The following is a 72,089-nucleotide window of genomic DNA, read 5'->3' on the forward strand; positions in this document are numbered from 1 at the left end:
TACTGAAGTTTCCAACAAATCCAAATCCCCCTTTCTGGATTTCTCCAATCCAATCAATCCTTACCGACTTGACTATGGAGATAATCCATCTCTTAACTTAGTCCCTGACCTCCTCACTTCTGATAACTACACTACTTGGTCGAGAGCCATGTGCAGGGCCCTCCATGCCAAAAATAAACTTGGTTTTATTAATGGCACTTTCTCTAAACCAAAATCAACCTTAGACCCCCTTTTTGATGCATGGGAGAGATGTAATGCCCTGGTGGTCTCCTGGTTGCATAACTCCATAAATCCCTCTCTAAAATCCAACATTGTTTTGGTGGATGATGCTGCTCAAGTTTGGAAAGAACTCCAAGAACGATTCACTCAATTGAATGGTCACCGCATCTTTCAACTTAAGAAGGCCTTAACAGGTTTGACTCAGGATAATGATTTTATTTTTGTTTATTTTGGTAAACTTAAGACTCTATAGGATGAGCTTCTTATGTATCATCCATGGCCTTACTGTACTTGTGGCAAATTAGCTGTTCTTCTTGATTGATATCAAAAAGATTGTGTAATCCAATTGCTTATAGGCCTTAATGATTCTTTCAATGCCACCCATGACTAGATTATGATCTTAGACCCCTTACCTCCCATAAATAAAATTTTTTCTATGGTTCAACAGTAGGAAATGCAACACCTCATGGTGCCTGATCTTCCTTCTACTAAATCTATGGCACTTGTTGTTAACTGGCCTTACTTACCATACAAACTCATACCCAAATCTTCCCAATTAGTCAAATGAGATAGACCATTTTGCACCCATTGTAAACTTCAAGGCCACACTCTTGATGTTTGTTTCAAAGCTAGAAATGCTCAACCCCTAACCTGCACTCATTGTCATATGACAGGACATATAGTCGCAAAGTGCTATAAACTTCAAGGGTATCCACCAGGCCACAAGTTTCATGGCAAAACTAAGCAGTATAATTCATCTGCTAACATGTCCTCTCTCGAACAAGAAGCAGAAATTTTAGATGACAAGATGACCCTCACTAAGGATCAATACTAGAAATTATTGGCTCTCTTGCAGCCAACAGAGGCCTCTATTGCTACGCATGCTGTCAATAATGTTCAAGCAGATTGTTCACACCCACCCACCATGAATGGTATCTTATTGTCTTCACACACAAACACTCATTGGTTAATTGACACTGGAGCTACATATCATATGATTTGTAGTGCCTCCTTATTTTCTTCCATAACATCTTCTGTTTCATTTGTTGTTAAGTTACCCAATAGCCAAATAGCCCTTTTCTTCCACATTGGTACTGTTCATATCAACCTGAAATTAACCTTTCATAATGTTTTATGTGTTCCTTCATTCCACTTCAATTTGATTTCTGTCAAACAACTAATCAACTCTTTTTCTTGTTGTGTTCTTCTCCTTCACAATTTTGTTTTATTCAGGACCTTTTGTCATGGACCACGATTGGCATGAGTGAGATGAAAGCTGGACTTTACAATCTGATTCCTACTCAAGTTCCTTCTATAGCTCTTTTCGACCACTTTTCCATTTCATTACACAAAAATATTTTTGTTTCAACAATTTTCTAGGATGTGAATCTGATCTCTGATCTCTGGCATTGTAGATTGGGTCACACTCTCACTTCCAAAATACATGATATCAAAGATCCTTGCATTAGTACTCATATTTCTATTGTTTCTGATAAAAATCCTTGTCTTGTTTGCCCACTTGCAAAGCTTCATTGACTTCCATTTCCTGATAGTACTCATCAAAGCAAAGCTCTTTTTGAACGCATACACTGTGATATATGGGGACCCCATTCTATTACAGCGTATGATGGCACCAAATACTTTTTAACAATCGTTGATGACTATTCTCAGAGTACTTGGATATATTTGCTTAAAAACAAATCTGATACCAAAAAATGTATCGAGGCTTTTTGCAATCTGGTTAACATTAAATTTCACACCAAAGTTCAAATTCTTCGCAGTGATAATGGTCTTGAATTTCGATTGACTGAATTCTTTAATAAGCGTGGCATTATTCATCAACGAACTTCTTTGGAAACTCCACAAAAAAATAGCAAGGCTGAACGTAAACACCAGCATTTATTAAACATTGCCCGAGACTTAAAAATTCAATACAACCTTCCTCTCTTGTATTGGACAGACTGCATTCTTACAGTTGCTTACATTATTAATCGCATTCCTAGTCCTTTACTTTCAAATAAAACACCATTTCAGCTCTTGTTTAACAAGCTTCCTACATACTCTCACTTGAGAATATTGAGTTATCTATGTTTTGCCTCCACTCTCTCCCACAATCGCCAAAAATCTGATCCAAGAGGTCGGCATTGCGTTTTCCTTGGTTACCCCTTTGGTATAAAAAGGCTACAAATTGCTTGATCTCAATACCAAGTCTATCTTCTTCTGTCGGGATGTTACATTCCATGAACATATTTTTCCCTTTCATCAACCAACCACCCCTACATCCCCTTCTCTTCCCTTAACTCTACCCTCTCCTTATCCCATACAACCTGTCCCATTACAATCTTCTTCCTCTCCTTATACAATTTTTCCTAACATCACATCTGACATGTCCTCTCCACCTTCATCACCTATACCATCACATGCACCTTCACCTCCTACAGCTTCTTCTCTCTTACCCTACCCAGCTATTTCATCTAGTCCCCCCTTCATAGATCAACACGTGCAAGGACAGCTCCTAAATATTTACAGGATTTTCATTGTCAACAAGTCAGTTCCATCTCATCCAACCAACCCCTGGACATGGCATAAGCTCATCTAGGTATTCATTTTCCTTTATCTTCTTCTATTTCTTACGCACGTTTATCACCTTCAGTTGCTTTATTTTCTTCTAACATTTCTTCACAACAAGACCCACAAACTTTTAAACAATTTGCCAAGGATTCTGATTGGTGCAAAGCAATGGAAGCCGAAATTGATGCTTTAGAGCTCAACAAGACCTGGGTCTTTACAGATTTACCTCCTGGGAAGTCTCCAATTGATTGCAAGTATGTGCATAAACTAAATACCACTCTAATGGTCCAGTTGAAAGGAAGAAAGCACGCTTAGTTGCTCGTGGTTTTACTCAGCAAGAGGGAATGGATTATCATGAAACTTTTTTCCCAGTTGCTAAGATTGTTACAATCCAAACGTTGCTTGCCTTGGCTGCCATTAAAGGATTGCGTTTACAACAGTTTGATGTTAATAATTCGTTTCATAATGGGGATTTACATGAAGAAACCACCGGGATACACTAAAGGTCAACCTAGACAAGTTTGTAGACTGCTCAAAAGTTTATATGGCCTTAAACAGGCCTCACGACAGTGGTATGATAAGTTCTCTCAATCTTTGATCAATTTTGGTTTCAAATGGTCTAAGCTTGATTATAGCCTCTTTGCTTGTATCATTGCCACTAATTTCACAGCACTACTTGTCTATGTCGATGACATAGTAGTTGCTAGCAACTCCCTTACATCCATTTCCCTTCTCAGAAATTTTTTGAACACCCATATTTGCATTAAAGATCTCAGTTCGTTGAGGTATTTTCTAGGTATTGAAGTGGCTTGTTCTCCCACAGGAATTCATCTTTGTCAACAGAAATACACATTTGATCTTTTGGCCAATACTGGTAATCTTGCTTCCAAACCACTTAAACTCCCTATGGATCAGAACCACAAATTAACCAAAACCTCTGGAACCTTTTTGTCTGATCCCACCCCTCATCGCAACTCATTGGTAAATTGCTTTACCTTACCCTCACTATACCTGACATCAGCTATCCTATTCAAGTTCTAAGTTAATACATGGATTGCCCTTCAACTACTCACCTTGTTGCAGCTCACAAAGTGCTCCGCTATATAAAAAATGCTCCTGGCCAAGGCATCCTCTTATCTACTGCTTCTTCTATTCAACTCATTGTATACTCTGATTCGGACTGGGCTTCTTGCCTAGACACTCGCAGGTCTGTAACTGGTTTTTGCATTTTCTTAGGACAATCTCTCATTTCTTGGAGGTCCAAGAAACAGAATGTTGTATCCCAATCCTCTGCCAAGGCTGAATATCGGGCCATGGCTTCCATATCTACTAAACTCACTTGGCTAAGACAATTGTTGACTGATCTTGCCATTCCTCATCCTCAAGCAACTGAGTTATTTCGTGACAATCAAGCTGCTTTGCATATTGCATCTAACCCGGTGTTTCACAAAAGGGCAAAACACATTAAAGTGGATTGTCATCTTATAAGGGACAAGATACAAGAAGGCACACTCCGGATTGCTCATGTTCCTACATAGTTGCAACTTGCCAATATGTTTACCAAGTCACTGCCCTCCCATTTACTCTACTCACGTATCTCCAAGATGGGAGTAGCTAACATCTACTCTCCATCTTGTGGGGGGGAATCAGAGCAGTCCAACATCAGCTTATCTCATACAAATGCAACAACTCATGGTGCTGATATGCAGTCAGATTCTACACCAATGGACACACCTCATATAATAATTGTTCTGGAAATTTACTAAATAGTCCAATTCATAGCTAAGATTTCTTTGTACCATTATGTAACTTTACAGGTTGTTAAGCTAGTTGTATAGCGTCAAAATATTCTTTGGTTAGTTAGGATTTGTTTTGCTTCCACTCCTGTATAAAGCAACAACATCATGTGAAAAGTTAAATCAATGAAATATGATTCATGCAACAGCATTTTCAGCAATTCTGCTATGTTCCTTTTTTGTGCTTCTTCTCCTATAATTCTTACAGTACTATCCAATTTTCCTGGATATTCCAAGTTGTCATCCTAGTGCATGCTGCAGAATAGATGAAGGCTAGCTAGCTAAAGATGTTCATTTGGCCTAGGTTGGTAATGTATATAAAGCTTCTTAGGTTGTGCATGGTAGTTGGTTGCATTGGTGATTTTTGTTGTTGTAGTGATCGATGTTTAGAGCTAGCCTACTGTTTGCCATGCATGCTGCTGTCAGCTCGCTCCTAAATGGTACTGGTGCTGCTATGCTATAAGGGTTAGGTGATTATTAGTGATCGATGTTTTGGATGTAGGGATGTATACATTTACTTCTGCAGCTCTGCTTGATTGGTTGATGTGCTTTGTTCCGAGCATGGGCTCCTTCTTAGCCTTTATATATACGTCATTTGTTCTGTCGTGGGTTCCCTGGTTAGCTAGCCAAGGGAAATGATGCATAATGCATTAGCTTCCATTTGTACTATTATTTATCATTATTAATATATATTTTTGGAATTAGGGTGGTTGTGGTCATGTGATGAAGTGTTAGAAATGTATAATTAAGTTGTTTTAATGAGTGATTTATTACATCAAAGAAAGGTTGAACACTTAATTATGTATCAAATTTTAACACTTGATTGAAAAAAAAAATATTATTGATGTTAATATTTTACACATCAGAGTCTCATTTTGCCTTTAAAATAATTAAACTATAATATTAATTTTTTTTTTTATATTACAGAGCATTTATGAAAGAAAAAAAAGAATGAACTTATGAGAAAATAGACGAATTGATTATGGGTTTGATAGAAAACAATCTAACGGGGAGAAAAGAAGAAAAGGCAGCACTTCAAGTCCACGAATTTTATTCGTTTTTCTTGTCTTATTGGTTGGGCAAGAGCAACTCACGCACAATAGCAGAGGAAATAAAGGAGAGCTACAGGAGCACGCCGAAGAGCACGATCACGCTGGACGCAGGAGCATGCAGAACAGACCAGACCTGCAGAGGAAATCAATGTGCAGCAGATCAAAGTGCTGGAATGACCTAGCAGAGTAAATTCATGCAGATGGAGGGGCAAATTCGTATTTCAGTGTGGGCGTTAGACAGAGACCTGGGCGGCATCATGCATTCATTATTCTTTTTCCATCTTTCGTCGTTTAGTTCAGAGTTGTTCTTTCGTTTAGACCAGGGGGCGGCGTAAAAAAAAGGCGTCATATTTTTCTTACTCTTTCGTTGTCGTTAGGTAGATGGGTGGAACTTGTTTTTTTCTCTTTTTTCTTGATGTTGAAGTCCACACCTGATCGGCTGGTCATTTTGATTACATTAGGTTTTGGTTTTGTTTCGTTTACGTTTTCATGGAGGTGGATGGCGGAAGCACTCTCACTCTCTCAGTTTCATTTTATTTTTTTTTTGGTTTTTTTCAGTTTTTCTTCTTAGTTATTTTTTTCTCAGTTCTTAGGTTTTGTTTGGTTCCAAAAAATTTTCATCTTAAACATAAAATTCTCATCTCATCATTACAACTTTCTCAAATTTTCATACAAAATATAATAAACAATTTATTTTTTTTAAACTTTTTCAAATTCTAATACAATAATAATATTAAAATATAATATTTTAATATTTAATCTTAAAATTTAAAATTTTTATCTGAAAATTATCAATAACAAAATAGAACTAGTTTATTTCTTGGCTGGTTATAATTTTATTTTACTGACATTTTCGTTCTGAGTGGATCAGACCTGGAGGTTTTGTCTTTTTCTTTTTTTCCTTTACATTCTTTTGTTGGTTCGGTTGCAGAGCAGAGGAGCGGATGCTCTCCAGCACTCTCGTTTTCATTTATTTATTTATTTTTGGTTGCTTTTCATTCCTATCACTTTTTGTTTCATTTCAGATTCTTTAGTCGGCAACTTGTCTTCTCTATTTTTTTTCTCTTACGTTTTCATTTGTGAGGGAGTCGACGTGAGGCTCGGACGCTGGGGTTCCAGATTTATCCTATTCGGCATCTAGTTTATTTACCGCAGCTTTGTCTTTAACAGCAGCTTCTTCGATTCATTTCTTTTGTTCACTATCTTTTATTTATTTTACTTCAGTTTTCAATAAACTCATAAATACTTAGAGAGATTATTTATTTACAAATAATAGGTTAGATTTTTTACTTGAGATTCAATGAGTAACCTATGACTATTTTGATGTAGATTTTCTTTAATATTATGTGATTTTAATGATTAACTTGTTGAATGATATTTCGGTTTATATTTAGAAAGGATTGAAGTTCTTTGTTGTGATGACCTGTTTTTACATGTATTTTCATTGAAAGAATTGTTTTTAATTTAATTATATATTAGCTCTTTTATTTTAAATTATTATATTTTAATTGGTTTTATTTTATTTGACGTGATGTTTAATTTATTTTAGTCGTTTTATGTTTTTAAAATCGTTTTCGTCGAGTTAGTTTTTGGACTCCGAAGATGAAAATTATATTTCATTTCTTTTTTCCATCTTTTCTTTTCTCTTTTTTTTTTCTTTTTCCTTTTTTCTTTCTCTTTTCTTTCTTTTCTCCCTCCTTTCTTTTCTTTTTCTTCTTCTTTTTCCTCTTCTTCCCCCCGTGCGCTTGACCCAACCCCCCTCCATTTCCTTCCGTTCCTTCCACCGCCCAGTTCGCCGTCGTCCCGTCACCGTGCAGTGCACCGTCGCCACCGGTCATTTCCCCTCCTACCGGTGATCACCTACCCCAATTTTCAGGCCAACTCGGGCAGCCGTTAGCCGTCACGCACTGCTGGAAGTCACGACATCGGCTCTCCCTTCTCTCTCTGTCACCGGTTGCTTCCTCAGGCAAGAACCGCAGCTCGTCGGCGACGTGGCCGACACCACCCACCCAGTTTTCTTCCCCTCCGACCAGTGAATATCCCCACCAAGTTTCACCTCCATCCGAACCACCGTTAGCCGCCACGAGCTCCTCCAAGCCTCACGGTTTTTGTGCTTTTCGGCCGCCGTCGTTCCACTTCCGGCCACCACCTCTTCACAACTTCTTCTCCTCCCTCTTGTCGTCCTAACCCACCCAATTTTGGCCCCGATCCGTTGTCAGAGCAGCTCCCACGAGGTCAACTCCGTTAAGCCCCTTTTTGCACTTCCACCGCCATCCACAGCCAAAGCTCACTTCCTTTAGCTTCATAAACATCCCTAGGCCATTTCCTATCAATTTTGTATCTTGGTTTGTCCCCGTTCAAAAGTTGGTAATTTATTACCCACGGCCACATTGTAAAATATACTGTTACGTTACTTTTTCTCCGTCGCTTGCAACGTTGCGAGCTTTCAAAAAATACCGTATAGCGCTGTAAGTATTTTCCAAACTCTACTTTTAGATTTAAATATATTTTACTCTTACAATAAATTATCTGGTTGGTTGGTTCATTCCGGACTGAGTCCAAGAAGTTTGGGGGTCGAATGGATTAAGGGTGGAGTTGATTGGTTTTGTTGATTTGTGATTGGTTGGTTATTTGTGCTTTAAGGCGTGCATTACATGGAGCATACATGTGCATTTTATTTAAATTGAGAAAATCATGTTTTATTTGAGTAAATGGATTTTCAGGTGCATGTGTATCACAACCCCAAGCTGAGATGGGGTATTATCTTGGTGGAACTCCTCTGTTCACTCGGGAGCGTAATATACTGAGTGATATCTCCTGAGTTGTCGCGGGGCGACAACGGGAACGGGCGGGATGGTAACACTCGTACCGACTCCGTGGTCCTTTGCTGGCGAGGGCTAGAGAATGCTTGGTTACGAACGCGCGGGGTGCGGAACTAAACATCGCTCGTTTAGTTGTCACACATGTGGTCGTTACCTACGGTGTGACACAGGAGCCAGGGTGTGCGGATGACCCCTAGGGGAGGTCATGGTACATACGGATTAATTGGTTATTGGTATGAGTTGAATTTGGGCTAAATGAGACTTTTGGCGCGAGTTGGAAAATAATATGTTTTTGGGGCCAAATGGGACTTTTGGCGTGCGTGGAAAAATATCGTTTTGTGGGACATGTGCGTTGGCATTCTTTCATGCATATTGTTTGAGTTTTTATATGTTTTTATCTAGTGGCGTTTGGATCTTTACTTACCTACGGCACCATTTTTGGTACCGTAGATTTTGGTGTAGAGATCGAGGAGGAGGTTGAGCCCAAGGAGGCGGCTCCGCCGGAGTATTGAGTGGAAGTTTATCCCTTGTTGTTGGATTTGAACTATATTTGTATCTTGTAATATTTTATTATGTATGTTTTAAACAGTTTTGTATTAAACTAAGAAAAAATTCTGGTACTTAGTTATGACTTTCGTTATCTACTGCGCATTTCTTTTTGCACATTTGTTGTTTATACACACACTTGGCACTCGTCGTTAGGGTGATGACCCGTGTTGTTATCATCCGGACGTCTCGATTTCCCCGTATCCGTCTGTGGGGATTTGGGGGAGTCACAGGTGGTATCAGAGCTGTTTGGCTTTGAGTAAAATCACATGTCCCGTAGGTAGTACCAGAATATTTTTAAAGTTGTGTTTTAAAATTTATTTTAAGTAAAGTTGCTATTTGACATGTTTTATTTGTTTTGAATTTATTTGAGCTTATTTGCTTGTATTTATTTATTTAGTTATGTTATTGCATGCTGGTTTTTTTTTTTTTTTTTGTTTCTTGTTATGTGGTTTGGTTTTGGTTTTTGGTTTTATTTGTTTTTCTTAAATGGGGTCAATGGCTATATTATGGCAGGAAGATGGTACGATCAACAATACTGTTAGGTATGAATATTTAGCGTAATAGGCTAGAATATTTATCGATGTGGCTTGTTGTTATAATATCGAGACTTGAAGGGAATGATATGGTTTAGGCAATCTTTGTGGAGTAGGAACTCAAGTTATAATAGGAGGGGGGAATTAGCTTTAAGTTGCCTAAAATAATTGAGATCTTAGGTTTTGTAGAATTTATGTAATGAGTCTTCAGAGTAGGAGATTGTAAGTTCAACTAACATCAAGAATAAATTGATGAGAGTTTCATTTAAGGTTTAAGGTTTTGTGGACTCTAGGAAATGATTTTTTATCAATTAATGTTTTAGATTTTGAAAGTTTTGGGAGGCGATTGTTTTATTATTGGATCTAAGGTCTTCAATCTTGTTGATTTTAGAGAATGATCTTTAGATGATCAAAGGTTTAGAATGACTTGATGAACTGCTTTATAGTAAGACTTGAGTTTTGGATATGCGGATTTGGTATGCTAACTCGAACTATCTTATAGTTTGATTACTCTGTAACCGTTACCATAGGGATGATCAGAGTTAAGTTTTTGATATGGAAATTTTCGAGGAGCGTATTTTCTAAGGTTCAGGGGTATTGCTCTAGTTCAAAAATGGTTATTATTATGCTGAAGTTATAGAATTCCTTTGCATAGATGGAGGTTTCAAACCTTTTAGAGTACAATGATGGTCCTAGATAGAGTGCGCGTACTTGGGTTAGATGGCTATTTACTGATTTAAGCTTGGGCAGGGAAATGTCTTGGTTTAGTTGAATCCATAAAGACGAAGGCATAAGCCGTGAATGAATGGAGGTAACAACTAATAACAGCGCAAAGAATCTAAAGTTAAAATTCTATAGGATTTACGGAATGAGTTTATGGAACCTGAGATGGTAGGTTCAACGAGCATTTGAGGAGTCGATTAAATTGGAACTTTCAGATTTTGCCTAAAGCAAATTGATGACATTTTGTGAGTTAATTTGTCTACAGCCATTAAGACATCAATTCGTCTAATTTAAGTAATCAATGTGTAGATTTTCAAGAATAGATTTTCTCTATGAGACTCGAAGGTAATGTTTTTGCTGACTCATGAAGAGGGTTGTTTTTTTTTTTTTTTTTTTTTTTTTTTAAAAAAAGTTTTGGAAAATTATGGTTTAGAAGATGCTTATTCTCGAGTTGGGGGTTATAGGGTTGGTAAATTTTAGGAAATGATCATTTTCAGGTTTCAGGACTAAGGTGGTGTAGGTTAGGAAATAATTTTGTCGATCCTAAAAATATAGGTCCATCCAGGGTGTTGGAGGTGGTAGTTTGAGTGTTGGTATTTTAGTATTTTTTTTGGGTTGAGGCTGTATGTTTGGCCAACTTTTAGGAATCGATTTTGGTATATTTAAGGATATAAGTTGAGCAGATTCAGGAATGATTTTTGTTGATTTGAGGATATAAGTCTAGATGATGGAAATGGTAGCAGTGGATCACTTGTATGTTGGATGATTATTGGTTTTGGCTGTGAGTTTTTGGTAAGATGATCGAAGTGTACAGTCGAAGTGGGTTACTCAATAAAATGATGGTAGGCAATGATTGTTGTGATTATTCGTAGGAATTAATCTTGACTTGAGTTCACTTAGGAATTTAAATTTGGAAGCTATATTGTGTCTTGGAGACTAGGTGTCCAGTCGGAAGAATTATAGACATTATTATTTAGTTTGAAGAGTGTTTGTTGGGTCACTATGTGTGGTGTATGATCAAATCTTGGAGGTTGGAACTTAGGCATCAACGGTGGATAACATAAATAGATTTAGAAGGTAATATGGCTTTAGGACCCAAGAGTGATGTGGAATAATTTTGGAGGATTGAAGATTTGAGTAGTATGGCCTACCTTGAGATTTAATGGGGATGTGCAATTGAAGAAACTAGTCGTATAAATACTGGCTTATGGAAGTAGATATAAGTGGGCAAGTTACCAAGAAGGTTTCAATAATATTTTGGTGAGTTTTATGGTGGTTCGTATTAAGATTAGTCATTGTCAGGTTATATGATATTCAGAATTTAGGTGATGAGCTTTTAAATATAGATTGTCAGGTAAAAGTTCATAGTCACTCTTGTGGGTTGGTCGATATAGATTCAAGCCTTTTAGGTTATGTTCCTTACCTGAGATGTGGCAATTTTATTTTGAAAGGATGATGCTTGTTTTCATTTTGGGATGTTGAGTTTGATGGGTATTGATTCCTGTCAACAATCGTGGACGTATTTTTGCAAAATGTTGATTTTTTATTAGGGCAGTGATGGCCAACTGAGGAATGAGTGGAGATTTGTGGTTTTGGAGGTATATTATTTTCTATAGAAATGTGGTAAAGGTTTTCTTATGATTGGGTGTGGATTGAGCTTGTACTTCATGATGTTAATTTTTTTTTTTTTTGGAGGATATAGCCTTTATGTATTTTGGTGAGTTATCAGAGTGCGCGCGAAAGCATAATTTTTGGAGATACTTAGATATTCAAATTTTGTATTGATTTTGAGGAATTAGTAGTGATTCGGAGTTTTAATGGGAGATTAATCTTTTGGTCGTACAAATTTTGTTTATTGATAGTTAATTTTGGAAGTGGCTAGTAGGTTACCAATGTTAGAATATGATGAAAATTCGGAAGGTAAAGCAGAGGCGTCGTCGATATTAGCAATTTATGGTGTGAAGATAATAACCATTGGATTTGTTGGGAGTTGTCGATGATATGTATCTCAATTATGTTGAAAGTTGTATCTTGTATCTTTTTGGAGCTGATGGTTGATCTTGTAAATTTTAAGGACGAAATTTGTTTTAAGGGAGGAGGATGTGATGACCTGTTTTTACGTGTATTTTCGCCGAAAGAGTTGTTTTTAATTTAATTATATATTAGCTCTTTTATTTTAAATTATTATATTTTAATTGGTTTTATTTTATTTGACGTGATTTTTAATTTATTTTAGTCGTTTTATGTTTTTAAAATCGTTCTCGTCGGGTTAGTTTTTGGACTCCGGAGATGAGGATTGTACCTCATTTCTTTTCTCCATCTTTTTTTTTTCTCTTTTTCTTTTTCCTTTTTTCTTTCTCTTTTCTTTCTTCTTTCTTTTCTCTTTCTTCTTCTTTTTCCTCTTCTTCCCCCCGCGAGCAAGACCCAGCCCCCCCTCCATTTCTGTCCGTTCCTTCCACCGCCCAGTTCACCGTCGTCCCGCCGCCGTGCAGTACACCGCCCCCACTGGTCGTTTTCCCTCTGGCTGAAGATAACCTCTCTCAATTTTCAGGCCAACCCGTGCAGCCATTAGCAGCCACACAAGGCTGGAAGTCACAGCACCAGCTCTCCCTTCTCTCTCTATCACTGGTTGCTTCATCAGCCCAGAACCGCCGCTCGCCGGAGACGTGGCCGACACCACCCATCCAGTTTTCTTCCCCTCCGACCAGTTAACATCCCCACCAAGTTTCATCTCCATCCGAGCCACCGTTAGCCGCCACGAGCTCCTCCAAGCCACACAGTTTTTGTGCTTTTCCGTAGCCGTCGTTCCACCTCCGGCCACCACCTCTTCACAACTTCTTCCGTTACCTCTTACTATCTTAACCCACCCAATTCCAACCCCGATCCGTTGCTGGAGCAGCTCCCACGAGCTCAACTCCATTCAGCCCCTTTTTGCACTTCCACCGCCACCCACGGCTAAAGCTCACTTCCTTTAATTTCATAAACATCCGTAGGCCATTCCCTATCAATTTTGTGTCTTGGTTTGTCCCCATTCAAAAGTGGGTAATTTATTACCCACGGCCACAGTTTAAAATACACTATTATATTACTTTTTTTCCGCCGCTTACAACGTCGTGAGCTTTCGAAAAATACCGTATAGTACTGTAAGTATTTTCCAAACTCTACTTTTAGATTTAAATATATTTTACTCTTACAATAAATTATCTGGTTGGTTGGTTGATTCTGGCTGAGTTTGAGGAATTCCGGAATCGGATGGATTGAGGGCGAAGTTGATTGGTTTTGTTGATTTGTGATTGGTTGGTTATTTGTGCCTTGAGGCGTGCATTACATGGAGCATACATGTTCATTTTATTTAAATTGAGAAAATGCTATTTTATTTGCATAAATGGATTTTCGGGTGCCTGTGTATCACGACCCCAAGCTGAGATGAGGTATTATCTCGGTGGAGCTCCTCTGTTCACTCGGGAGCGTAATATACTGAGTGATGTCCCCTGAGTTGTCGCTGGGCGACAACGGGAGCGGGCGGGATGGTAACGCTCTCGTACCGACTCCGTGGTCCTTTGTTGGCGAGGGTTAGAAGATGCTTGGCTACGAACGCGCGGGGCGCGGAATTGGGCATCGCTCGTTTAGGTGTCACACGCGTGGTCGTTACCTGCGGTGTGGCACAGGAGCCAGGGTGGGCGGATGACCCCTAGGAGAGGTCATGGTCCATACAGATTAATTGGTTATTGGTATGAGTTGGGTTTGGGCCAAATGAGACTTTTGGCGTGAGTTGGAAAATAATATGTTTTTGGGGCCAAATGGGACTTTTGGCGTGCGTGGAAAAATATCGTTTCGCGGGACATGTGCGTTGGCATTCTTTCATGCATATTGTTTGAGTTTTAATATGTTTTTATCTAGTGGCGTTTGAATCTTTACTTACCTGCGGCACAATTTTTGGTACCGTAGATTTTGATGTAGAGATCGAGGAGGAGGTTGAGCCCAAGGAGGCGGCTCCGCTGGAGTATTGAGTGGAAGTTTATCCCTTGTTGTTGGATTTGAACTATATTTGTATCTTGTAATATTTTATTATGTATGTTTTAAACAGTTTTGTATTAAACTAAGAAAAAATTCTGGTACTTAGTTATGACTTTCGTTATCCACTGCGCGTTTCTTTTTGCATATTTGTTGTTTATACACACACTTGGCACTCGTCGTTAGGGTGGTGACCCGTGTTGTCATCATCCGGACGTCTCGATTTTCCCGTGTCCGTATGTGGGGATTTGGGGGCATCACATTTGTTCTTGGTTTAGATTAGTTGTAGACGTAAAGGCACAATTGATACTTGAACAAGTAACAAGATTTTGATGACTTTCTTTCACTATTTATAATTGTTATATAATCTATCAAGTAATTTTATTAGGTTAAGAATTTTGGTTCATTGCTATATTATCCGACCATGACTTCTAGGAATGGGATCGTGGTTGAGAGAAGATGAAAAAAGAAGTAAATCCATCACCAAATCAGCGAGTGAAAATTGTATCCCAAGTGTCTGTTTTATTGTTTCTTTTAAGTTTAATTCATTTGCTACACACTTTCTCTAAGTATCTTAGTTTTGGTAATTTTAGAATCATAGATTTACCTTTATTTTCAGTTAACTCGAGCTTGAATTTCCAAAACAATCACTAATCATATTCTTAATTCAGTCTACAATTCCTTGGTAAATAGTCCCCATTTTAGTTCAAGATTTTGTTCTTTTAGAAATTTTTTGTCACCATAAACGTCAATATTTTATCTTGTTATTATAAAAGGTTTGCTTAATTCTCATTATCTCTGTGAATTCAATCTTGGGATTTACTCTTGTATTATTTTGACAGTTTCTACGCTTGGAAGACGAAATTAGAAGCTGATCATCATGCGTACATCATTAAGCTTTGAAAGTTATAAAAATATTTTTTTTTTGTGCTTTTGATTTACTTGAAATTACACGTCTTTGCGCATGTATATGCGTTTTTATCTGTAGGATAAATACTAATAATCATAATCCATATGCTTTAGCATAGAGGCTGGTTAGAATTGAAACCATCTATAATGACATCATATTAAATAACAAATTTAGGTCAGTAAAAAATAAGAAATAGAATTATTTATTCACTATATTTAAGACACAGACCAATAAGATCTCACTAGCCTGAATGATCCATAAAACAATAAAGCATATGGATTCTAAGCATTCAGGGGCTGAAAATTCTATATATGCTTGGAAAACAAATAGAAAAAATCTATTTGCAAGTAATACATCATGAAAAAGCCTTACAAACCAACTATTAATTTGCTTGTAAGGCACCCATTTGTAGCAAAACTTAAATAAATAGAAGTTCTAAATATAGTGGATGTGCAAGACTTGTGCAAACTAGGGGTGGGTTTCAACTCCGACCTAACGGAGTCGAAGTGGCCACCTCCAAACTCCAAGTTCGACTGAAGTCAGAGGTCAACACGTACTCCAACTCCGATTGGAGTGTGATTGGGCCAAGGCCCAATTCTGAATCCCTAGGCTCATTTCTGAAGGCCCAAGTCCCATTACAATTTTTGGGCTTCCGAAATACTGTAAAATAAAAATACCTATATCCTAGTGGGCTTCCAATTTCTAAAATATGCTGTAAAAAATAATTAAAAAAATTAAATACAATGATTAAATTACATACATTACAAAATCAAAGAGAAGTAATTGCACAATGACAAACACAATATGACAATATAAATAAAAAATGCAAGCATCCAATCCCAAGCATCTTGCATCACTGTCAGCCATTTGGCCTCCAATCGCAAGCAATTAATAAGTCATGCACTAATAGTGTCAAAACATCCTTAAATGAGTTGTCGAATTGGGAGCCAATAGTATATGGTAAATAAGTTAAACTCGACAAAGCCTCTTGAAGCTAGTCATCCTCATCAGTTTTTATCTACAAAATAATACATCAAAAAATATATTAAAAAAATATAGTATGAAATAGTCAACAATATTTTCTCTAGATCATTCCTCTGATCTACATCAAATATAATACATGTATAGCATCACTACAACATAACTCCTCGTCCATGTAAGACTCTCAATTATCCAATTATACTAAGGTTCACAATTAGGTTTACAAAATCATAAAAATTAGAAGTTAAATAATTAAATATTATAAATATTTAAATAATCATTTAAAAGCATATGAAGTTACCCGATTCAAGCCCATAGCTCTCACCATCAACGGTATCTAGTCCAATGGGTGTTTCACTTAGCCAGTTTTGTGTGCAAACAAGTGCCTCCAAGGTTGTAAATGCCAATGAACTCCGGTAAGTATTCAACACACAACCTACAATGCTAAATGTCGATTCAGAGGCAACTCTAGTGATAGGAATGGCTAACACATGTCCAACCATTCGGGAAAGGACTGGAAACTTGTTGAAATTAAGCTTCTACCAAGTTAATAAATGAAATGCATCACTAGGCGCCTCAACATCTCCCATAAAATAACGCTCAACCTCATACCTATACTGCATAATATTCTTCGATGCACAATTTTGATGATACTACCACACCAAAAGGGATGAACTCTGTCCATGCGTGTCATTTAAGGAAGATGTCAAGTTAGTCGAGTGTGAGGAGCTACCACCTACAGTTGAAAGCTAACCACTATTGTTATAGTGACTATATAAGTTATCAATATTAGTTTTAAGCTCTCTATTAAACTCTTTAACCTTCTCTTCCCCAAGGACATCCCTAATCAAAAATCTATAATGACCAACTTATATCGGGGGACGTCAAAGATCGCAATCATAAATAGGAAACTATTTATCTTCTCAACATTCTTCCAATATTTATCATATTTGGATTTCTTCCTCGTAGCCATAGCAAATAACAATCCCACAATGTTAGCACAACTTTGTTGCAAGTGGTCATGAAACTCCGAGGTCTTGTCGAAGTACAAGTTTGCAGTAATATATTAATATATTTGGATTCAGATATCCGCAGAGTTATATTATAAAACAATTTTAAAAATTCAACAAAATATTTCACATTGGCCGAATCAACTGTGGCTGGCACACCGAGCCTCCTTCTCCCCTCTACCGACTCCAGTAAAGCATAACTCAGGCCTTCATCCTTGACCTCCATTCACTCGAACGCTCTTTAGTACTTTTATGCCACATACAACATCATGTATGTAGAGTTTCATTGAGTTGGAACGTCTAAGCACAATATATTTGAACATGGGATTTTAAGCTATTTGGCTATTGTCTTAAACTTGCCAAGCCTTTGGTGGAAGTCCTCACATATCTCACAAGGTTGTGGACTTCGGTAATAGAATCATCAACCTCCTTCAACTCCTTAATAACTATGAGGTTGATGATATGAACACAATATTGAACATGGATAACAAACTCGTGCTTGTGAACAATATCCTCTTCTTACAGACTCCACTAACTTCGACAAGTGTGCGGCTAAATGACAACACAAATATCTAAATTCTAGAAGCACAAACGGTGCTGGTTTTTTTTTTTTTTTTTAATTCAGACTGAAGAAAAGAACTTGACGTTTTACTTTGTCCATCATGTTTATACCCTATGAAAATAGATATAAGTTTGGTCTGCAAGCAATAAGACTGCCATTTGTAGACATTCACTCAGAAAAATAAGCAATTCATAGCAGCAGCAGTTCAAAGCCAGCCATGGTGATATCTTGCTTTTCATCTTGTATATATATGTTGCTAGCTTCAAGAGTAATATATAAGTGTGTATATACGTATGAATGTATATATATATATATATGTAATATTATATATGCATGTAATTGAGCACTAGTTAATTAGCTACTTGGGGGCCGAAATAGCCCCAAAATGCCAAAATAATTATGATGAGTCTTCATGGAAAGTACGGTGCAATTTAATATGCACTAAGAAAAGCTTGACTAAATTAACTATATGAAACGTATCTCTTTTACTTGTTCGTAGTTAATTTGAATTCTAATTAGATTTACAATGAAGTCATGACAACAAAATCCCCAAGATTTGGAATCCTAAATTTTGAATTGCCAACAAAAATAAACACCAATTGCAAATCAAATAAACACCAATTGAGAATCAAATGATGAGATGGTAATATACCTACGGCATCTCAAAGGCTCATGGGAAGTATTCTACAGTTGGCCTGGGCTTTTGACGATGACAAACGGTGCCAAATGGCATATGGGAAGAGAGAAACATAGAGAGAATAGAGAAGACGGGAAAGAGTGACGGGGAAGAAGGAAGAAGGGGGGTCCCGTGTTTTAGACTCCTGTGTGAAAAAATAACGTTGTTCCAAATGAAATGGAACGGTGTCGAAATTTAGGTGTAAAAAGACGTTTTATATTTGATTTTTTTTTTTTTTTAAGTTTGAGTTCGGAGTTAGAATTCAGAACTCTACATGCCTCCGAACTTCAACTCTGACTTCGAATTCTAAATACTCTGACTTCATCGATATCAAAATCAAAACAGAAGTCGGATAGAGTCAGAGCTAGTGAAGGATTTGCACAGCCCTAGTACAAACCCATTAAGAAAACTAGAGTTTTTTTTTTTTTTTTAAATGTGAGTCTCAAATTTACTTTTTATTTTATTTTTTAAAAAATGTAAAATTTGCATATCCTATGTAGGGCTATAAATGAACCAGTCTGTTCAATAGCCCGCTCGTTTAAACTCGAATCGAACTCGACTCGTGAAAAAAAAAAGCTCATTCGTGGAAGTAGATACCCGCTCGATTTGTAAATGACACATACCTGACAAAACTCGACTCGACTCGACTCGACTAAGGCTTGTTTAGGCTCGCTCGTTTATACTCAAATCGACTCCTTAGCTCGACTCGATTAAAACTCATTCATATATTGATAAATATATACATGATACACCTATGCATGTATATATGTATTAGCTAATAATATAAGCATACAAATTTTATAATTAAATATATAATATTAATTATTAAATCTTATTTAAAAAAAATTTCAAGCTCGAGCTCAAGTTCGGCTCGACTCGAACTCGTTTGTGGGACAAGCTCGAGCTCGAGGTCGAGTTGAAAGTTTAACTTATCAAATCGAATTTGAACAAAGAATTAAAAAAAAAATTTCAAGCTTGAGCTCGAGTATTTTGAGTCGAGCCAGCTCGGCAAGCCAAAAACTAGCTCGGCTAGGCTCGATTACAGCCCTAATCCTATGTCTCAATAAAGAATATCGTTGCGCACGGTAAGGAAATGCCATTGATAAGGTTGGCAACAAGGATTTGTCATTTAAGAAGGGTTGCTCATCTGAATGTGATGGGGATCCTGTCTAGACTGCAAAATCTCGTCCAAACATAAAGTAGGCGAGGTCTTGTCATAAACATCTCGTATATAGTAAGGCTCATAGATATATAGGTTTATAGAAATGCTTCAGACCGAACGGTCCTATAAACGGAGAATAACGAAGGCCAATTAGAATTTGCCACGTAAGAAGTACATTTTAAAGTCACTATTGCGTGATGTAGGGGATAAACCCACTCCGTCTTTGTTGCTTTCATCTGGAACTGAAATGAAAACCTCTCTCTCTCTCTCTCTCTCTCTCTCTCTCTCTCTCTTAGAAACCTTAATGTTAAATTTGAAGCTAAATCGGAAGCTCCCTTTTTTCCTAAAAACCAGCTAAATCGAAAGCAAGCAACACGTAGAAAATCAAATTCTTGGGATCCCAAGTTCATCAAGGTGGACCATTTTTTATTTTTCTCGCGCGTGTCTATGTCTATGCCAGTTTGTATTCAGTTTCACTTACTCTTATGCTCTAAGAAAAATCCATTTAGACTAGACCAGATTGATTATTTATTGATTATTTACACTTCGTGATGTGAATGAATCAGTGAGTGTTTAGACCTATAGCTGCTTGTTGTCAATGTTGCTTGCGAGAAAATCTTAAATCCATTCAGCTTCAATCAAAATGTGATTGGAATTCTAGCTGGTGTTCATTTGTTTTCTTTCAAGCTTGTTTGTGCATGAATATGCCTGATGATTAGATTGCGGGCTTTACAGTAGGAGATCCCATGGGTCATGATGGGTAATGACTTGAAAAAGTGTCCCGCATAAAAGGGATTTGATCACAGTCAAGCTTACAACTTTAAAGCAAATATGCACTATCTTGGAAAATGAGTTTTATTTTATTACATTGTAAAGTGTCTATTTCTTATTATATGAAGATTAAACCTATATATATCATTAAAAAGGCTCCAATCAACCATGAATAATTTCAATTTATGATACTCAGAGGCACTCTTGTTACTTGAAAAGTTGCCATTAAATTGATAGGACCTTATGAAACATTCCATTTTTTTCACAGTACCATGGATGAAGAATAGTCACTTTTTTATTGTTGTAGGGTTTTGGCTTCAATTTCCCATGGTTTGAACACCGACGCACCCACAATTAAAATCATGGTATTAAATCTGTTTGGTAATATTATTCGAATTCAATATTATACATATAATATTCAATATGTAATATATATATAACATTGTTTTATGTTGGACGAAGGATTTTGGATGGAGTTCGGATAGTGATGACGTTGACATAGTAACGAGTAGAAACTATCTACAAGGCATTGTAAATGAAACATTTGAGAATGAAACTGTGGAAGAGCAATGTGATGTGAGCATGGGAGCTTGATTGGATATGGAAGACATCGTGAATTTGGGAGATGGTGATGGAGATGGAGTGAATGTAGAAGATGCAGCTGGAGTGAATGTGGGAGCTAGAGTCAATTTGATTTCTACTTCCAATAGTGGAAATTTTGAACCATTTGTTGGGAAATAATTTGATGAGGCTGAGGATGCACAAGCATTTTATAAGGCGTATGCAAGACGAAAAGGTTTTGCAATAAGGACTAACCATACGGTATTATGGAGAGAGGACAGAAAATTACAAGGAGTACACTATATTTATACAAGGGAAGGGTTTAGGCATGAAAGTCTAAAACAAAAAGAAAGAAAAATTCCCGAACATGCTGAAACAAAAATTTGATGTAAAGCTACTATGTGTATAAAAAAGGATGGTGAAAGGTAGATAGTATGCAAGTTCGTGCCTGAACACAATTACGATCTACTCACACCAAGAAGTACCAGCTTGCTTCGTGGGCATAGAGGAGTGACACGTGCAAAAAAAACCCATTCTCACTTTAAATGAGTCTAGTATACCGACAAGGAAGATAATATCAATGTTGAACAAAGAATCAAGTGGTGATTTTAACATTAGTTGTATTGATAAGGATGTCGAGAATTATTTGGGAAATAAAAGAAGAAAATTGTTTGTGGAAGGAGATGCACAAAGGTTGTATGCATACTTTCTTGATCAACAGTGTAAAGAACCTGGATTTGTGTACTCCATGCAAGTTGATGAGAATGGGTGTATGGGAAGCTGTTTTTGGACAGATGCAAGATCGAGGTCTGCATATTAATATTTTGGTGATGTTGTGATGTTTGATACGACGTATCTCACAAATATTTATAAAATGCCATTTGTGCCGTTTTCAGGAGTTAATCATCATCACCAAACCATAATGTTTGGTTGTGTGTTGTTAGTCAACGAAACAGCTGAATCTTATATATGGTTATTGAGAACATGGCAGGAAGTAATGCTTGGACGTGCCTCTTCAACTATTATTACTGATGATGATAGAGCCATGGCTAAGGCCATTGCAGAGGTACTCCCAAATACAACTCACTGGTTGTACTTGTGGCATATTTTATAAAAATTTTCAGAACATTTGGCACATGTCTACAACAAGTTTCCTGAATTTTCAAAAGAGTTAAGTCATTGTATTCATGAGACAATAACATGTGATGAGTTTGAGGAGGAATGAAGTTCAATAATGGTGAAGTATGGTCTAGTTGATAATGATTGGCTACAAAATCTATATAATCGATGGGAGAAGTGGGTTCCAACTTACTTGCGAACCACGTTTTGTGCTGGTATGTCAACCACACAAAAGAGTGAGAGCTTGAAGAAATTTTTCAAGGATTATGTTCGTTCAAGCACGATGGTGAGTGACTTTGTGCATCAGTATGAGAAAACCTTAGATGCACGCTATTTTAAAGAGAAAGAGAAGGATGTGAGAACGAAATCGATTAGGGCAGTTTTGAAAACATGTTGGGCAATTGAAGAAGAGGCGGCCAAAGTGTATACTAGGAAATCTTTCGAAATATTTCAAGATGAGCTATTTAATAGCCAACGGTACAAAGCTACCAAAGTTCAGAAAAATGGTGAAAGTAAGATGTATGAGATGACACCTAATGGCAGAGATAAACGTGTTTATTATGTGAATTTGGAGAGTGGAGAAGCGAAGGCAATATGTACATGTCATATGTTTAAGTTTCTTGGTATTATTTGTAGGCATATCCTATGTGTCCTTGCAAAAAAATCAAAATTAGATGTGTTGCCTTCGCACTATGTGATAGAAAGATGGACAATCAATGCTAAGAGTCGAGCAATACTTGAAATACCAGTTTATGAGGGGCATGTAATGATACAAGAAGATCCGATAATGCGAAAAAATAAGTTGATGATGCAGTTTTACGATATTACATAACTTGGCTCACAATCAAGTTTTAGAATGAACTACCTTTCTATTGGCTTAGAGAAGGTACACAGGGAGTTGCTTTTGATGGAATATGTTGGAGAAAAAAATTTAGAAGGCGGAGAAATGTCACGTAATGATTCCCCTATGTTAAGATCATAAGTAATATTAAATTTCTCACAAACTGTACAAGATCCTCAACGAGTGCCAACGAAAGGAAGACCAAAATCTTTGAGAGCAAAGAACCCAAAAGAAACTCAAGCAGTGAAGAAAACGCCTTGTAGCATTTGCAAGATTGAGGGCCATACAAAGAACAATTGCCCTTCGTTGGGGTATAGTACTTATCAGAAAATTTTGATTTTGTTTTAATCTAATAAGTTCAATTTTTATGCTTTTATTGTCTTCCATGTAGGAATCTTGGAAACATAAATGAAGACATATCACAAATGGTGGATCTTGAAGAACATGTGACATGAGGTTGGTGAATTAGTTGGATGTTGTTTAATTTATGTGCTTATTACCATGTATACTTATTTGATATTTTTAATGTTACAAGAGTTCAATATGGAAAGTGATGGTGCAGAAAAATTTTTTGCGTCAATGTGTTTGGATCTATTTATTTGATAGTATGTATTTGGAGCTATGTATTTGGTACTATGTATTTAGAGCTATGTATGTACTTGGTACTATGTATTTTGACCTCTATGGATTTGGTACATTTTATTTGGTAGTATGTATTTAGCCAACAAAGAGAGGTGGAGATTCCAAATTGATATTTAAAGCTATATAAAATTCTGCTACTTGTGATTCAGCAAGCACAGATTTTCTTGACTTAATTTCTTGCTCAGATCATGTAATTAGATGTGATAATCAAAGTATTTTGTGAGAACATCTTTGTTGCCATACTCAGCCCAGGTGCAAGCTAATTTTCTATGGCTATTTGGTTGTCTTCTGTACAGTTTTACGATATTTAGCTAGTGACAGGTGCTCTGTTTTTTTGCTCAGCCCAGGTGCTCTGTTTCTTTGCTCAGTTGGTAAGGGACTTCATAATATTTGAGCCAAAAAAAAGCTGCATTTGATTTGCCTACAAGCTATTTGGTTTGCCTACAAGCTTCATGAAATTTTTTGTCATTATTGGTCTAGGAAGGTCAAAGATTAACCATTAAAATAAAATAAACATTAACTAAATATTAAAATATTAACCCCCAAATTTTAAAATATTAACCCCATTTTGGTAATTGGCTGTATACTTATTTTAAAGAATCTTATATATGGTTTTGGACATTGTCATATGAGAGTATTCCTACACAACGAAACTGATTTTTTTTTTTTTTTTTCATTTTTAAGAACCCCCCATTTCGATCAATATTCACAACTTCCCAATTTGACAAACATCTCCAACTTAACCAAAAAGAAAGTTATAGACCACAACCATCAAACAATATACATCAAGCTCATTTTCAAGGATTACATTTATTGAGTTGTTTATCGTTCAAACTTCAACATAATTACAGCACAAAGTACAATAATACAGAACCATAACAAGAATAATGTTCCCTTATACTTCTTTTCCATAGTTTTAAACTTTGCTTCTTCAGCCATTACACGTTCTTAATTGATCTTGTCGTTCCTTCTTTGAGCTAACTCTATTGTCATTTTGCAGCAACTGTTTTGTTCCATTTCAAAATCAATCCATTGAAAAAATAAGAATTGTTTCTTCATCTTATAGTTTAGACAATTAAAAAACCGTCTGCCAAAACTAGTATGTTTGGCAGAAATCCTTAGTTTTGATGGAATCTCACAATGGCAAAGTGGTCTCTCCAAAATAGCAGCTTCATCTTTTGCTCTTGAAGTCCAAGAACTTGAACTAACATTGCTGTCATAGTCATATTGCATTTGCCACATCAATTAATATTAGACATCATAATATAATGCCAGAAAAATATTACACTTCCAAGTTAATTACACAACCTGAACAGGCACAAGAAGCTCAATTCATTCTAAGCAGTAAACAACTTTGACAAGGACTGAACCAGTAAAGAGTTTCGGCAAGGACTGAATCTTAAGAAAAGAGAAAATAGGGGCATGCCCCATATAGATGAAGAGCAATAAACTACATTACTAAATTGAGCTTTAAAATGCTAATATGTATTTAGTATATTGAATTTGTCCATATTTTTAGTGCTAACTTAAGCTAATAATGCTAATATGTATTTTGAAAGGAAATATGTTTATTGGTGTCATCATTTTAACCTTGTATGTTTCCTCTACTCAGAATTATAAGTTGTAACCTAGCTAGCCAGGTTCTTCCAATCTTCAATATACTAATTAATCATGCAACAATATTGACACCGTCTCAATGTCATAGAAAAGGGCTATCTTTCCAAATATGATTGACCAATTAATTATTAAGCTTGCGAGTGCTAACTCCAATATCTTTACTATCTTACAAAATGCAAAGTTGATAAGAGACAATTGCAATCTTTTTTGGGTAAGATAGGAAGCTAGTCAAATGAGAATTGGTCAAGATTGTGCATAGGCTAGTGTTTCTTAGTGCCAAACGAGACAAATTACTTATCAAAATTTCTTGCCAATATTAATTTAAATGCAACATACAAGTCGTGCAATATAAATATTTGTTTCATCATAAGTACATTACTACGTACGGTTGTTCCCTACTATCATATGCCATCATTCATCCATAATATTGAATCCTTTTAGTTGAGATTCAAAGAAGGAAGTATAAAAAAATTAAAAAAATTAAAAAATTAAAAATTAAAAATTAAAAAAAAAAGTTATCTCCAAAATTCATTTGAATTTAAAGTAAATGAGTGTTGGACAGGAAATATTTATGATTTTCCATACAAATTTGAATAAATTCAACAAGTGCTGTAAATATATTTGCATTCATCCTTTCGAACTTTAATATAATCCACAAGCAACTGGAAAAAAATAGTGAAAACTTGCACTTCAATGAGCAACTCGAACGCAAACAAAAAACAAAAAGTTCCGAAAATATATGAGCAACTCGAAGGCAAACAATCCAGGAAATAACCCACAAACAGCTAAAAAAATAGTAAACTTACATTCATTCTATTTTTCACGATTTGTTCTTCGGTTTTATGGAGATCGAGAGAGAGGGGGCTTTTGGGTTTCGATTTTATGGAGATCGAGAGGGAGGACTATTTTTGGGTTTCGGTTTTATACAGATCGTGAGGGAGGGTTAGGGGTTACGGTAAAACTATTTTTATGGGTTTTGATTTCATGGATGAGTTTCGGTGGCTAGAGAGAGATGCGAGTATGGGTGGCCAATATATTTAAAATCACTTCTATAATTATTAAATAAAAAATAAGAGTAAATATCCCCACTATTTCCTGGCCAATAATGATCAGCTGGCCCCAATTTCTAGTTCGGAAAATGTCAAAAGACCATGCAATTTTCCTTTTGGAATTGTGCAAATGGCTAGATGCACAGCTTGGTTCAGATTCAAAAAAGGATTTTATTTTATCTCATTTTATTTGGTATAATGATTATAAAATTTTTAATTATTTATATGAAATAAAATAAAAAATTTAATTTTTTAAAATTTTAAAATGATAATAATATTATCTCATTAATAACTGACGATGCAAACTTCCTTATAAATTACTTTTCCCATGAACATGATCAAGAGTGAGATAATAATATTATTTCATTGATAACAGATCAGGTGTGCGTCCAAATATCCAATATGAGAACACATACAGTAATATTAACTTGAGCCAACAAACAAGCTGGATATTATTTAAGAAACACGTACGCTATGGATTGAAATGAGTGCACTGCGAACTACTACTTATACTGTTTATTAGACCATAAATATTCAAAAATCCCCAGACATGCATCAGACCCCAAATGGCCTCTATTATTGCTTGAGAACAAACTCGTCCAGCTCCTTGAAGTTCTTCTCTACAAAGTCCTTGATGACATGTGGATCTGGAACCTCGTCACTAGTCTTCTGAAACTCGCATAGCCATGTTGCCAGGCTTCCATCTCCCTTTGGAGTCACAGTAATGTGGCATTTGAAATGCTTGTAGAATTTGAGCAGGTCCCCATCTATCACAGTAAAAGCAACTGTCTTGTTTGCTTCATCAAAATTGTCGATCTTCTCCTTCGAAATCTTGACAATAGGAGAACCTGGAAATGCAGATTTGTTTAAAGTGACCAAAAGAAAGCAATATGCAGCTCAAGTTACTGCATTAAACCTTTCAGTTTTACACAAGAAATGAACCAATTAATATAATTACCTTCCCCATATTTGATTAGACGAACAGAACCAACGGACTTTCCATCGCCTTCAACAACTTCAATGCTCTGGTAGTCATTAGGGAAGGCCTTAGGTAGGATGGTGGCAGAATCCCTAATGATTCCCCAGAACTTATCTGCATCAGACTTCACCTCAACTTCTACATCAAGCTTGCCAATGGATCTGCCATTCTTATATTATATATGCACTTGAATCAAACTGAAGATGATGGCGAACTTCGATCGTGGAGTTATACAAGATAGAAATTAGCATATACAAGCATGTATGTATATATAGTAAATATGGTAGCACCGGTCGGAGCTTTGGGTTGTAGGCAATTATTAAGGGCGTTAAATTCATTAGGAAGAAGTTCAGCTTCCAATTTATTAGTCACAAAGAAAAATATGCTGGGAATTAATACAACGATCACCTACTGGCCGGCTACCTCCCAATAAGATTAATGGGCCCCATTGTTTCAATTGTTTCTGACTTTCTGTGATGTTGTAATGCAAGGTCGCCGGTGCCACTTTGGAGTGTATTCTCGTGAAATATATTATGAGATTAACGTTGTTGTCATTATTTTTTTAATGTTCTATTAAATGTTTGTTCTTTATTTTAGTTGTCGTTGTCAATTACTATTACTTGAATGAAATCGCTTCGTTAATGACAACGTTAGTTGGGAGATAAATAATATAAAAATTTTATGTTGAATTATTTTTATATATTTTATTAGTATGATTAATTACTGCACTATTTTTAATATAAAATAATTAATTAAAAATAATTATTAATAGATAAATTTCAACAAAAAAGGAAGGGATAATAATATCACACTTTCTATAGCTAATTAAAAGTTTTGTTACGTACAAGTAAAGTCACGTACTAATTTTTATGTTAATATTAATTTTTTTATATTTAAAATTTAAATTAATATTATTTTTAATAAAATTTACTTATATATATATATATATATTAATATACAGGTATATTTACAACTAAAATTTTCCGCTAATTAATCAGAGACTTGTTGATTTCATCTTATATCACGTGGTGCAAAAATGCAGGCCTGCCGCCGCCCGGGCGGCCCATGCATGCCACGATCACTACAGCCATATTAATGCATCCGGCTATCTGCATTTTCCAGTTTCAATTAATTTGGCATTGAATGCCGTCTGGACGTACAAAATTTAATGTGCTTTGTGCTAATTTATTGGGCCCCTAGTACAAGAATACTCTATTTTAGCTGTAATAATGCTAGCTTATAAATTTATATAACTACTCATAAATGATTATTGTGATGTGTAGAAATAACTATTTTTTTTAAATGAAAATTAATTTTTAACTAAGTTAGTATATCCCCAAGCATTATACACACCAAAAAAAAAAAAAATTGATTTTTAGGGACGAAATTTGTTAAGGATGAAATTTATTTCATCCTAAAAAATACTTTTTAAAGACGAAATTTAAATTTCATTGCAAAACATCGAAAACCTTATAAATCCATTCGAATGGATACATATTAGTTCGAATTGAAGATTTTGAGATGAATTAGATCGTCTCCAAAGTGTAAACTGTTTGAACTAATAAAATTTAATTCGAACAGATATCTAATCTATTCGAATGCAATATAATATGTTCAAATGGTTATTACCTTGTTCGAACGGTATTATTTCATTGTAATAATATATTGTTAAAATTGTAATAATATATATTTTTTCTATTAATTTGTTATAATTTTCAAAGTAAATAAAAATGTCTATATATTATATATTATGATTTACAATGAATTAAAATATTTACGAATTAATAAATTAATTTTATGTAATTAATTTAAAATATTTTAGTTAAATAAATATTACTTTAAAGATAATGTCATTTTTTCTATTATCGTGAACATTAAGTATAATGAAAAGAAAATATAATTAACAATAAAGAGGCTAGCAAATACTAAAAATAAAAACTATATATTAATTACATCCCAAAAGGAGTTGGACATTATATACAACATAAAAAAAGTAAAATAATAACTAACAATATCTATTTGTTAAGTAAATCAAAATCATCCTTTAAGATATATAAGTGTCCATCTAGTCCTTAAGTTTCTTCATGTTGGACTCAATGAACTCCTGATTTATAATTTGGCAATGCTCCACCAATAAAACTTGTACCTCATTCGAAGTAGCACTAATAGGCTATCTCTCAACATGGGCATCAACAGTAGAAGCTGGATCAGTAGGAGGAGGCAAATCTTGTACTGCATAAGTTTTCAGCAAGTGACCATTGCTCTTGCAGAATGTGATCTTGTTAACAGGCCCCATCTATGGCAACCTCCGCTCACTCAAAGGCACTGTAATCCTAGATTGGAGTAGGAGGTTAGATATCAGCAGTGCAAATGGTAGACTACCTTCACCCGAATAGTGTGATTCTGTTCGAATGCGAAGGAAGAAATATAATGCCAGATCAATCGGTTCCCCCTATGCTATCCGTAACAAAAATCTGGCCCACTCGATCTCGAAATTAGTCTTGTGATTTTTCGGATCAATGTTATACCCGAAAATCAGATTAAGCATTTTGAAAAATGCTATACAGTCGGCTTGTCGGATCACTTTACTACCATCAATAGGAGAAGCCAAAGGGTCTTGCACTAGCTCATGAATTTGATCATCTGTGAGACTATCATTAAGTACCTCATTGCCGCTCGCACTATCATCTGAGCCAGCATCTAGCTCTGCAATCTCTACACCCAACACTCGTGATGAAGATACAGCTAATGTGTCCTCATCAAATGGTGCAATCACTGCTCTTAGTGTTGCCACTGCTACTGCAGGATATACACCGAGCTCCCGCCACCAATAAAAAAACTCAACAATAACGCGCGGAAAGAAGATAAATACTCACTCCTTGGACTACTAAGTTGTAGCATAGAGCATTACCAGACTGCTCTCCCATGGCATAGTAAAACTCACCGACCATCTCAGGATATGCTATGCCCCTTTGCTGACAAATCGGTGTCCATCCACGATCGGTGATGATGTCATGTATGCTCCATCCCTCCCAAGTAAGATCGCAGAAGTCATCCTGAATGATCTCCTACTCAACTAGTATAGGCCTTACGGCCGGCTGAGAAGGAGCTACTCTACTACTTTGGCCTGTCTGGGGTAGAGAACGTTTTCTTCCACTGCTGCTTGCTATTAGTATAATGTTGATCTACAAAATAATTATATAATCTAATTAAAGTGAAGAAGTTTGTTCCTATTTGTCGAGTGTTTGGCAACTGCTTATTCGAACGGATTGGAATCCATTCGAATAAGCGCTAGCACATATCATCTTTAGTTCGAATGACCTTAAATTACAAATGTTGATCTAAGCCAATAAGACATAGTCCCATTGCGTAAAGAAGATGTTCAACCCGAAATAATTGAAAGTGAAATGTCGAAAGAACATGAATCAACTGAAATGTCTATTGAAAATGAGAGCGATTGATCCAAAAAAACTGAGATTGAATGATTTTCAAACACATATTTGTGCAAGTATAATTCTTATAAAAGTATGAAATGTATCTTGTTCGAATAATAATTTGTTATAATTTCAAACAGATATGCTTTCTAAATGTAAAAGAACACGTGAGCAATGTCCACCCCTTATTAACTCCCTGCGTAGTTCACCTGCCAGAAATGATGGCCATCATCATTAGAACCAGAACAAAGTATTTTATCACTGTATATCTTTCAAATAAAATAATTTAATTAAAATACATGTTTTAATTATTGTATATATAGCTGTTGCAAAACCAGCGCCGAGTTAAAGACATTACGAGAGGTGTCTGCATAGAAAAAGTAAGGAAATAGGGTAAAATTAAAGTTGATATACCTGGTGATCACACCGACAGCTCTGGGGATTCAGCAGCTTGGCATGCTTCTTACGTTGGTACCCTTACTCATACATATGCATTGATGGCTACATCCTCCTAGGCTAAAGTTTTTCAAGATGTGAAAGATCACATCAAAAATCATTACCTAATAATAAGTTACTTTGTATAACATGCTAATTTAAATAACTTTTGAAATTATATTAATTGTTTATAATTTTTTGAAAGACGAGTTTGAACTAAATTTGGGCCGGCTAGAGGATCGACTAACGATTTAGGAACTGATGTTGAATGCATTCCGGAGGTACAAAAGTCAATGTCATGCACACTATCATAAATTCAGTACTACGACAGAGGCGCGTCAAAATCCATTCCAAGCAATGCCACCAAATGAATGAGAGAAAGTTTGTGATCTGTTTAAAGATCTTACTTATCAGGTAATTTCGCTGCTATCTTTTTTTAATAATATATGATAGACATATTAAACATAAAATTATAATACTCTTTTTAGCAACGGAATACAATAAACAAAGCAAAAGATCAAATTTAACGATACACCATCATGCAGCTTCTCAATCTTTTCATCGCTTATCAAAAAAGGGTAATTTATTCTAATCCCCATTAAATATTAATATATACACTTTTCTTATTTAAATTCTAATATAAATTTTCATTTTGCACTAAGAAGAAAGTCCTGCTGATTATGATCTAACCCAATTATATGCTAAAGCACATAAAGATATTTTAATGATATTTTTGTTAATTCCATTGTCTGAAGATATTTTTATTACCCATACTAATTTTAATATTTTTTTTATAGGACAAGATGATATCTCTTAAGTTGTTGCGGATACATATGATGAATCATCTGTCAACGATACTCAAATCTTTTTTCAAGTTCTTGGATCACGTTTTGGAGATTTGAGAGGTTTAGGACATTGCGTGAAGCCATCTTCAACATCGTCATCCTTTTCTAAAGTCAGATCGAATAACGATAAGACTAACGAATTAGAGGAAGTTGCACTTAAGATAAAACGATTGAGATCAAAGAAAAAAGAGTTGCTGACCCGATTAGATCAAGCAGCAGATTTAGAGGCAAGATTAGAAGAAAGGCTACAATTAAATAACCAAAAAATTTTAAACAATTCTAGTCAATGATGTTCCAAAACTCTATGCCACTACTACCACCACATTCATAATTCATTTAATGTTTTTTAATTGCCTTTATTTATGATGTTTGTAAATATTTGAACAATTGATGTATATATGATTGCAATTTTAATTAAATTTTATTCTGTTAGACCAATACTGTTCGAACTTTAAATAACCCGTTCGAATGATGAATTACCATTTATGCATACATTCGAATAAAAATAGACCCATTCAAACGTATCGAGAAATACATTTTGTACGTTCGTTTGAACAATTAAATATTTATTCAAATAACGTTATTTTTCAAAACTCTATTCGAACAAAAGATCTCCGAAAATAGATTGTCTATTTGAACGGTTAATATTTTTCTTTGAACAAAAGTCACTTGAAGAATGTGATGGTTCGAATGAACATGATTAAATATGGTTATTGGTTCGAATTAACATTTCATATTGTTCGAACAAAAGTATAAGTTCAAACAAAAATATTTTCATTCGAACTTAATTCTGACACGACAATTTTTTGTCTAAAAAAAAATTCAATTCGAACGGTTTTGACTAATTCTGCTCAATTTCATCCTTAAAAGTACTTTTTGGAGATAAAAATCAAATTTTGTCTCCAAAAATTTCTAAGACGGTCTTTCTGAAATAAAATAGAGATAAAAAATTTTCATGTCCAAAAACTTCTAGGAACAAAATTTGAATTTTTTGAGACAATATTTTTTGTCTCAAAAAACTAATTCTCTTGTAGTGACAATAAATTGGATTTTTAAGAGAGTTGTTGGCTATTTTTATCTCCGAAATTTTGGTCGCAACTCGAATATTATAACCTTTAATTTTTAAGTTAGTCTGCTTTAATTTTTTTATATGAGTGATTAGAGCTAGCATAGGGACAAAGAGTTAGTTATGTAATTTATGAAAGTATAAACGACATGACCACAACAAATGTCGACATTTTGCGACAAGTCTTTTGCGGTCAATCAATTTTGGTCGCAACTATTAGCTTCTTATAATAAAAATTAAAGTTAAAATTGAAGCTGATGGTGTGAAGAAATAGATTTATTTATTAGTATTATATTTTTAATACTTCTCTTTAGGTATGAGTTATTATATTTTCCGACTTAATATTACGTGAAATATTTAATTAAATTATATAGAGTTTATAGTCAAAATTTAAATTTAAGACCTTTACTTTGATATTATATAAAATTCACATGTTTATTCTTAACGTAGAACCCAACAGATAGTTTTAACTATTTATATTATAAATATTTTTTATCATTTCGTAATTAAATAAAGGTGTGTTGGGTGTCATGAATATCGAATAAGGTTTGCGACGATTTCTCTTAATTGCAATAATAATGATCCGCTACAAATGCATTTTATATTTTCGGGTAGTGACAGTCAAAGGAAACATGAAAACACGGTCAGTTGCGGGGAGAAAATATAAATTTCAACCAAAAAATTATATTGAATATGGGTTGTAAATTTTGGTTTGAATTTCAACTTTGGTGATCTTAATTGGTTTGAATATGTGAACTTTGCTTTGAGATTTGGTTTGACTTTGCATATACATACAAGTCCAGCCCTCATCCGCCGCCCATAGGGCAGATGCGAGCGAATATACATGAGGAAATCGGGCCGAGCAGGGCTGAAGTACACCCTCACTGGGACTAGGCACATAAGGTTTAGGTCGTGAGGCGATAGTCCACTCGTACAGGACAGGTATCACCCCTAGCGTGTATGTAAAGGTAGTAACATTTTGTATTAGAAAATATTATATATTATATATTATATTTCTCAACTCATTCCTATCCTAAATGATGAAGCATTTATCATCAATATTTGCATATGTTATTTTAGAAATCAAGTGTTGAAATAATTTTCTAAGGGTAATGCCAAAACGACTTGATAAAAGTGGAGTTAAAAGTACAGTATATAGTATAATCTGTATCTTGTGTTAATATGGAGCAATAAAACTCTCCTTCGGTAGTGTTTTTGCTTTCCTCGTTTTCTGGGCTCCAGCGTAGACAGGATACCTCATATACATGTTGCGCATGAGGGATACAATTCCTAATAAGTTTGGTACATATCCTGTTTCATGGAGCGGCGCCCGTTCATAAACAAACGAGGGAGAGAAAACGAAAGGAAACGGGAGAAAAAGTATTCAGCATTAATGCAAGTTTGGTATTTGCTTTTTGAGAATAAAGCAGCCAAGACTCCTAGATACAGAGGTTTACACTTTATATATACAGAAATCATTGTATCCATGTACAGATGCTTTAAAACCAGGAAAAGAAGATACCTAAACCTTCCCCACCAATTAGAGCTAAGAACCTAACACGCACGCACGTTTTAATCCTTTTACCACGACAAGCCCTCCAAAATCCTCCGCTCACTACCTTTAACATAAAGGTTGCCACTGATCTCCGGCCGGCACCAACCACTCGATCGCCCCCAATGAAAGACAGCTTTAAGCCTCGAACCCACCCCTTGGTTTGGGTCATAGCCATAATCTGCACGATATTATCTATAGCAGTGATAATCACAGGCATCGTTGTGTTCGTTGGATACATGATCATACGTCCGAGGGTGCCTTTCATCAGCGTCACGTCCGCCCATTTGGACACTATTCGTTATGATCAAGCCGGCCTACTCGAAATCGAAATGGCCATTGATATCAGGGCAGAGAACGACAACGCAAAAGCACATGCAAGTTTTTCCGATACAAGTTTCGTCCTCAGTTTTGATGCGCTACAAATAGCAAAACTAGTTGACGGCCCCTTCGATGTGAGTAAGAATAGTTCTACTGTTTTTAATTATGTGATTCCATCGTCCCAAATACCATTGGATCGTACTCGAATGGAGCAACTCGACTTTTCGTTGAAGAGAAACGAAATCACGTTCGATTTGAAAGGGAACTCGAGGACTCGGTGGAGAGTTGGGTTGCTTGGCTCGGTTAAGTTCTGGTGCCACCTGAATTGCGAACTTCGATTCCATACATTAAACGGATCTTACATAAGCTCACGACGTTGCAGTTCCAAGTCCAAATGATCACCACTTTTCTTTTATCTTTGTAATTGGTTATGTACACAAATTATGTTCTACGCATCTATGTGTACGAAAGTCTCTCAGTTTTTCTGGGAATCTCTCTAGCTTTCAATTATTCAAGCTTCTTTTCAAACAAGATCGGTATATCGGTCTTTTTATTTTATTTTCTATACAATAAACGGAAATATGGCCGGTTGAATGCCTGAACAAGGTAGGCTATAGGCAAGTCTCAGATACGCACTGATCTGCAGAAAGAGAGCATTTGAAAGAGTAAAGGTACGTACAACTTTCAATATGACGCATTCTGAATTTAGCCATTTTTCAAGCCACGCGGCAACAACATTATTGAGCATATGATCATGCAGATCTATTCATCTAATTAATAAAATCAGGCCAACGAATTAAGCCACTCAATTAGCTTTGAATTATTGGCAAAACCGAAAAGCTCCTTTTACCTTTCCTTGCTTTTGAAGCTGATCTCTTACAGCATAAGTATTCTTTTTACTTGAGAATAAAAAATAAAAATAAAAGTATTCTTTTTAAATTGAGAAAAAGGCTAAAGAAGAAGTTAGGTAGAATCGTAAAATAATATATATATATACACGCGAAAAGAGTTATTGTAATGTACACCACTCGTCTTTTAAGGTTTCAGAGTTCGATGAAATCGACTCAAATTAAGTAGCCATTAATTCTCTTAGATGAATTTTTAGGAGTTGGATCAAGTAATAAAGATTTTGATCTTTGAGATACATGTATTGAATAAAATAGAAGATGATGAAAACAAAATGCACAAGACAAGTGCTTGACAATATACCAGAGAGCTAGAACAAAATTCATTTCATATTCGCGCGCAGAGAGTTTTGTTTTTCCATATTCCTTCATACAAGAGTATCAGTATATTTATACATACTTTTCACATAACAGAATTCATTCACAATTTGATTGCACGGCTCTCATCACTCAGGTTTTTAGGACTGAAGCTTCTAGACTCTTGGACATGTGGCATGCCAACACTCGAGCACTTGAGTGTCATGGTATCGCACTTTTCTTGTGTGCCTTTTATTGGCTGTTTTGATTCTAGAAGCAAAGTAGCCTCAATAGTACCCTGCAAGTCAAGCGGCACCAAAGAGATGGTGAGGCTTGATCGAAGTAAGTTGAATCTAGTGGTGGACAATGGTTTTGTGAAGATTTCTGCAAGTTGATCTTTGCTTGAAACAAATGAGACTTTTAAAGTCTTGGCAGCAACCCGATCTCACACAAAGTAATAGTCGAGTTCAATGTGTTTAGTGCATGAGTGCAACACTGGATTAACAAATAAATAAGTCACCCCAAGGTTATCACACCAAAATGTTGGTGGAACAGACAAAAAATACCAAGTTCTCCAAGAAGAGATTGCAACCAAATTAATTCAAATGTGGTCTTAGCCACTGCTTTGTACTCGGCTTCAGTAGATGATCAAGCAATGGTCGGTTGTTTCTTGGATCCCCAAGCAGCAAGGTGAGAACCAAAGAAACACAGAAGCTGCCAATGGATTTGCGATCATCATGGCAACCGGTTCAATCAGCATAAAAAAAAAAGCAAATAAAGAAAAAGAAGATGAAATTGAAAAATGAAGACAAAAATGAGAGGTGAGACGCAAGTAGCGCAAGATGCGTTTAACTGCTTGCTAGTGAGTGGTTCTAGGACAATGCATATACTAGCAAACTTTTTTAACTGCAAATGAGATATCAGGGTGGGTGAAGGAGAGATACTACAAACTCCAAACAACACTGCGATAGAGTTGAGGATCCTCAAAAGAGGATCCATCCAATGCTATGAGTTTAGTGGCAGTGGGCATGGGTTTGAGATTATGCGTGTTAGTGTGCTTGAGTAAGTCATAGACATATTTTGATTGAGACTAAAAAAGTCCGTGAGAGTTCCAAAAAACCTCAATGCCTAAAAAATAATGCAATGAGCCAAGATCTTTGATGGGAAATGAAGTGCTGAGTGCACAAAGAAAGTCAAATATAAATGATGCAATTGAACTAGTAACTATAATATCATCTACATAAACTAAAACATAAACTGAAACAGAGGAATTGTAACAAATAAAAAGTGATGAGTCAGAGTTAGAAGCATGAAAATTGAGTGCCAGTAAGTTCAAACTTAACTTAGAGAACCAAGCCCTTGGGGCTTGTTTGAGTCCATAGAGTAACTTACATAATTTGCATACATGAGATGGATAGTCGAGATTTTCAAACTTTGGCAGTTGATGCATGAAGACATCCTCTTTCAAGTCACCATGTAGAAACCATTTTGTACATCCAACTGATGTAGGGACCAACTGGAAGAGACAACAATGGAGAAAAGAAGCCTTATTGTGACTAGTTTAATGACTGGGCTATATGTTTTTGTCAAGCCAACCCTGACTTGCTGATGAAAACCCTTGGCAACAACGCGTGCCTTACGCCACTCAAGGGAGCCATCAGCTCGCTGCTTAGTCTTGAGAACCCACTTGGATCCGAGAATGTTGAGAGAGGATAAGTAGGGAACTAAGTCCCAAGTCTGGTTATGAAGCAAGGCCTCAAATTTGGAGGCCATGGAAGCTCACCATTCTGGATATTTAGAGGCTCCAATGAAAAAAGTAGGTTCCTCAAGTATGGAGAAGGAGACAGAAGTGGTGAGATGAAGAGAAAGTTTGGGCGGCAAATAGGGAATGGTCTCATCGGTATGGTGAAGAGGTTGATGAATTTGATGTTTAGACCTAGTCACCATGGGATAGGTTGATGAAAGAAGGAGTTGCTAAAAGGAGGAGGGCAACAAAGATGGAGGCAGCGCAGGGAAATTTTCAGAAGGAGAGGATTCGGAAGAGAGTGACCTAGACGAATGGGAAGTAGGGTTTTGACTAGGTAGAACAAAATGTTGGGCCGAGACTGAGGGAGATTGGGCCAAGACTGAGGAAGATTGGGAAGGAGAGGATGAATGACTCTGTGTAGGTATTGGGTTAGGCTGAGATGTAAGTGGGAGCCCAGTAGATTAGGAAGAAGCCAATGACATAAGCATGAATGGGGGGAGAGGAAAGTGAGGGTGGTTGAGGCGCATGAAGAGAAGGAGGATCCAAGATTGGAATATCAACTGAAGTAGAGCAGATTTCAGAAAATGGGAAAATGGACTCTTGAAATTAAACATATCTTGAAGTATAGACACAACCTGTGGGAAGGTGGAGACACAAATAGCCTTTATGATCAAGGCTATAGCCCATGAAGACACAAGGCTTAGACCGGTAATCCAACTTGTAACGATTGTAGGGTCTCAAGTTGGGCTAACATTGACAGCCAAAAGTGCAAAGGAAAGTATAATTAGGAGGATATTTAAACAATATTTCAAAAGGAGATTTGTTATTGAGAAGTAATGTGGGCATGCGATTTATGAGAAAAACCGAAGTTAAAAATGCCTTGGCCCAAAATGTTTGTGGAACAAATGCATGGGCCATAAGTGATAGCCGAATTTCCACTATGTGTCAGTGTCATTGTTCAACGGTACCATTTTAGGCATGAAAGTAAGGGCATGTCACAGAAAACAAATACCAATCTATTGAAACAATTTATGAAGAGGCTTAAACTCCCCACGCACATCAGTTTGAACCAAAGCAACATGTGAATAAAAAAAATTATGAACAAACTTAAGAAAGGCTAAAAATATTGTAGAGACATTTGATTTGGCTTGAAGAAGAAATAACCATATATATTTAGTATAATCATCCACTATAGAGAAATAGAAACGACAACCAGTGGTGGACAACACAGGTGCTGGTCCCCAAACATCAAGAAATAATAACGAAAAAGGTGTACTAGACCTAAAAGAGGATGGGGGATGTGGAAGGGAATGGGATTTAGCTTGAGGGCAAGAACTACAAGGGGAAAGTCTGATGCTACTGTCAACAGGGAGTTGGAATTGTTTTATGGTGAATGAGGTAGTACGAGTAGTTGGATGGCCAAGGCATGAGTGTCAAACTTGAGGAGAAATTCTTTCACTAATCAAAGCTTGAGGAGAAGTGGTCGGCATGGTTGATACATCAGTAGGCAGCACATAAAGTCCATTCCTAATGCTACTCGAAATAAGATTTGCCTGGATGTGCAAATCCTTCACAAGGAAAAAAATCAGAGTGAAATTCAAAAGAAACTGAATTATCAATACAAAATTGTTGAACAAAAAGCAAGTTGCATGTAATTAAAGGGGCATGAAGCAGTTTTTGAAGAAGAAATGTGCAAGAAGGAGAATGTAAGGTGGTAGAACAATTGCTTTGGATGGGAAGGTTGGAGCCATCGCCGATAACTTGGTTTGAGCTCTGATAAGATGCAAAATCTAGGTTTAGGTTGGTGAAGTTTGCAGTGAAGTGGTTAGTTGCTACAGTGTCCGAGAACCACGCACCAGTGTTGAAATTAGGAGAATTCATAGAAGTATAGTTTGTAGCAAGTGGTGTGAAAGCAAGGGCTTGGAATGCGTGAGTAGAGGCCTAGAATACAGGATCAAACCAATAGTAGCATGCCACAACGAGATGACCAGGCTTCTAAGAAACCTGACACACTGGGCATGGTTATGACAGGGGAAAGCCACCCCTGCGACCTCCTCGTCCACGTTTGCTATGAGTAAAGCCACCACGACCTCTGTTTGGGAAAGAGCTTTGGGAGGCTTGCCAAGAAGTTGCATTAGTTGAGAGCTAAGAACCTACAAGAAGCAAGTTAGTCTGATGTTCAAGCCTAGATTTGTGATTTAAGAGATAGCTAAAGACTTGTGGGGTGGTGGTTATAGAAGTGACTAAAGACTCATAATCATTTCTCAATCCAACGAGTAAGTAGATAATGAATTCAGAGGAGGATAAGGGCTAGCCAGTGGCACCCATGGTGGAAGCAAGAGAGGTGGCTTTTATGGAAGTAAGTGGTGATAGAGTTAGAGCCCTTTTTGAGAGCAGCAAGCTAAAACTGAGTTCGCATGATATGGGCAGAGCTTTGGGAGGAGAAAAGGCTTTGGAGGGTGGTCCAAACCTCATGGGAGGTCAAACAGGACAAGACCTGGGCAAGAACAGTATCAGCAAGGAAAGAGTTGATTGTGGAAATAAGAAGCTGGTCTTGAAAGACCTAGGTAGAGTGTTCTGGGTTGGGGCGACCATCAATGGTTGGAGAAGGCATTGGGTGGGAGCCATCGACGAAGCCAAAGAGCCAATTGCCTTTAAGAAATGGCACTATTTGTGCTTTCCACAACAGATAGTTGTCAACGGAGAGTTTAAGGGCAGGTTTGATAATTCAAAAATCTCAACTCAAATTCAAAATTTTCATCTCATCATTACAATTTTTTCAAATTTCCACACAAAATATAATAAACAATTCAATTTTTTCAAATCTCAATACAACTGTTTCAAATCCCAAAACAATAATAACACTAAAAATTAATATTTTAAACTTCCATCTCAACTCAAGATTCTCATCTCTACCCCCAAACCTCCCCTAACTGTAATAAAATCAGTGGAAGCATTGATGAGAGTGGGGTTGAGGGTAGGTGGTTGGGGAGAAGGAGAGGAAACATTTGATGATTCTGGCGTGGCCATGAGGATTATAGAAGAGTCTTCCGGACAATTTGTCCTGCAGTAGCTTTGGTACCATATTGAATAAAAATAGAAGATGATGAAAACAAAATGCACACGACAAGTGCTTGACAGTATGCCAGAGGGAACAAAATTCATTTCATATTCTCAAAGAGTTTTTGTTTTTCCATATTCCTTCATACAAGAGTATTAGTATATTTATACAGACTTTTCACATAACAGAATTCAATCACAATTTGATCGCACAACTCTCATCCTCAGGTTGTTAGGACTGAAGCTTCTAGATTCTTGAACACATGGAGTGCCAACATTCGAGCTTCTGAGTGTCATGGTATCACACTTTTCTTCTGTGCCTTTTGTTGGCTGGTTTGATTCTAGAAGCAGAGTGGCCTCAATAACATACTCTCTTCAGATTTAAGGTTCTTTTTAATATAGATAATTTTTAAAAGTCATCAGACTAGAAAAACTTCGGTCTCCTAAATTATCCAAATTGCATTCGCAAAAAGCTTTTGAAAGAACTTTACACCCTCCAAATTAATCAAGATTTTATTTTTAGACGAGAAGAAAGTAATATGAATTTGAGGGTGGGTGGGAGCGTGAAGAAGTAGTGCCACTTTAGCTTACTTTTGATGTGTTGGTGGAAAAGGAAGCCGTATAGGAGAAAAGAGTTGCATGTGATTGCCGGGCCGGGAGCTTTCTTTGGCCGCCAAAATATATAAAAGAAAAATATTACTTAACCTTCTTAATATTACTGTTTAAAATTATCATTTAAATATTTTAATTTTATTTTATTTTTTATTTTACTTAATAATTAAGGAAATAATTATTAAGAAAGTTGTATAATTTTTTAATAACTAAGAATATTAAAAAATAAAAAAATAAAACTATACATTTGTACCAACAGTAAGTATTGAGCAGACTGCCACGTGCTAACTACCCATACTGAAAACGGTTTGCTTTCTGAATAATCAAAATAAACTTTGGTTTTCTCAAAAAAAAATTAAAAAAAAGGTTTGTGTGAAATTTGATATGATCTGTCATCGCACAGCATTAAGAGCATTCATGCATGGGATTTATACTACGTACGTGCGTTAAACCCAAAGAAGTTTCATTGTAGTCCACTATGAGTAATGAATAAGATATCTCTCTGATGGAGCCCCCTCGAAGGGCAATCACAAACTACGTACATACAAACATTAATTATTCAAGCCCAAGGTTTCTTCACTTCTATTTGTTGTCCGATTCATCTTTAATGATCTTTGTCTTCAAATCCAAATTTCAAACAATATGCTACTCGAGTCAATTACCTTATAAATTATCTTGTGTACGTAACTCAATCTCGACCGCGAAATTTTTCAACGTAAAATTATACTAGCACCAATTAAACCTTGAACATACGTACAACCCAACGGGGGCCCAAAGTTAATTAAGAAGGTCGGCCGGCAAAATTAGAAATATCCACCGGCGCGAGACCCCACTCGGGGGCCAACATTTACATTTAAGTGTGGAGGCAAATGGGATGGACGTGGGTTTAGGTGAATGGCTGATATGGGTGGGCTGAGTGAATGATCAAGTGATGGGTGGTTGGCTTATGAAAGTGGAGGAGAAAAAAGCTGGACTGCGGGCTGTTTTTTGATGCTACGGGCCTAGTGGTTGGGGCTGTGATGGGTGCCCTTTGACTTGCCATGAAGGTACTATTAGGACTAGTCATGAGATGGCAAGACAGCCATGGTTAGGCCTTGTAAGGAGCAGAAAGCCTGTTCAAGAAGCTTGAACTAAGTTGGTGGTTTCAATGGTACTAAATGCATCAGGCTTAACAAAAATGCATCTAGTTTGGGTTTTGGTCATGGTTTGGTTTCAATCAAACTTTTATTAGTCAAATATAATTACAAAGACGTAAGGGAGTGGCAAAGGGTGTAAGAATGTGTAATTGAGTGATTGACTGTATGTAGAAGTTATTTAACTAAGTGAGAAATCACTTCACCAAAACCAGGTGTATTTAGGGTTTGGAAACCAATTTGGAATTTTGGTTTCCTCCAAGGATTTAGGGTTTCAGTTGGCTTCCAATGATTTGAGATTTCATTAGGGTTGAAACTCTCTTTTAGTTGGTAAATTTGGATCACACTCCATCTCTTACACACTTTGTCGTCTTGATCTTGACATGTGCCCTATGGTTCCCAATTAGATGGTTAGGGTTGTGCCATATATCCAACTAAAACTTTTCCCAGTGATCCTGACTCGATTTTGACAATATCTTAGTTGCCACAAGGCACTCTCTCGAATGGTTATTATTTACTTGAAAATCTCAAAAATTTTATTGTACCATAAAATCCTAACTATTTATATGAGTCTAATGGTTTAAATCGTTTCACAAAATTCTACTTCTAGGTTCATTAATTAAATAGAAAGGCAAGCACATTTACTATTCACCTAGAAAAACTTGAAACTTCTTATTACGCTGTAAAGTTCTAAATATTCATATGAGTGTAATGGTACAATTTGTTTCGTAAACTAAGGGGGTTGTTTCGAAGAGGTTTAAACTCATCTTATCTCATCTAATTTCATAATTCTAAAACATCACTCAAACACCTACAAACATTTTTCAATTTCAGATTTTCAACATTTTTATCTAATCATAACAATTTTTCCAAACCTCTAATCAAAACACAATAAGACATCATAATTCAAAAAATTTCGCTATTATTCACAAAGTATTTCACTACTATTCACAGATTTAGTATCTTATCTCATTTCCTAAGCACCCCTTATACTCCTAAGTGCCTTAATTCATTTCGGGATTTGACGTTTCTATGGTCTAAAGAAATTCATGTATTGAATTTCTATTGGGCATTTTGGAGTATAAGGGGTGCCTCATGCCTCGATAGACATAAAGAAATCCAATGAGTTAGCTTTACAAAACTACAAGCAATATGAAATTGCCCTCTTGCCAAAGGAATTCCAATAATGAGTCGAGATTCTTAAGCTTGGTTGAATTGTTTAAGTGCTTCAAAGTGTAGAATGAAAAGTTAGAATGCTAGGGGATCACCCTACCTAATTCCCTGGGTTGGCCTAAATGAGCTCTGTGGAACATCACTTAGGGAGCTACCCCTTCTAGCATACTAATATTTGATATCTGTAAAATAATAAATTTTATTGGTGGAAGGTATGAGCTTTTGTAAGTATGATTGATTAAGTTGGGTATAACATATGAGCCTTATTTATTAAATCATAAGTAAACTAAACTAAATACCATAACTAAAATGATAGTATTGAACATAAATTGAAAATCTTATACCAAGTTGTTATAAAGAAGCACTTCCTTCTCCACTTAGGGAACTACCCCTTCGAGGGTTGCTATCAATCTCGTAATCTAATCTCCATTTAGGATGTACACATTCTTAATGTCTTTTAGTGTAGTTATATTTTCCATTTAGTTTTTTGTTTTAGAGTTTACACATTCTCAATGTCCTTCAATGTAATTATCCCCTATACATTTTTTCATTGAGCGGTCTAGACATTCCCAAAATCCTTTAGTGTAGTTATCCTCCACAATATAACATAGTAACGGTACCATAATAATATAAATATCACATATCCTATCTCATACGATTAGTTCCATAAAAATGTCATACAAGTTTTCATACCAATATAACTTTACTATACTTTACATGAAGTTACAAAAATCTTCAATGAAATTTTTGAATGATTTATTATGCAATGATTTCTGTGTAGTACAGATAAATTTCAATTACATTTCATAACATATTTAGTAAAAATATAGTGCTGAAATTCTTTTTAATAAAAATACCAGGTTAATTAAACTCACTTATCTTGATACACCAATCAACACTTAACAACGACAGTAGTCTAATCATAACCTACGTAAATGAAGTAAACCATTTATAAAAATTTCTTATTTCATAAATTTAGACTAACCAGAGTGTTAAGGACGTGTTTCATTAACAGACCGAAAGAGGAGAAGGATCCCTCCCCTGTGCTCTGAGGTGTCGTTGAGCCGTGTCGGCAATGTGTGGGCCCTGATATGCTGGGGTGAGGTTGGGTGGGCCCTTAGTTGATCCGATGTGGCTGTACAGAGTCTATGCACATGACAATTGTGGTGAAAGTAGATAAATGCAAGGAAAATAGAGAAAGACACACAGATTTACGTATTTATGCACTAGGCCTACGTCCACGGGAGTTTGGGGAGGGGAGAATCCACTATAATAAGGTTGATTTACCGTCTCTCAGAATCTCTCATCCTCACTGTACAATAGATTTCATAGATCTCTCTTCCCAGTCCATACACTATCACAAGATCCCTGGTGTGGAGTTTGAATAAGCCTTCCCGATAAGCCTCCCAGGAATTTTGCTCAAAGAGTCCATCTAAAGCACCCTTCAAGTCATCTATCCCTCAGCTTTTATCTCTTTATTTCCTTTTCTTTATATCACATCACCCTTCCTCATGTCTTTTCCCTTATTTTCCTCCTGCCAACCTAACACTGCTTTGCTTCCCTTTCTTTCTTTCATTTCCCCATCCTCCCTCCTTTTTCCCCTATTTTGTCATCTAATGAAGCCCACTTGATGGGCTAGGCCTTGAGAGCCCATGTAAGCCTATGAAAAAAATCACCCCTAACAGATGCTTGCGATTCTTAAGGGCGATTTTTCTCAAAAGCTGATCTTAAGAATTTTTAAAAGTAAAATGTTCATCTGAATCGATCTGTCCAGGTCTGTACAGAAATAATTTCTGGAAACTAGTCCTTATTCATTCATTCCTCATGCTAAGTAGTAAAGGTTTCTGAGCTAGGATTTGGCAGGACATGGGGTCGACCATGCGAAGTGCAAACACATAGCTCAACTTGGCAAGAGATAAGCTCAACCATGCAAGGGGTAGGCTCGACCATGAAATGCACAAGGCGGAGCCCAACCATGCGGGAGATAGGCTTGACCACAAAACGGCTGAATGCAGAGCTTGAGCATGTGGGGGATAGGCTCGACTGTGAAATGTGTGAATGAATGAAGGCCAGGCAATCAAGCGACATGCCCGCTGATTCAAGCGCCAAGGAGGTCAGGCGGCACGTTAAGGCTGAACTTGCCTCGAGTCTTCAGAGGAGATAGAACTACAAGTGAAGGGCCATCTCACATGGAGTCTTCTGCGGGGGTCGAGCAGTGAGTAAGCCAAGCTCCCCTCAGTGGCCCACGCTCTCTGTGAGAGAGGGACAAGCAGTATATTAGACTAGGCTTGCCCAAATGCTCTAATGGAGGCCGTGCGATTAGATCATACGCGCCTTGTTGGCCCTTTAGCTCATCGAGAGGGAGCCCAGCGGTATGTAAGACTTGGCTCTCCCAAGTACTTCGACGAAGGCCACGCGGTGAGATCGTATGTGCCTCATTGACCCTCACACTCGGTGAGAGGGGGCAGAGTGGTATGTGAGGCCGAGCTCGCCCAAATACCCTAACAGAGGCCGAGCAGTTAGATCATAGGCGCCTCATTGACCCTCATGCTCAGCGAGAGAGGCTGAGCAATATGTAAGACCGGACTCGCCCAAATACTCTGATAGAGGCTGCGTGATTAGATCATACACGCCTCATTGACCCTCGCGCTCGAGGAGAGGTGGCCGCTTGTTAATGTTGCGAAGGTTAAAATAGTTAGTGTAAATAATAATTGGATTTTGCAAACATGAGATGTTTAGTGGATGTACAATGAAGATGCTTGTCTGTCTGAGTTGTCTAGCTAGAGCGCTATCTATCGTAGGAGATGTCATCACCTAAGACAGGTAGTCTTGAGATTATCCTGCACTCCACCAAGGGAGGGGTAGGGGCATCTCAAGCCACACCCTCCCTTTTTAGTCCCCCAGGGAGGTAGTCATCCATATGCCATGATGGGATGAGATTATGTTTGGGCTACATCAGGGCTTGTCCGGCTCTTCTCTGTATGGGAGGTCTGTCTAACCCGAGATTAGTTCTGCCTGTTAACCCCTATGTCTAACTGGACCTGCTCCTATCCGTTGATGTCACAAGAAAGGGGAGTGAGGACCAGGCTGGCACTGCTCCCACTCTTCGTCGTGGCGGAATGGGTATGTTCAAGCAACCTCAGCACTAGACTCACTATCCCCCATGGGAGGGTCAAGATGGCCTCTGGCTCATCCCACTCTTTGGTACCCTGAGGGGAGGTCATCTGTTCGGGTAGTCCTTGACTGGACCCGCTCCCGTCGATCAATGCCCATGATGAGGATAATATGTGTCGGCTACTAAGGACAGACTCGCTCTCTACCATAGGAGGAATTAAGTAGCCTTTTGACATTACACTCATCCCTTTGGTGCCCCACGGGGGTGGTAATAATCAGAGGGCTTAGGGTCATCCGCTTTTTGCCCAATGGGAACGAGGTCATGTTTAAGCAACTTTAAGGCTAGACTCACTCTCCCCCACAGGGGAGGTCAGGACAATCTGGGGCTAATCCCATCTATTGACTCGCACATGAAGGTAGTTTGTTAGGACAATTTTTGACTGTAGCCACTCCCGCCCATTGACATCACAGGAAAGGTAAGTAAGGACCGGGCTAGTGCTGCATCCACTCTTCGTTGTCTCAGAACAGGGTATGTTCGGGCAACCTCAGGGCAGGACCCGCTCCCCCTTGCGGGAAGGTCAAGATGGCCTCTGGCTCACCTCGCCCTGTGGTGCCCTGAGGGGAGGTAATATGTTCTGGTAGGACCTACAACCACTGGTCGACACCCACGATGAAGGTAAGTTAGTGTGTGACCGAGACTAGGTAGCTTCCCACCGTGGAAGGGATAAAGTAATCCTTTGGCATTACACTTCTCCCTTCGGTGCCCTGCCTGGGGTGGGGGGGGGGGGGGGGGGCAGTGGGTTAGTCATGGAAGGCCGAGGGGTCATCCCCATCTTCGCCGCGAGGCGAACAGGGTCATGTTCGACAAACCTCAGGGCTAGACTCGCTCTTCCCCATGGGGGAAACCGTGATAGCCCGAGGATCATCTCGTATGTTGACTCACATGTAGAGGTAGTCTATTTGGACAGTTTGTCACTGTACCATCTCCCGTCCATTGACATCTCCTTTAAGGGTGAGTTGACGAAGATTCCAAGTAGGATTGTATAGCTAAAGTTCCACGCCACAAGTAGTAATTATGTTAGCAAAAATAGAATTAACATAAGTTTTGAAGAAGACAAATCAAAGTTTTTTAGCTGCTATAGCTCATTTTTGCTTGACATTTTTCTCTTCCCTACTTTGTTTTGCTTCTCTCTCTCTCTCTCTCTCTCTCTCTCTCTCTCTCTCTCTCTCTCTCTCTCTCTCTCTCTCTCTCTCTCTCTCTCTCTCTCTCTCTCTCTCTCTCTCTCGTATCCTCTAAAATGGGGTTATCCATGGTCCAAGTATGGTGGCTGATATCAGTTGCCTGCTTGCACCTGGTAGGGATTGAGATTGTGGTGTCCTTCACAATGGCACTGCTGCCCATAAGCCTTTGTGATGGTCCCACTCGCCCTGCCCGCAAGCCTTCATGACGGTCCCACTCGCCCTGCTGGCAATCTCTTTTCGTATTGTGCTCAGCAACAATAGAGAAGCATAGCACTGCACCATATATAGCAGAGTCACAATATTCCTTGCGTATAAATATCACAATCATCAATGAAAAATGTACAGAAGTTTCTCGCATTTTTCTTTCTGTCAATATTGTCCATGAGCTTCTTCACAGTGGAAGTCCGCGAACTCTCCTTGGGCTGTCCTATTTGCGCTACCCACGAGCTTCTTGATGGTGGTCCAGTGTGCTGTCTGTTGTGGTCTTCATTTTGTCCTTGGTGGTCTATGTTGCTCATGAGTTCTTCCTATAAGCTTGTTGTGCTATCCTTGAGTTTCCACGATGGATGCTTGTATTGCTCACGAGTCTCTGCACGGTGGATGCTTGCATTTCTCGAACTTGTCCTCGGGGTCCTCTCAGTGGTTTTATTTGTAAGCTCATCCAGTGGCTCTTGGTGTTGTCCGTGAACCTCTTCCCATGATAGTCCGGCGAGTTCACTATACTGCCCGTGAAGTCTACCTATGAGTCCTTTGTTCTGTCCATGAGTCCCCATGGTAGTACTACTGGTATATTAGGCACATGCTCTCTCGGAGGTCACTGCCGACATGCCTCCTCACAGTGATCTTGCTGTTTTCCGTAATTCCCTTTCCGTGGTGGCTGGTCCATGAGCTTCTCCCTAGTGGTCATGCATGGGCTGCCCATGAGCTTCTCCCATGGTTGAGGGTCACTCTCTGTCCGTCAGGGGATGTTGGTGCCCCGAGAATGGTCGCAGTGGGGACAAAGGGGTCACAGTAGTGAGCTACCCATGCAACGCATGCATGTTGCAAGATAGAGTGGCCGCAGGAAATGGGCTTGCTCTATGAACCTGAGGCCAAGGAAGAGCTTGCCATGGAAGATGCTAGGCCAAGGAGCAACTGTAGGAGATTTTGGGCTATGGAGCAACTGCGAGAGACACTCGGTTGTGAAGCAGCTATGGGAGAAGTTGTGTTGTGGAGCAGCTATAGGAGATGCTACGTCATGGAGCAGCTACGAAAGATGTTGCATGCAACTTCCTTAGCCATTGGTTACCCTCAACTCATGGAGGTTGTCGGAGACTGTGGATGCAACAACAAAACACGTCAGTGGACCAGGGTGTGGCCGCCAGTGTTCAAGCAATGAGAGGTGGCAACGGCCGTTGTGCCCAAGTGCTCTGCCATTCATGGCCCTGGTGCTAGGCATGGCCCCATGGGAGGGGGACCCCCCCATGCTAGACAAAGATCACCGGCAGCCTATGCTTCTTGCCCCAGCCGCCCATGGCTCAGGCAACCCCTTGGGATGGGGACCACATGGTGCCTAACATAAGCCACCGACGGTCCACTCGATGGCTATCGGTAGGCCATCAGACCTCATGGCAGGCTGCCGTGAGGCTTCTAGGGTGAACAGTCCCCGATTCCAGTGCTCGACGTGCTATGCTTTTAATGTGAGTGCTCAACACACTTTCATACACAATTTAAGTTAACGGGGGGGTGTGGGTTGATGATCTACTCATTGTGCACATAAAGAGGTGCAATGCACTCAACTGAGAAAGCTCATGTGGTCTTTTTCTATATTAATATTTTTCATAAAAGTGAGAAAGCTAGGAATACTTATCTTGAGTGCTTCACTTTTGGAGATTATTGAGGGCGCTAGGAAGTCGTCCCTCTTCCACTTCCGGTGTAAGAAGTACTCGATCCCACAGAAGGTGTCAACTGTTAACGACATGTTTCATCAACAAATGGGAAGACAAGAACGATCCCTCCCCGATGCATTGAGGTGGCGTTAGGCTCGTTGGGTGGGCCCTTAGCTAATCCAATGTGGCTGTACAAAGTCCATGCACATGGCCATGGTGGTGAAAGTAGATAAATGCAGGGTAAATAGAGAGAGATAGACACACAGATTTACGTGGCTTGGTATTAGGCCTACTTCCATTGGGGTTTGAGGAAGGGAGAATCCACTATAATAAGCTTGATTTACAGTCTTTCAGAGTCTCTCATCCTCATTGTACAATGGATATCATATCTCTCTTCCCGGTCTGGACACTATTGCAAGATCTCGTGTTTAGAGGTTGAAGAAGTCTTCCTAATAAGCACCCTAGGAAGTCTACTCGAAGAGTCCATCTGAATCCCCCTTCAAGTCATCTGCCCCTCTACTTTTATCTCTTTCTTTCCCTTCCTTTATGTCACATCACCCTTCCTCACGTCTTTTCCCTTCTTTTCCTCCTATCAACCTAACTTTTCTTTGCTTCCATTCCTTTCTTTTCTCTTCCCGTCCCCCCTACTTTTCCCCTATTCTATCCTCTAGTGATGCACGCTTGATGGGCTAGGCCTTGAGAGCCCATGTGGGCCTATGACAAAAATTCCCTCCTAATAAAGAGATTTAAACATCCACCATTCATCAGGAACCCTATTCACGTTTAAAATTCAAAACACCCATAGCTCTGGGCATTGATTTGTTCTTCCTACCACATTTCAATAGAAACACCTCTTCGTTTCATACAATCAAACATATGCTCTTCCAAAAGCTTCCGAGTTAAAAACCAACCACATAAACCAAATTGTATAAAAACTAAACAAATTTCAAACTCATCTCAACTACAAACATCCACAACACAACTTATTAACACAAAATAAGATAAACTAAAGAAGAGAAAATGGACCTATCAAATTGACCAAACTGTAGAAAACTCAAAAGATAAACAATATCATGAGAGAAGAGGAATGGTATAAATCAAGATTGTGTTGGGAGCCATGAAGAGCTTCGGGGTTTAGGGGTCTTTATATGAAGAACATGTGACGCCCCTAAATTCCACTCGGGATTTGATAGAAATTGAAGCATTAAGACATGCAACTCAATGTTACATATGGGGGGTTCATGACAGTTAAAAATGCAATGCACTTAGCATGCTTCTATCAATATGCAGTAATCACAGCGGATAAATTTTTTTTTAGCAATATACAATGTATAGAAATATTAACCCCAAAATATAAACCCCAAAATATAAACACCTTCCATTAATATTCACATAAACAGAAGTCATAATATTTGCTTAACTTGTCTATAAACAAAATAACATAGTTTTGGAGACATAACTCCATACAGACAAATATAAAACCTAATCTAGTTGCCAAGTTGCTCGCACAACTCAACTATTAGACCCAAAATATAATCCAAAAGTTGGAGGACCAACTCCATGAGCTCCCCAAGGCTCCTCCTCAGTCCATTTAATGTTATCCAACTAGAGGTGCACGGGTAGTCCAATCTTTGACACATCGTCTACCATTAAAAAGAAATGGTAGTTGGGACTACCATAGTAAAATCTATAAATCTCAGCAAGTAAAATTTCTAAGCTACTAATATTATAAATAAGCATGTTTGATCCTAACCATTTGGGGTTTCAGCTGGACTAATGTAAAGCTAAAATAATGGCATTCCATTTGGGGTTTCGATGGGGTTTTAGTTAGGGTTTAGTCCAAATTCAACTTTTCATAGTCAGACGCAAGTACCATGTAAGGGAATGCATGAGAATTGTGGAAGTGGAAGTGGCTTAAACCAAGTGGGAATCACATAATCAAAATCGGCCACAAGCTTTGGGTTTGGAGATTTAGGGTTTTGGTTACCCTAACCATTTGGGGTTTCAGTTTGCACATCTAGGTTTGGGGTTTCATTATGGTTGAAACCCTCTTTGTGGTTGACCAAATTGTGTAAGAAATCTATTCACTTCCTTGGTTTTCACTCCATCACTTACACAGTTGTACTCATCTTGACAAGTGCCCATTGGATTTCCAAATGAATAGTTAAGATTGTGTCATGTACTTAAACATGTTTTCTAGTGATTCTAGGCCATTTTGGACATCCTACATTGTAATTTGATAGCTATTTGAACTAGATGCCATGTGGCACTCTCTTTACTGTTCACCAAAAAAATTCGAAAGTTTTTATTGCACTGTATAATCCTAAATACTCATATGAATCTAATGGTGAAATTCATTTTATAAAATTATACCCCTAAGCATCTCAAATGAATCAAAAAGACAATCTAGTGGTGGATCAAGATCCAAACACACTAACGAATGTTCATGATTGTATGATTTTAATTGTTATATGATTTTCACAACATGCCATCATGTCAGGTTTTCATTAGTCAACAGGAATGAATAGTGATTCAAATCCAACCATTAGCATTAGCGCTATCTATCCTACCCCTACATTACACCTACCACTAGACCTACCCCTACCCTTACCCCTACCACTACACCTACCCTACACCTATGGACCCACCAAGTAAGAAACCAATTTCAATTGTGTGGTCTCACTTCACTGGTTTCAGTTGGATCTATTCTAAAGTTCATTGGCACCTACCATTATGGAGGCATTGATTTGTACAAAAAATTGGATCGAAGAGAAACCAGTTCATATTTTCGATATGGTAGACTTTGTGGAAACCGACGTGGAGGGGGTAATGATCAAACTAGATTTGATAATGGCTTATACCTTTGATGTTGCTATAATATTACTTTTGCTAATAATATATTGTGCTATTACTTATATTCAAATTTAGTTATTGTAGGGATGTGATTCCCCAACTTCGCTTCAAACCAACAAACCCCTAATCGAGCCTATCAACTCCACGAGTTCTTGAATGTGGTCTTCATGAGAATGCAACATTGGAGGAGGGATATCGAGTACCAAGAGTTACAAAATCATAGATAGCTTCATTATCTGACTTGTTAGGCAGATCTCATTCTTGTTGCACTAGAGTACAAATAACAAATGCTGAGGTGCAGAATACCCAAATTAGGGCCACAAGGATTGTTGGAAGATGATCTAGCCATTGTTATTAGGGGAAAAAAAAGGTTTTGCAAAAGAGAAAAGTTGTAAAGTAAGAAGGTTGATTGATTTCAATTATGTGAAGAAGATGAGATGAGGAGCGAATGAGTTGAAGACTATTTTTATAAGAGGTAAGCTCAAGGTCATGACAAAAAATTTTTGAAATTTTTCTATGCTAGGTCGACAGAGCTAATCTTTAGCTATAGCCTTTACCTAGACATGAACAGCTCCTATATAATCATAAGTAGCTCTCATTTGTTCAACTCTCTACAATTCCTACGAAGACAACAAACAATAGAGTAGGTTGGATACGAACTCGCTTCGACATAATCGAAGAAGTGGAAGCAGGGATCGAGAGACTGTGATGTCATTTTGTACAATTAAGGCGCTAGATAAGGCTTGCAGCGATTATTTCTAAAAGGAAAAATCTTATTGTAAGTGATTATGCATACCAATACGCGCATCTATCCAATGTAATTGGTCAAAAAGTTAGGCTTTAATGAAAATTGTGCCAATTTTAATTTTGAATATAAAGACAGCAGCATTGGTACGCAGATCGGTATTTGATTCCTTGCACATAGCAAAACTCTTTCTAAAATAGTGTAGTAGCATCACAGGTAATGGAGGACATGTAAATCCAAGATGGTGAAGGGTATTTTTGAAATTTTGAAAAAGATAAGTTTTAGGGTCTCGAGATAAACTACAGTAACTGCGAGACTTGAATAAATGTCTTTGAGGTTGTTATGTTATGTGAAGAATTTTATCCATTATTATGTGGAGATTTTGTTTACCATGGTGCATGGAATAACTATAGTCAACTAAGCAAGTTTCGAGGGATGAGATCTTTTCTTAAGGGAGGAAGGGTAAAACACCCCTATCAAAATTTACTAGGGATAAATTGAGAATAATTTAATTGAGCCTAAATTATGATTAATAAGCATTGATAGGTGAGCTCATGATTTGTTTTTAGGTCGACTTGAATTTTAGTTAGGCCCAAAATTTTATTTTTGAGCCCATTAAAGTTAGTGGATGATTTTGGATTTTTTTAGGTCAATATAGATGGAAGCCCAATGGAGATTTATTGGATTTTTCATAAATAGGTTAGGGCCCAAATATTTTATTTGATTGATTACGGAATCTGAAAACTTCTTAGATTTAATTAAGGTGCTTAGGATCATAATTAGAAAAAAAAAAATTTGTACCATTGGATTCGTTAGAATGTTTAGAAATTTATGGTGCAATAATAAGATTTTTACTATCCAAATGTCAAGTGGGCCAATAGGAGAGCACCACGTGTCACCTAATGATCCATTATGGGTATGGTTTGACTTTTGATTTATTAGAGGCACTTAGGAGTATAATTTGACCAAACAAACTGCATTAGTAGACTTGTATGAATATTTAAGATTTTATGATCTAGAAAAAAGTTACAAGTTTTTTTCTTTCGGTCTAAAGTAGCATCTCACTTAGCCTTTACAACATTAATATCTAATTTGTTTTTCATAATTTAAATGAGCTACATGTATCAACGATACAGCTAGAGTATGTCTCCCTTTCAGCAACCTGGGCAAACTTGAAATCTTTCATCCCTTCACTAGTTATCTGAATCACCTTCACTGGGCTATAAAACTGATTCTCAAAAATAAATTAGTTTCTTCTTAACCATATTTTGCGCATGATAATTGCAATCCGCTCCAACTCATCTCTTTTAAACTTCGACATCTATTTCTCCCATATCTCAAGGAAGACATATTCAACTGTGACCCATTTCTGCACTGGACTAAAATTTTTTGCCCATACATCACTAGCAGATGGACAATTCCATAGGGCATGCATCACTGTCTCCTCTTGTCTATCAGAGATTGGACACAAAGGACTGTCCACTATCTTCTTACTGTAAAGATTACTCCTAGTAGGCAAAATGTTATTTCCTATACTTTACAAAGAAACATCTTCGACACACCCATTTGACTCCCACATATTCTTCCAGGTTGCCTTCCATGAGTATGCCTATCATGATTCTCCTATTGATTTCATTTTTTTGTTAATATCAACATGGTAAACACTTCGAATAGAAAATAAGTCTTCTTTCGTTTGTCCCCATATTAATTTATCCTTTTATCCTAGCTTGCTTAAAAGTATCCTATAAATTTGGTCAACTTCTTCTTCCACTAATCTTTCTTTAACAAGTGCCTCATCCCACTCCCTGATTTGTGCATTAATAAGCTTGTTCACTCTAGCTTCCCCATTGAGAATCTTGGTAGGAGATTACACACAAAAGATGAAGGAGTTGATAACCATTTGTCACCCCATATTCTGATTTTTGTTTTTCTCCATTGCTTACCCTCCACTTTAAGCCCTCTCTAAGTAAGAGAATAGCTTACATACACACACTCCTCCATAATAAGGATGGAAAAATCCCAAGTTTGACTTCCAGAAAATTAGGACTCCTAAAGTACTTATCTCTATAAACCTAAACAACAATCGATGCAGGCTCTTGAATCATCCTCTAGCCTTGCTTTGCAAGTATTGCTAAGTTAAAACTCTCTATATCCCTAAATCTCATGCCACCTTTAGCTTTCTACAATCACATCCTCTCCCAACTCATGGGATTTTTTTAGCCATCTCTCTATTGCTCTACTAGAATCTTGATAGCATCGAATTTAACTCCTAACACAATGTTCTTAACAACTTAAAGACACCCATTGTTAAAGTAGGTATTGCTTGTGGAATTGTTTCGATTAATACCTCATTCTCAACTTGAGATAAGAAGTTATTCTTCCAACTGTCTATCTTTAGCCAAGCTCTCCCCTTAACACATATAAAACTATTATATTTTGAATTTCCCACCATTACAGGTAGGCCCAAATTGTAATATCCTACTCCTTTCTCTCTATTATGGTTACGAACTTCATTCTACATGACGAGTCTCGATAGCATGTTTTTAAATATATCAAGTGATTTTTAAAGTAAGTCTAGTGTTTTAAAGCTTTCGAATATTTTAAATCTTGAAAATATTTATATGGGATATTTCCAATGTTATTCGACTAAACTTAATTTTAAGTAAGACAATTATAATATTTTTTAAAAGTTTCAAAAATATTATAATTGTGAAAAATCATTTTAATTAAATGATTTTAGTCATTTAAAAATATTATGAGATTTAAATTATTTTGAAGACTCTAAATTTATTTAAATAGTTTTATTCTCTTCAAATAATTAGCAAAACTTCATCATTTATTTAGTGATAAAAGAATATTATTTTATAAAATAAAGTTGAGTTTAAATTAGTACTAATGTGTTTCTACATTTAAATATCTATTTTTAAGTTAGTTAACTTTATGTTTAATTCCCCACTGTTGGATTAGATTCGGAACCCTAGGATGAAGGGTCTAGATTAAATACCCAAGTCCTCCTCCTTTTCTCCTCCCTCTCCCTTTAAGCCCGACAGAAGACCTCTCCCCTTCCATCGAACCTCTTCACCTCTCCAGCCCAGCCACCGCTGGCCGCCCAGCCTCACGCGTTATAATATATGTGGTATCGGGGGATTATGGGGCAAAAAATAAATCCACTTGGCTTCAGACTTGGTGCAACCCAAGATCATCATTCTCTTTGGTTTGCACAACCACAAAATTATTCCGAGGGTTTACAAGAAGACCAAAAAATACGAGATTGTATCAGGAATTATATACAAAAAAATATTAGAATATCCTCTGGTGTTGAGGGAATTGCATGTATAGAGATTCAAAAAAGAATCAATCTGATTCAGGTCATTATCTATATGGGATTTCCAAAATTACTAATAGAAGGTCGGCCTCGAAGAATCGAAGAATTACAAATGAATGTACAAAATCGATGTCTTCCCCTCACGTCAACAAGCACCCTCCCACACCAATGAACCTCCACATGGCAACTCTCTCTCTTTCTCCCTCCCTCTTTCTGAAATGGGTTTCACCCATTTCTCTCCTCATTGCACTGCCATATGTGGCCAACGGAGTCGCCGAACACCACTATCGGCTCCACCACCCCCATGGCCTCCCTTCCCCGCAGTCCTCTCCCTCTCCCTCAGATCACCCTATGCATGCACACACAAATTGCACTGATTCCTCCACCCACACCACCGTATGCGGCCACCCAAGCCATCGCACCACCACCAACAGCCTTCCCTGACCATCACGACCTCCCCGTAGCCTCCTTGTGCCCAATCAAGCCCTTCACCTCTCTCATGCCCTCTTACTCTCCAATGGGTTTCTCCTCAACCTCACAACTTACATCTACCACCATGGGCCATCATGCCACCTCCCCCTCACCACCACAACTCCACCAATAACCTCCTAAGCTCTTCCATGCCTAGACCTAGCCTCCTACCACTCCCCTTGCCTCATACACACCCTCACACTCTCGAATGCACTATTCACTGCTAGATGTCGTCATGCTTTGCCCCTCACCACCATGAGCCTCCCTATGGCCACCCTTCAGAATCCACCAACCCACATGCCCAGACAGCTCTCAAATGACCAAAACAGCCATTGTACACGATTTAGCTGCCATGTACGACTCTTCCAATGTTTTCAACCATAGCAGGTAGCAAGCAACGCATGGGTTAAGCCCGAAGATAGTATAACCCTCTTGCCCTAATTATTTACTTTAGATGTTAGTTGGATGATTGTAGAGTTTGCTGTGTAGTGAAGTGTTGAGCGTAGTCGTGTAGTGTGTTGTGTAGTGTTGTAGACTGTGTTGTGAAGTGTGTGCTGAAGTAGTGTTTAGTGTAGTGTTGTGAAGGGAATACATGTTGCATGTACTCCATGTTGTGTAGCGATACACTGTATGGCATGCGTTGTAGTGGTGTATGGCATAGTATGGATAGAGGGAGTTCACATGGAGTGTACTTCATGTCGTGAAGTCGTGATGCACCGGATGGGGTGTCACGAAGAATTTGATGGCCTAGTTGAGGAGCGTAGAATGTGTTGTGTAGCATCGGGAACTATAGAACAATGTCCCAAAGTAGTTGTGACGTGACCCTGCCATAATGATGGATGTCAAAATGTAGCTTAGGATCAGCCTCGAGCTACGTGACGAGACAAAGGTGAAGTGTGAATGGGTCTTGTCAGGTTAAGTGTTGGGATGAACTTGTAAAAGGCTAAGAAGTAGGAAAGTCCTACTGACCGGGTTTGAGTAGAAGTTGGTATCGGAGTATGGAGCCTGTTTATACAAGCAGGTGTTCAACGGATTATAAGTTGATCTAAGGTGATAAAGGGGCAAGAGGTACATGTGCATTTGGTAAGACACGTGTACTGGACGATTTTATCATATATAATGGGTAATCTGTCCTAAGCATAGTTACACGATGTTTAAGCCTCAGAGTTGGCTTAAAGTCATGTGGCATGTATGTATGGGAATGAGGATTTAGTGTGAGCTAGGATGCATGAAGGAAGTGACGAGTATACCATCTATGATTGGGATGCGTAACTTAGTCGGTCTGAGTCATGCATCGGAATGCAGTTAATATGAAGAGTAAGACGAAGGTCTTAGTATCTTAACCCTAAGGTAAATCGTGGATGTTCACTTTAGTAGATGAGCACCCAAGCTAGAATATTGAGTTTGGAAGAGGTAGTGACTGTAAGTCGGTTTTGAAGGTTTTAGCATAGTAAGCGACACGTAAGGGCACAGGATGGAAGGAGAGTGTTTTCAAGTGAGGTGTATTTCTAGTTAGTTGCTTATGAACTAGATAAATAAAGAATGACGTTAAGGTCATGTATATGTATGTAGGTTGCCATCTGACATGCACATAAATGGACTACATGAAATGAGTATGGCATGGAGTTCAGGTAAGTATTATATTCATACTATTCTAGAGTTTTCTAAATAAATGAATGAAATGAAAGTGAAATGCCTTTCCTTTACGATGCTTTAAGAAATAACACAGACGATGTTTTATGAAAGAATGTTAAGTTAGTTTTCAAGTATACGTATGTAACGGCCCTTTTTGGCAGACCTTTTTTATGTGCCCCAAAGTGTTAAGTGTATGCATGTGAATGGATATTATACATAGTAGTGTTGTATGTATTTTCAAGAAATGAAATGTGAGGCTTATACCTCTTGCTTTAAGCAATGCTTTAAACGACGCGAAGAAAATGTGTTAAAATGTCCCTATGAACTAAGGTTTTAAAATGCCTGAACTGATATTTTAAATGATGCCTTGAAAGATAATGTTTGAGCTCATACTTTTAAATGACGTTTATAAATGAACAGACTGATGAATGAAAGAATGAAAGAAAGGACTAAATAAATAAATGCTTTAATGTATGAAAATACGTAATAGCCATGGCTAAATAAAAATGGTACCAAAAGACTGGACAGATTGTAATTCCGAATAAATAGTACTGGTAGTGCACCCAGTGCTACCCCATGACTGAAAAGGGATTCCCAACCTATGGTCTCGGGCAAAGTCCTAGTCAAAAGGAAGACCACTAACCCTAGCACACGGGGTGTAACAGTGTGTAAAGGTCAATGGAAAGGATAAGAAAGTATATATGCACGTTAAGAAAGAATGCATGTATGCTCAAACTCTTTAAGAAATGAAAGCACGAGGCGTGGGGAAATGTTTTAAACAAATGTTTAACGAAATGTTTAACGAAAGAAAATCATTTTCAAGAAAAGCCCCACCTCAAAATGTTTTAAATGAACAAATTTCTTATGTATAGTATGTATGGAGTGATGAATGCATGACTGAAAACCTATATTATTATATTTTGACTATATGAAGTAATGATTAGATTTTTTGACTCATTTTAGTTTTTATGTGTACTCTCCCAGGGACAAGATGAGCAGTACGTGTCAAGACAAACATGGTCCAAGGAAAAGAGCACAGAAGCCTAGGCACAATGTTTTGTATGAAAGACTTTTAATTATAAAGTTTAATGTTTTCCACTGTAAAATCTTAAATTAAGAAACAAGTTTTATTTTATAAACATGGAGTCTTTCATATCCTGGCATGGAAAGAAAAAGTTTTAAACAAATGGAAATTCCCGTCGTCTTTCTTAAAATCATTTTCTAAAAGTCCCACCACAAGGACGGGCATTACACAAATACTTTTCATAATTACCACACAACTCCTCTTGCATCTCTTAAGATCTTCCTCTTTTCATCTTTATTAGTATTTGTGCTAAAGAAAATAGAAGTTTTTTTCCTTTTTGAGGAATTGACCAGAGGCTAACTCATATCTATGAAGGATCATTTGTAGCTTACACCATTTTTCCTTCTTTGCTCTACCAAATAACTCACAATCATCTGCAAATAGCAAATGTTTAATCCTTAAACCTTTTCTTTCTATTGAAACCCCTCTTGTATCACATATCTGATCTGCATGATTAAGCATAGAACTTAACCTTTCAACACATAGGATGAATATATAAGGTGAAAGAGGATCTCCATGTCTCAAACCCCTTGTGTGAACAATCCTTTCTCCTGGCTTATTATTCACCAACACTAAATATGATATTTTTTTTTAATGGAAAACCTTTCATTAAAAGGATATTAGCATTACATTTGTCTCTCCACCCATAGGACTGGAGCAATTACATCAAGGAAAGAACCTCACCATAGGCTAATATCACAAACATGCCATGCCTTACAAGCTTATGTGCTACTTCATTACAATTTCTCACAGCATATCTAATTTCACAAACTTGGAAACAACTCATAAGCTCCTTAGTATCCTTGATCACATTTCCAACCAAAGCCATCGAGGGTTCTGACTTTTGCAATTCCTTTACTAAGGTTAAGGCATCACTTTCTATTATAAGGTGTTGAATATCCAAGTGGACAATTAGTTGTAGTCCCCTGAATATTGCAAGCATTTTAATACTTGTTGCATCCCTAACTTCTTTTTCCTTCTTGCTAGCTGCCATAAAAACATCTCCTTTACAGTCTCTCAAAATGGCCCCAATGCCAACATTATGTTGGTTTAGAAAAATGGCCCCATCCACGTTTAATTGAAGACTCTCGGAGGGGGAAACTCCCATCAGCAATGGTGTCTCACAACCGTCAGCGGTTGGCCACAGGTTGCCTTGACATGCTAGACAACTAGGGCATCAACTATAGCTTAATCAATATGGATGCACTTGTCTTCAAAGGTTGATAAATTGTGCCTATACCAATAGCTCCATGAGACCAAGAAGAATAACTTCAACTGATCTTTCTGCTATAAGCCACTTATGTAACCAGCAAGATCCCTATACAAGTTTGGTAGGTTTGATGACAGGACAATAGGTAAGTGTTTTTCCCAAGCCTCTCTTACTAAAAGGCAAAAACATAGTGCATGAGCTACATCTTTAGTTTCAGTGTTACAAAACTTACAGATTTCTTCATTCAATACCTTTCTTTACATCAAATTATGCTTAGTTGGCAGGTTTCTTTGCAAGCTTTCCATGCAAATATCTTGATCTTAACTGGGAGATTCAAATCCCATAGGTCCTTCATAGCTTTTGCAGCCCCATATTTCTCAAGCCGTCACTATCCATCTTATTCTACTTGGCCTATTTGAGTACTCGATAAGCACTCTTTACAGTGAATTTGCCAGGTGGTTCAGGGTCCCAAATAATCTTTTCTTCAGATGTGTTGCTGCTCAGAACTATTTTTAGTACTTCATTTGCTACTTGCGCAGGTAGCAGGGTCCTTCTCTTGTCCACATCCCACTATTTGGATTGAGAGTCCATTAAGCTATCAACTGTTGCTTCCTAGTCATATGCTGCTGCAGTTTCTTCATTTTTGCCCAGAGCTGGATGGTTAGGTATCCAATTATCCTCCCATACTTTGATAGTCTATCCTGATCCCACTCTCTACTTGCAGCCCAATGCCAAATATTTCTTGGCCTCGCAAATCCCCTTCCATGCAAAGTTAGGATTAAAGCCTAACTTAGACTCCAGAAAAGACTCTTTTGGGAAGTACCTTACTTTGAATACCTTGTGGATCAAAATAGCTAGTTCTTGCATGATTCTCCAACCTTGCTTTACTAAGAGAGCATCATTAAAAGTTCTAAGATTCTTGAACCCCAATCCTCCAGCCTGTTTATGAGCACATAGCTTGGTCCAACTAACCTAATAGATTTTGTGTTCCTCTTGTTTCTGCCCCCACCAAAACCGTGCCAACATTTGCTCCAACTCATGATAAAATATAATAACAGGCATAATATTCTTGAGTTTGTTAGCAATCACTTTGGATATTATATTATACACCACATTACATTAACTAATTGGTTTTGAATCACTAACCAGTTTAGGGACTAAAACCTTTGGAATTAATGCAATGTATGTATAGTTAAGAGAATGAGAAAATGTACCACCATTTAAAATGTCCAAAACTGCCTTACTCACATCATCTCTAATAGTGCCCCAATGATTATGATAAAAGAAAGCACCATATCCATCTGGCCCTAGTGATTTCAAAAGGGCCATCTTGTGCACAACCCCCTCTAGTACTTCTGCTATGGTAAAATTCTGGGACAATTTATCATTCATATCGACAATAAATTTGGGCTCCAAATCTTTCTGACACACATCAATAGTTTCTATTGTAGGACTAGCTGAATTGAATAAAGCTTCAAAGAACATCTTAAATGCCCCTTCTATCTCAACTGGTTCATGAACCAATCTATTCTAATTGTTGCATATCTTCTTGATTAAATTTTTCCTAGTCCTCTGATTAAATTTTTCCTAGTCCCCAAACTGGTACCCATTCTTTTTTTACCTCTGTTTCCATTTTAAATTTTCCTGATCCAACATAAGATCCAACTCCTCCTATAGTCTCTTAATCTCCTATGTATTGTGGCCCCCTTCTTCAACTTGTAGTTGTTTTAGACTCCCATTCTTCACTTTTATTTCCTTTCCCTATCCTTAGCATTGTTTAATCCATCTCAACAATGCTTCACTACATTGTTGAGCTCAATAGTGCTCAACTATATTGTTGAAGCAAATTTTGACCATGGATACTGGCTCCAACCTTATAAAACCCTTAATCCATTCTACATCAATAACTCTGTCACAATCTTCTTCCAATGCCCAATATGCTTCATATTTGTATCTATCCGTCGAGTGCTTTCTCTTCTCTTGTGAGAAGACGTAAAGTTGTAGTGTCTTTGGGTTCCAAAGGTTTAAGGTCTCACTATCTGTGAGCTTGAGTTTTTTTTTTTTTTTCTTGTTTTCATTCGTTACGGTCAGTGGCATTGGAGGCAGCAACTTAGCATCCCGTTAAGAATTTAAGGCTCACACTCTGTGAGTTAGACGAGTAGTTTTCTCGTAAACTCCTTTCTTTGAGGTTGCACACCAATAGAGGCAAAGGACCTAGCTAAACGTTGGGAAGACTACAGCTCACAACGGAAGAAAGTTCATCTTTCCAGGTGAAACTGGATGGGCCGAAGGAGAGGGACAAGATGGGGGAATACTGCAATGTGGGAAGGTCTATGCTGGAGAAGAATGTAAACAGGGAAGCTTTTAGAAACACGATGTCACAAATATGGAGGTTGGAAGGATGGGTGAGGTTTAAGGAGATAGGTGACCAAAGTTTCCTAATAGAGTGTCAGGAACTAGCAGATAAAAAGAAGGTCTTGGGAGGCAGACCATGGTTCTTCGACAGGAGCCTATTAACTCTACAAGAAATTGATGCCATGGTTTCCATTAACAGCATGAAATTTTGTTATGAACCCTTCTGGGTCCAACTACACAATCTTCCATTGGCCACAATGAATGAGGAGGAGGGAGTTCAGTTTGCAGCATCCATAGGACATGTTATTTGAGTAGATACAGAGGTAGATGGACATGCATGGGGTCGGTGTTTGAGGGTAAGAGTGGCTGTGGACCTTCACAAACCTCCGCTTAGGGGAAAGTGGATGCTATATAAAGATCAAGAATATTAGATTTCCTTCAAGTATGAACTCTTACAAAATTTTTGCTTCCACTACGGTGTCCTTTACCACAAAGGAAAAACCTACAACAGCTTACGTTTGAGCAACAAAGGGAAGACCAGGCCCCCCATCAATTTGGTCACTGGCTACGAGCTCAACCCATGCACACAGATATCTTTAATGTCCGTAAGTATGGTGGATCAAAGGGTGGAGCAAATGGAAGAGCAAGCGGTGGAGCTCATGGTGGTAACAGTAATAGAGAAGAGCATATCTCGGGGAAGGGACAAGGTGACAGAGGATAACCCATGCCAAGCAACCATGCTGTGCAGCAAGAGGTGTCAACGAAAATGAAGGAAATCTTCCTAGCGGGAAATTTGGAAAAGGCAGTCCAAGTAGCAAAGGGTCAAAAAGCAGGCGAGGAAGCCCCAACCATTGAAATGATGACAGGTACAACTTTTGAAACTGGCACTAAAAGTCAACTAGATAGCCACCTCCCAAGTTTGTACAAGGCTCCCATATTGGACACTATCAATGGGACCTTACCCCCTCGAAACACTACTATAATGGATGTAGATCAAGATAAAGGCAGTCTATTTCAGGCAACTACACAACCAAAGACAGTTAAACCAAATGGACCCTATGAGGAAAAGCACACAGGTGAGGGTCTGTCAAGTAGAAAGGTAGTTAGCTCAAGGACAAATAAAGAACTTGCTCCACAGTTTAAGGGTCCCATTACCAGAAAATGGAAGAGACATGCCCGAGGAGAGGAATCCCATGGAAGTAATCCAGAGAAAGTTGTTTTGAATGAAATAACCAATGTTTGCCAAAGGCCTAGAAACAGAAGGGATCGTAAGAGAGGAAGTGAAGAAAACAAGCAAGATACTAAGAGAGTCAAGAGGCAAGGAAAAGACCATGAGAGCACCAACCAAATGGTAGAGGCTGGAAACCAGCCCTACCAATACCAATGAGCATACTAGTGTGGAACTGCTAAGGGCTTGGGAACCCTCAGACAGTTAGGGTCCTTAAAAAACTTACTAAGGATAAGTGCCCCAATCTGGTCTTTCTGGTGGAAACAACAACCAGGAACCAAAGACTGGAAACTGTAAGAAGAAGTCTGAATTTAGAAGGTTGTTTTGCAATGGACAGCATGGGACTTAATGGTGGGATTGCTTTACTATGGAAAGAGGAATGGGAGGTTAGAATCATCAATTACACCCGATGGCACATCAGTGCTTTGATAAAGGAAGAAGACAATGGACCAACGTGGTAGTTCACAGGGTTTTATGGACACCCAGAAACATCAAAGAGAAAAGGGAGTTGGCAATTACTTGAAATGCTAAAATTCCACACACCAATGGCTTGGTTGTGTGCAGGAGATTTCAATGAAATCCTGCACCAGAAGGAGAAACAAGGGGCTGCAAGTAGACCATACAAACAAAATGAAGATTTTAGGAAGGTAGTCAAGGTGTGTGGACTCCAAGACCTCCACTCACAGGGACAAAGACTTACTTGGTCCAATAACAGAAGAGGAATGGATTTTACAAAAGAAATGATTGACAGGGCAATGGCTAACAAGGAATGGAATGAGCTATTTAGCTCGGCCACATGTACTGCTCTAGCTGCCATTAAATCTGACCACTCACCTCTATGCATCAGCAAACAAAAAGAGGGCACTGAAAAGAAGAAAAAGAAAATATGTTTCAGATATGAGGCTGCTAGGTATCTAAAAGAGGATTGTAAGAGAATAGTAGGAACATCATGGAAGGCAGCCAATATGGGTGGAAAAGGAGCCAACTCAATGAAGTTGAAACTTGAACATTGTCAAAGGAGTCTACTGCAATGGAACTAGAAGGAAAAAGTGCAGTATCAAAAGAATATCAATCAAAACCTGAAAGAGATTAGTCATCTCCAAGAGACAGGCAATGGGGAACATATAGCAGTAATGAAGCACCTTCAAAAGAAAATAGAACTTTCAATGGAAACAAATGACATGAAGTGGAGACAGAGAGCCAAACAACACTGGATGAAAGTTGGGGACAGAAATACCACATATTTTCACATGCAGGCCAACCAAAGAAAGAAAATAAACACCATTATAAGTGTTGAGGATTCACAAGGGAGGGTGGTGGATGAGCAGGAGGCTATTGGAGAGGTTTTTACGGGTTTCTTCACCTCTTTATTTACCACTTCCTCCCCATCTAATTTTGAGGAATGCTTGGTTGCCTTAAACACCACACTAACCATTGAGATGACAGATTGGCTCCTTGCTCCCTTCACTCGAGAAGAAATCCATGGAGCTATAAACCAAATGAATCCTTTAGGCTCCCCTGGGCATAATGGATTCTCATCTTTCTTCTACCAAAAGCATTGGGAAATAATAGGCGATGAGGTGTGCCAGTTTGCTTTTCATGTTCTAAACCAAGAAGGCTCCTTAGCTGAGGTAAATGACTCTCTCATATCCCTAATTCCAAAAGTTAAATGCCAAAAAAGAGTGATTGAATACAGCTTATGCAATGTATTGTACAAAATTGTCTCTAAAACTCTTGCAAATAGACTAAAAACCATCATTCCCAAGCTCATATCCCCCAACCAAAGCGCCTTTGTACCTGGTAGACTCATTTCAGACAATGTATTAGTTTCTTATGAAGCCCTTTATTCCATGAGTATAAGAATGAAAGGAAGGAAAGGGAGTATGGCCCTCAAATTAGATATGAGTAAGGCTTATGATAGGGTAGAGTAGGGCTTTGTGGAAGCTGTTATGTCAAAAATGGGCTTCCCTCCCAAGTGGATCAACTTAATTCAAACATGCCTTAATTTTGTCACATATTCAATTCTGGTTAATGGGGCTCCACAGCAAAAGTTTGTCCCTTCAAGAGGGATTAGACAAGGTAATCCTATATCCCCCTACATCTTCATTATATGTGCTAAGGCCCTCACTTCATTACTGAACCAAGCTGAAAAACACAAAGAGATAACCCCAGTACAAATAAGAAGAGGCCTCATCACGATAAACCACCTTTTCTTTGTAGATGACAGCCTCCTTTTTTGCCAAGCCAACCCAAAGGAACTCATGCACTTGCTTGATACTCTAGTTGTGTATGAATATGCCTCGGGTCAAATGCTAAATAAGGAAAAATCATCAATTTTCTTCAGTAATAACACAAAGAAGGAGACCAAGGAACAAATTCTTCAACTGGTAGGTGTTAAGACAAATGGCTCTTTTGAAAAGTACCTAGGCCTTCCAGCCTGTGTTGGGAGAACAAAAGTGGCAACATTCCACTCCCTTATTGACAGAACATGGGCTAGGATTGCAAACTGGAAAACTAAGCACTTATCAATTGCAGGGAAAGAAGTACTACTCAAAGCTATGCTACAGGCCATTCCCACCTATACAATGGGAATATTCCTACTTCCAGACTCAATCACAAGGAAACTGAACCAACTATTTAGAAAGTTTTGGTGGAGCTATAATGAAGACACTTCTAAAATACAATGGGTCAATTGGAACCAGATCAGCAACGACAAAGAGGCTGGAGGACTGTGATTTAGAGACTTTACAAGCTTCAATATTGCACTTCTATCCAAACAAGGTTGGAGAATGATTAATAACCCAACTTCCCTGGTGGCCATGATCATCAAGCAGAAGTATTGTGGAACAGGTGATTTCTTAGAAGCACAACTGGGCTCGAGACCCTCCTTTGCTTGGAGAGGCATACATGCAGGCCTGGAGGTCCTTAAAAAAGGAATGGTATGGAGAGTAGGAAATGGCCAAAGGGTGAACATCTAGTCAGACAGTTGGATCCTATCTCTGCCCCTTTACAAAGTCACTGCCCCAAGAGAAGAAGATTGCTGGTGTGAACAAGTAAGTGACCTTATTGATCCAATATGTACAAAATGGAAGGACTATCTACTCCAAGAAATATTCTATACACACGAGATAGAGGCAATCAAAGCAATCCCAATCTGCCTTGGGGATAGAGAAGATAGGATGATCTAGCAACATACCAATAATGGCCAATTCTCAGTTAAAAGTTGCCACCACATGCATAGGTCATTGGAAGCTGATATAGAAGGGGAACCCTCCAGTAAAAGGTGAGACATATAAGTGTGGAAGACACTATGGAAGCTCAAGACCACACCAACAATCAAAATATTTATTTGGAGAGCATGTAGTAAGGCCCTCCCCACCTTGGCAAACCTGAAAAGAAGAAGAGTTGTGGAAGAAAGTTCATGTATTATCTGCAAACAGTTTCCTGAGACATCAAGTCATACATTATGGGGTTGTCTAGCTGTGCCGGATGTATGGAACCAAAGCAGTAAGAAGATTCAAAAAATGACATGTCATAGTGATCATTTCTTTGATATATGGTCTAACCTAGTGGAGGTGCTGAGCCCCAATGAACTCGAGATAGTGGCTGGAATCTCAAAAGGAATATAGAACAGTAGGAATGAAATCATGCATGGCAAGGAATTCAAGCATCCCACTAAGGTATACAACCAGGCAGTAGCAGAATTGACCCTATACACAGATAGCCTACAAAACTCAGGAAAGGATAGAGTCATATCCCAAACAAAAGCACAAGTGGAAAAAGCTAGCTGGGAACCTTTACAAGGTCAATTGGGATGCGGCAGTAAGATCAGTAGAAGGAAGAATCGGCGTAGGTGTTATAATCAGAGATCACACAGGCCAACTTGCTGGTACACTCCGAGCTCAAAGATCCTTCAGGGAGAGACCTTTTGATGCAGAGGCCTATGGCTTACTGATAGCAGCTGTGTTCATCAAAGAGATAGGCATACAACAGGTCTGTCTAGAAGGAGATTCAAAACAAGTAGTAGATTTGACAGCAAAACAAGGCTTGGACTGGAGCGTGGGAGGATGTTTAGTGGAAGATGCAAGGAAAATACTGAATTCATTTGCAAGATGGAGTATCTCTCATGTTCCCCGTGAAGCAAACATGGCAGCCCATCAGTTGGCACAAGAAACATTAAGCTATACAGAGGATGTTTATGATATTGAAATCTGTCCACCATGTATTATGTCAGTTGTAATCAAAGAAATGATGTAATCGTAGTACTCTATGAATGAATGTACCATAGAGTCATCTGTTATACAATGTTTCTGGTTTTATTAATGAGATGAGATCTCTTTTCAAAAAAAAAATATGCTTCATATTTGAACAGTTTTGTATTAAGCCCAACTCTTGGCATGGACCACTACCACGTGCCTCTGTTTAAAAAAATCATATGATAGATAAACCGTTCCCCGTTAAGGCCAAAAAAATTAAAAAATTAAAAAATTGTAGCCTAGCTGACTTCTAACCTCATTCATTAGTACATTATATCAGTAATGTAATGTAATATATATATATATATATATATATATATAATAATGTAATATATAATGGATTTTATTGTGTATTACATGCATTTTAAATGATTAATATTGGATTTATTTATTTATTTATTTTTTACATGTATTTAGTTAAAAAAAGTAATTAGTTGTTTCTAGCTTTATTTATTTTTGACAAAATTTAGTTTTTTACTTTAATATATTTTTGTTATTATAGACAATGTTCAATATATTAATATTATGGTTTTCAACATTATTTCTGCTTTTATATATATATATATATATATATATATATATAAATTATGCTTTTCTAACAATTATTATTTTTTTCTTGAAAAAATTTAATAACATATGGGCTTTTGTTAAAAATAAAAAAAGGTATGCCCAAAACCTGAATTTATGGATTCCAAAAATCAAGTTTCTTCGCTTCTGGGCCGGATATAACTAAGTACCTAGACCGGAATTTGAATGAATAGTCAGAGTGAGATAAAGAGTAAGATATAGAGAATTTTAAGAAGATAAGTAGTTAAAATAGAAAAAAATAATTTTTAGCTAAAATTCAGCCAAACTTTTGTTCAGCACAATGTAAATGCTCAGAATGAATGGTAATTAAAAACTGAAACATCTTTATTTACGTCATTTTAAATCACTTTCTACTTGTGAAAATGGGAACGGAACCTTCAGCCGAGAGGTGAATGCGACAGATATGTTGGAATCATATCAATATATGTTATACATTTATTATTGCAATTAATGACGATTTTGGCATGTTGTGGTTGTACTGTCAATTGGGTATGTGTCAACTCGCTGGATTTGATATTGGTTTAATGATACTTTATAATAATGCCACTCTTGGAAAACAACTTAGCGTCTTACATTATATAAATCTGTTATCTAATGATGCTTTGTAACTAAAATTTGGAATGCAATATTAGATATCCTCCAGCAAATATTTGCAATGCAATATATGTACATACACGCAAAATACATGCATGCATTTACGTTTAATTATATATATATAACTTATTTACATATATATTATAAATATGCATGTCTCTAAATTGTCAAAAAAAAAAAAAACTCAGTTCAGGGCAACTGGCTATACTCATCCTGAAGATATATATATATATATATATATGCTTCCCTTGTGAGAGAGTGGAGACTACCCCACATGAAAATAAACGTTGCAAGTAGATTAATGAAAACCACTTATCAGGGGTAAAAAAGGAGGTAAGAGATTCAGTTCAAACATGTTAGCATATATTTACCTACCTTAATTAGATTAGTATTTTGTTTGAGATTATAATAATATTATACAGTAACTATTCTAGAACAAAATACTTTGCATTTAGGTATAAATTGTATTTATTTCCTTTATTACACAAACCTTATTACACTATAAATAGGACAAGTCTATACATTATCAATACACATTGAATTTATGAGCTTTTTCACCTACAGTTTTCTATACGGTATCAGAGAGGATACAATCCTGGTGCCTCTATTTGCTATTCATGTCCGTGTCACACCTTTTTGTAGTTGGTGTTCCCTTGCTATTTTGTTGATAGTCCACTACGGTTGCTACATTGGTTATATTCCACTTGACAGATGCAGCTTCTTCACACTTCCAGCTCCGTGTATTCTTATATTTTCAACAAAATCAACCCACCATACAACACTTGTGTTGTCTATGATTATGTGCAAAAATTGTACAATTCTAAATCATCTGGCCACACACTCCAAGCACCAATCACTACTTCAGTGCATCCTTACACATGCGGCACACAACCCAATTCGTTTGCTATAGTTTGGTCCATCTTTCAACACATTACAATCCACTTTCGGCCCAACCCATCACAAGTAAGCCTTTATCCTTTTTTGTCCATCTATTTTTTATCGCAAGCCCACACCACTCTTGGCCCAACCCACCCCAATCCAACCCATCCACCTCATCTATCTAGTCATCCTTCTAATCAGACACCACGTCATTGTTCACTGTCAACCCTCAAAATGTCTTCTTCTTCCCACCTTGATAATATTGCTTTTCCCATTGACAATATTTTAGATGGAGTCAATTATAATATGTGGACTCAAAACGTAGAAGTTTTTCTGCATAGCCATAAAATGTGGCATTATGTGTTAGGAGATATTGTTGCCCCTAAGCAAGAAGAGGGTGAAAGTACTGAAGTCTATGCAAGCCGCCTTGAATATTGGCATAGTGTACACTAGAAGATCCTTTTTTGCTTTATCGACACTCTAATTTGCTCCCTAAACTCACTCATGATTCTTCTTTGCAATTTCATTTCGAGGCTAAATTTTACCAATGCAACAAAAATCAAGACAATCTATTGTTGATTTCTATTCTCAAGTTAATAATTAATGGGAACAACTATCTATTGCAGATCCTCGGATGGGATGTTCTTGACCTATTTGTGGCCCATCGTGATCTTCGAAAGTTTATGCATTTCATAGTGACCCTTTGTGAGGACTTTGTGTAACGCCCTGATCTTGGAGGCTCAAAGAGTTAGTTCTTATTACCTAATAAGCACTTCCACAAACTTCTATCATATCTTTCATATCCAAAATATCTTTGCAAAGACTCCAAAACCAAACATAAATTCCTCTAATATTTAACAACACATATCAATCCATCAACTCCTCAATACCATAATCCAAATA

The 72,089-nt window shown here is 37.6% G+C and overlaps 3 protein-coding genes and 1 long non-coding RNA gene across 4 annotated transcripts; 2 read left to right on the top strand and 2 right to left on the bottom strand.

Annotated features, from left to right (window-relative positions):
- The first annotated feature begins 22,146 nt into the window (after window positions 1–22,146).
- On the top strand, window positions 22,147–22,863 carry LOC122310177 (protein FAR1-RELATED SEQUENCE 5-like). Its single transcript, XM_043124053.1, has one exon. The coding sequence runs from the start codon at window positions 22,147–22,149 to the stop codon at window positions 22,861–22,863; it is 717 nt and encodes a 238-aa protein (XP_042979987.1).
- Window positions 22,864–24,293: 1,430 nt separating this feature from the next.
- On the bottom strand, window positions 24,294–26,154 carry LOC122309380. The gene is made up of 2 exons (XR_006242423.1): window positions 25,938–26,154; window positions 24,294–24,727 (listed from the first exon to the last, which is right to left on the bottom strand). It is a non-coding gene; the product is annotated as an uncharacterized LOC122309380 (long non-coding RNA).
- Window positions 26,155–26,525: 371 nt separating this feature from the next.
- Window positions 26,526–27,334, bottom strand: LOC122310178 (MLP-like protein 423; the record flags this gene model as incomplete). Its single annotated transcript, XM_043124054.1, has 2 exons — window positions 26,526–27,028; window positions 27,139–27,334. Coding segments are annotated over 2 exons (468 nt in total), but the record flags the coding sequence as incomplete, so codon positions are not given.
- A 7,089-nt stretch (window positions 27,335–34,423) lies between these two features.
- Window positions 34,424–35,343, top strand: LOC122311379 (NDR1/HIN1-like protein 12). The gene has a single exon (XM_043125924.1). It carries the CDS (start codon window positions 34,617–34,619, stop codon window positions 35,208–35,210), a length of 594 nt encoding a protein of 197 aa, XP_042981858.1. The 5' UTR covers window positions 34,424–34,616; the 3' UTR covers window positions 35,211–35,343.
- Window positions 35,344–72,089: the final 36,746 nt, after the last annotated feature.

The sequence above is a fragment of the Carya illinoinensis genome, chromosome 5, assembly GCF_018687715.1.
Source record: "Carya illinoinensis cultivar Pawnee chromosome 5, C.illinoinensisPawnee_v1, whole genome shotgun sequence".
NCBI lineage: Eukaryota > Viridiplantae > Streptophyta > Magnoliopsida > Fagales > Juglandaceae > Carya > Carya illinoinensis.

What these genes read in the sequence shown, in the direction of transcription:
- LOC122310177 (XM_043124053.1), top strand. Translation starts at nt 22,147, where the DNA reads ATGGTGAAGTATGGTCTAGTTGATAATGATTGGCTACAAAATCTATAT.
- LOC122311379 (XM_043125924.1), top strand. Translation starts at nt 34,617, where the DNA reads ATGAAAGACAGCTTTAAGCCTCGAACCCACCCCTTGGTTTGGGTCATA.